The sequence below is a fragment of the Aegilops tauschii genome, chromosome 6, assembly GCF_002575655.3.
Source record: "Aegilops tauschii subsp. strangulata cultivar AL8/78 chromosome 6, Aet v6.0, whole genome shotgun sequence".
NCBI classification, from domain to species: domain Eukaryota; kingdom Viridiplantae; phylum Streptophyta; class Magnoliopsida; order Poales; family Poaceae; genus Aegilops; species Aegilops tauschii.
Window position 1 is genome coordinate 58301730 of NC_053040.3, and position 72089 is coordinate 58373818.

The window sequence follows — 72089 nt, forward strand, 5'->3', positions numbered from 1 at the left end:
TGCTTCTTTGGAATGGGGAACATATCCCATGCGGACAAACTGATAGGATAATCCTGGTATGCAACACGAAGTAAACCGGGCATGCGCATTTTGTGCATCCATCACAGTCGATTCTTTGCATTTTGTAAGAACTAGTAGAGTGCCCGTGCGTTGCCACGGGCTCTTGAAAAAGTTTACAAGAGTTACATGTTAAATTTAACATGCACAAACAATATAACACAAACACAATTACTGAATAATTGAAGTCCATTTTGCAATGAAAATTGATAACAAAAAGAAAGACTAATGACATGTCCATGTAACCAACGGAGCGATGTTCCAGCTAAACATCTATTACAAAATTATCAATATCTAGATGATGCGCTTAAGAAATTCTTTAACAATATCAGGAAAGTTGCCTTTAGCTTCATTCCCACGGTGTTTTAGCAGGTACTCCCTCCGTTCGGAATTACTTGTCGTAGAAATGGATGTACCTAGACATTTTTTATAATAAAAACTGCTTCCTCAACTCATACCCATCCTGCACAAACAATATATGTAGTTAGTGTGCAAATTTCATGCCAAAGGTCTTAAAACATGTAACGGACAATACTCACCGCGCAAACCGGCTTGATCAATTCTGTACCGTTCCACCAGAGCATAAAATGAAAAACAAAATAGCTAGACACATTCCTGTAATATTTTAAATTAATAATGTAAAGAATATAGTGATAACAAAAATAAATGTTCATTTTATTATGAATTCATTACCCGTCTATACTCGTTGGAATACCAAACGGAAATAAACGTTGCCATTTATAAATATTGGAATTCCAACCAGGCAGCTTTATTTCGAGTGCTTCTTTGAAATCCCTTGCAAAAGTTTTAAATTTCAGTGCATGCCCCAAATTTTTACCCTCTGACGATTGTGATGTTTGAATAGGGTCCATAATATATATCCGACGTGCCTCTTTGTCGATCACGTACAAGATGTATCGGCCTATGGATGCATAGCAAAGATAAATCTACAAGTGGAGCTATTAAAAACAACAATAAACCATGATAACAATAAACAAAATACTTTACTTACCATGTTGCACGATGAGATGTTGTTGTTCATCCCAGGCCAACTATCAAATAACGTTGCCAACGTCTGGATAGTTTCCTTCTCGCAAAACTTCTGACCTCTTGTTGACTCTAGCATCATGGACTAAGTAAAAAAACTAAATATTGCTTCAGCATGTTAATACTAATGCCACATAAAATACAGAGTTATGATAAGTTACACAAAATCATAGATCCATGTAGTGTATATGAGGGTCTGTGAAATATATATATGATGAAATATAAATGATATTTTCTACTGCATAATATAATCATATATAATATCTGAAAAAATAAAAGTGAAACTAACACAACTATTTTCTCTATAAAAACATATTTGATCTTATTAGGAAAATATGTTGATTAAATAATTGTACTAACACAAAACTCCGTAATTTTTGTTTTATCTAATAGCATATATATTTTCTGTATTGCTTTATAAAACTCCGTAAATTTTTGGCTTCCAACGTCATTACCTTGGATCCCGTGTCCCTTGATTCTTTTTTAACGTCAACATTAGTCATGTTTATCTCTCTCATAATATGTCGAAAAAACATATAGAGAAATACAACTTCTGATAAAAACAATTATTTTTATGCATGTCTTCTAATTATATAAAATTCGATGAGTATTCAGTCCGGTACATGGTCCATCATTCTTACGTAGTGATTTCATCAATTGACATTTTCAAAGATCATCTAAAGCAATTAGAGCAACTCCGACGGGCCGACCCAAACGGACGGCGATTTCGTCCGCTTTTTGTCCGTTTGGGTCGGCCGCCTGCCCGGCGTCCGCCCTGTTTTTCATATTGGTCGGCAGCGCGCCCAACGCGCCGACCCATATGTGCAGGCGTGGCGAGCTGGCCGCCCAATTTTACAATGCATTCAACATATTGTGAAATGAAAATTTAACAAGCAAAATAGTTTAGCCACCCAAATAAATAGTATAGTTTTACAGGCCAAATAAAAATAAAAATGTTTCACATAGTTTTGCAAACGAATAAAAGAAGATACATCTATTGGTTGCCAACATGAGTCCACATATGCTCAACCAAATCATTTTGCAGTTGCACGTGAGTTTCCCAATCACGCATGTCTTCATGAAACTGAGTGAACTGCTCAAATGTTGCCGCTACTCCATGCTCAGGCACAACATTCTCACCCTGAAACTGAAAGCCTTGATCGTACAGATGTTTCGGGCGCTCGTCTTCTAGATCATATTGTGCATGATCACACAAGCAGTCATCACCTCCAATAGTTTCTGCGTGCTCCAAGTATTAGCAGGATACCGAACGATGCCCCATCGAGATTGCAAAACACCAAAGGCACGCTCGACATCCTTTCTAGCACTCTCTTGCTCTTGGGCAAATCTTTTCCTTTTCTCTCCGACAGGGTTGGGTATTGTCTTTACAATAGTGGTCCACTGAGGATAGATACCGTCACCCAAATAGTAACCTTTGTCGTAGTTGTGGGCGTTGACAGTAAAGTTCACCGGTGGGCTGTTGCCTTCGGCAAGCCTAGCAAACACCGGCGAGCACTGAAGCACATTGATATCATTGTGTGATCCAGCCATGCCAAAGAAAGAGTGCCAGATCCAGAGATCTTGAGACGCCACGGCCTCTAGTATGACAGTGCAAGCCCTGACATGTCCCTTATATTGCCCTTGCCAAGCAGAAGGGCAGTTCTTCCACTCCCAGTGCATGCAGTCTATGCTGCCAAGCATCCCCGGGAAGCCCCTGCTAGCATTCATCGCCAACAAACAGGCTGTATCTTCAGCTGTCGGCTCTCTCAAGTACTCAGGGCCAAACACAGCAATCACAGCCTTGCAGAACTTATACAGGGACTCTAGGCATGTAGACTCGCTCATACGGACGTACTCGTCAATGAGATCACCGGGCACTCCGTATGCAAGCATTCGGATGACGACAGTGCATTTTTGATAAGAGGAGAAACCAATCTTGCCGACGACATCCTCTTTGCACTCGAAGTAGTCATCATAGCCAACCACTCCCTCTCTAATACGGTTGAAAACATGCCTACTCATACGGAACCGGCGGCGGAATTTGTGATGTTTGAACAATGGGTTTGTTGTATCAAACTAGTCCTTCCAGAGAAGGAAATGCCCGCTCTCCCGGTTACGATTCAACGCCGGAAGGTGGCCCGGAATGGAGCCACGGAACAGCGGCCGCTGGTTGTTGAGGTGGTGATGGACCAACATGGCAGCCAATATCTCCTCCTCGTCGTCGGACGATGAATCGTCGGAGTCGCAAATGAAATTGTGGAAAAAGAACTCGTCGGCGGAGTCCATTTTCGTACCTTGGCAAACTGTCGAACAGCTTGCGGGCGTCGAAGAAGGAGACGGCCGGCGAGGGGAGACGCGGCGCCCACAGACCAGCTAGCTGCCCTGCCGGAGTCCGACGAGTGTGACGGCATCCGACGAGTGTGCCGGTCGTATGTGGCGGGGGCGGCGAGGCGTCTTCTTGGTCGCGGGCGGCTGGGCGGTGGGGGAAGCGGCGGCGGGAACCTGTTTGCTCCCCGGCGGCAAAACGGCGGCGGCGGGCGACTGGGGGCAGGGGCGGCGTTGCTGGGCGGATGTGGAGGCGGCGGCAGCTAGAAGAGTCGCCGGCAAAAATGGGCGGCGGCGTCGGTAACGGAGGAGGCGGGGGTGAGGGTTGCTTGTTGGCCGGGAGGAGGGGAGGCCAATGTGCCACAGACCAGCGGGCCCGGGGACAGGAGTAGGCGAGCGCGCGCGCGTCCGTCGCGTGTCCGCACCAACGCAAATCAGACTCAAAAAATGGGTCGGGAATGGGTCGCCCGCGAACGAAAAACGAACGCGCGTCCGTTTGGGTCGGCGCGTTGGGCCCCCTTTTCTGTCCGCGCCGACCCAAACGGACGGCCGCGGACGAAATGGGTCGCCCATTGGAGTTGCTCTTAGCTTTTATCTCCGATCTACAAAAGTTAACATATAAACAGATTTTATATAATTTTGTACTAACTTTGTACTAAGTTAACGACCCTTATTTTGAGATGAAGGGAGTACTAAAATTTTAAAATTAAAATAAGCTCATATACATTATATATTCATTGGTCAACTGCTAGATGCGTGCATCGACCCTTTTTAGTCGGAGTGAGTGGCATCGTTCTTTTTCTTAGACTGAATCGCATTGCAACTTTAATAAATTGTAGGCTAGCTAAGCTATAAATCACTTTTTAGTAATTATTCTTTAGAAATAACTTTTTAGGCTATGTGATATTTGTCATTGTATAAAAGAACACGTGGCATTTCTCTCATTGCAAACTGCTCTTTTTCCTCTGAAGCAAACACCGCTCATTTTCCTTGCATCTTAAAAAACCAATTCACTCTTAGGGCACAACGCTCACACCCACATCTCATTCTCCTGGTCTGCTTTCCCCGTCACGATTTCTCACTGTCACCTCCCCTCAACACCACAACAATCTGCCCGTGTCTTCCTCTCACCGCCATCTTCTCTCCCCTCTATGGTGGCCCTGGCCAATTCCCGGTGCTAAGGAGTGCACATCGTCGTAGCCAACTACTTAGGCCAAAAGGAGGAGTAACATTGACTTATTCAAGCGAAGGTAGCTGGGAGCAGAGGCAAGGCTGACGATGATATTGTTATGTTTATTCCCAGAATCTCACGGTCTAGCAAGAGAAACACGATTTATGTGTATATATACATTGAACATACAAGTACCAAAACGACATGGACTCTAATAGTCTTGAAACCTACCACACACGCACACGCACGCACGCACATAAAAAAACAAGCATCCACATATACAAAACATGCAATCAGAAGAAAGAAGAATACATTGAGTGGCTTGAGAGGGTTTCGCATGGTGGCAGAGCTTCACAGTCAGGCAACAGTGCGGATGAACACCTCGCTCACAACCTATGGATTTGGCTTCTTAACGGCATGGCTAAGTACGCCAGTGCCTCAGACTTCGGCATGAGACGTCTGGGAAACAAGTTCACTCCAGCGAGATGTAGAGTTCTATAAAAAAAAAGTATATTTCAGGATCTGGGGTTAGCAAATTTACTCCCAAATGATTAATACCATAGAAACATGAAGACGGATGCATGTCTGCTAATTTTAGCTATTATATCATATTAGTTGGATTAACATTACGTTGCTAAGATTATTAAATTAGCAGTGCACCCATGATGCTCTCACACAAAATTACACGCGTTCACTAAAAGAAGCATAGCGAACATTAGTCTGCAAGTAAATGATTTAAATAAATTATACCTCAACCAGCCTTGTCGCGCTCTAGTGCTGCCGCCGCCCTCGTTCACCGTATAATCTACGGCCCAGGTCGTTCTGCCTGTGTAAGAGACACAAGACATAGGAGACATGAGGAATGGAAGTGAGAATCCATATGAGGTCAGAAAATCATTTATCTGTATCTTCAATGAGGCAAATCCCCCTTCTGAATTGACAACAATTATCAAACCTTGCAATGCACCCATGATGGGTTGGATGACAGATTTAGTCTATGAGATAGAACCTCTGCCAATCTTGTTACTTGGGTCATTATTCAGTAGTCAATATCTTACAAAAGGAAGAGAGGTGTGGTAGACATGGCGGAGGAATCTTAACATACACTTCCCGGGAAAAAATATTAGCACCATAGTTTAAATGTGTATAAAAAGGAGTCCTATTGTGCTTCGAAAAGGGAGTCCGATTTTAGAGTAATCCAAGTTATTCAAGAGATTAACAATGAAACAAACTTTGCAATTTGAGTATTTCCTAAATGAAGTGATATGTACATGCACCAAATATTTGTAAAGTTATGACTAAAGAAGGGAAACCGCTACATTGAGTACTCAAAGCTAACGGAAGGAAGCCACATGATCGGGTATTTGAGGCATGCAATGTAAAACCTTAACCGGGATCAACTGCAATTGGGCAAACATACACTCAACACAACCTGGAACGCTCTGAAACAGAAGTTTAATATAGCAGTCAGCAACCGCGTATGCAAGGAAATACTGCAAGGAAATACCTTCGTGATTGTCAGAGATGGAAAGGTGTTGGGCAAGATGCACGGCTAGTTCGTGAGATAGACTTTGCGCCCTTAGGCTCCAGCATGGTGAAGTGGACCACACCTCCCGTATCCACCACGAAATCGATCTATGGCACGTACTCCTTCATTCTTCTGGGCCTAGAGAACCTGACACCGTTGATGTAGCTTGCTGATCCAAGACCAAACACGTAGAATGGCCGGTTTGCCCAATACGTTGTGTTGTGGTTGCACTCGTAAACATAATTGCAGTAGCTACTGATCTCATAGTGTTCATATCCTGCTTCTGAAAGGCGTTTCGAAGCCATCTTGTAGAAGTTCGCAGAGTCTCATTTGGGAGGAAATACACCAGACGTATAGCTGCGACATTAAAATGGAAGGAATGAGATCAGCACTAGTATTCAGTATGACACATTTACATAGGAAGATCACTTGATTCTTAATAGTACTCCCTCCGTTTCTAAATATAAGTCTTTTTAGATATTCCACTACAAAAAGGATGTATGTATACATATTTTATAGAGTAGATTCACTCATTTCGCTCCGTATGTAGTCCATAGTGGAATCTCTAAAAAGACTTATATTTCGGAACGGAGGAAGTACACAAATTTCACTGCAAATTAATGTGTTATAATTTTTTTAGAAACTTGGTCTTACACGGTAGTAGTATATTGCAATTGGTTGTGTAATACCTCCAAAAAATTCAGTTAAGCCCTTTAACTTCGCAACTATCAGCAGCACATATTTGTAGTACTTTTTTTTACCATAGCAGCCACAAAATAGAATAATGTGTACCTTCCCGAGCTCGTGTATCCATCTATTTGATTAAGGAGATCCATCAACTCTGTTGTATTTCACGATCTGCTCTAGTGCCCTTACAGAATCTTAGGCCACCAATGGCATCAGTTTCATCCATGAAAACAATACATGGCTACACAAAATGATAAAAAAAGATAACATTAATGAATGACATTATTACAAAATACACCAAATTTTATCTTCAAGAGAAACAAAAATAGAATTTAAAATGTGCATAACAACTTAAAATGTGAAGACCATTTGCATGGCTTTTTTCACGAAGTAGATCTAGAGTTCAGGTGCTTGGTATTGCAGACTGCTAGTTTCTTACTATGTTCCTCTACAGAATGGACTTTCTACAACTACTAAATACATGTTATTCTAACGACTGAAGCAAACATAATATATTTGGCCATGAGGCATTTGATGCTCACGAGCATAGTTAACGACTGAAGCAAACATAATATACTTTAGTGATCTAAATGCTCTTTTGTTTCTTTACAGAGGGGGTACCTTATAAGATAGATGCTTTTACCAATATATATTTTCAACCATAGCAGTTGATACAATCTACATTAGCAAAAAACATTAGTTCAAAATAATACATTAATGATTCCAAATAAAAGGATGATAGCAATGGCTCTATCAAGCGATGCCGTCCTCGTTCCAAGTAGGCAAAAGAGCAGAACACCCCTTGAATGAGTATAGTAGTTAGTACATCTCAAGATGATGATATCTGCATCATTGTCGTGCGTATTCAAGAAAAGAAATGCCAGTTGCTTTAAAATAAGGGTTCATTGAAACAACTAATATAACAACCTTTCTATATATAGCTAGTGAATGAAATAAAGACTTGCATTGTTTGGACATCAACATCACAGAAGTAATTTCATCAAGATAGAAGAGAGGAAATAGTCCTGCACCAATTTACCTGCTTTCAAGAAACATCCGGTTGTGAGGGGTACATTAGAAGGTTCATTCTCATGGGTAAACACAACACATCGTGTGACCTTGTTATGCAGGAGGTTCCAGAGCTCCTCTGTACACTTCTAACCTCAAGCACCTGGGTAATTTTCTCACAACAACCGCTGTTCGAGCGACCATCCAGTGCCTTCCCAGGCATTTGCGTTGCAGACAATACCTATTTGCTGTAAAAAGACATCTCAGTCAATGTTGTGATTTAGTCAGTCAACATACCAAGACAACAAACATGAAGATCGTAAAGAAGTTTTGTTTAAATCAATAAATCCTTATTACAAACAGGAGCAAGCTAGATAAATCCTTATTACTTTCCACAAGCAACGTTGTCAATGACACATATAGGAGCAAGCTATATCACAAATTATTCTCAGGAGCTAGTTAAATGCCCGTGCGTTGCCATGGGCAAGAATGCAAGTAAATATTTCAAATGCCAGTGGCAACGCACCTACCAATACAGCGGCCTGCAGATGAGGCCCACACTACAATCCCATAAAGAATTAATAGCCCAAGGTATTATTGTCAGTTCGCAACTCACGTCACAGATTTACGAATTCCTCATGACTTTCAGTAGTGCATCCTCGTCAAGTGAAGCTCTAAATACTCCAAGTATTCCTTATATTTGAGTAATTGTATATATGATAAAATTGTTCATAGACTTAGAAGGATAGTTGCTAGAGTGCAAAATCAAGGCTGCTTAGTGCCGTCTATGTAACAACCCTCTTCCGAGATGCTATCATTTTACAAACTTTGATTGGATTAATAACCGAGGGACAAGAACTTTTTTGATGGAAAAAAAAATGTAATATAATGGTCAATGCTTACCTTGGTCACGCACCCTCATACAAAACTGTAGCACCTTCACTTCTTGTTGTTCAGATAAACTTCTTAGACTTTTCATAATTAAATAAGAAAAATGGTGGCATAATAATATGTATTGACTACTGAGTCGCATCTTGAAGCAGTGTGATCTAAAGACATGCAGATGTGAATACTGAATTCCACATGCAAATGCAAGTAGTTTCTAGGGAAATTCTTTCTACACCTGATGTTAACAACTTCACAAAAATGTACATATTTGCGACCAAACATCAAAAGTGTAGTAGGTTCCATTTGAGTTACATACCCTTCACTGACAACTGACCCATGTCTGCAATCTTCAATGGATTTGAGATTTTTATATTCTTTGCCCATTCAACCAGTCAATCTAAAAACCGATCTGCAATTTTCTCATGTGTAGCCATGTGGGTGTGAATCATATCAGGACTGCAATGAAAGCAAAGTGAATCACAATATGTAACTGAATTCAAATGGCATAACCTGACAAACACGAGTTCTAGCATTCACCGACAAAATGCTGATAAGTAATCCCGTACCTAAATGTTCAGAACCTTTACAGTAAGCCAAAACGGCCCACAAATCTCAAGGATCATAACAGATTTAAAAAACGGTTAAGGGCAGACGGCACACACCTGCACAATAGCGGCCTGATGCACTGCTGGCGGTGATGTAGGGCACATCAAGGAGGAGAGAGTAGTTGCAACTGCAAAGATATATTATCTAGGAGGAAATTTAACCGTTGTAACACTACTAAAGAAAATCCACTCGCAGTTCAAATTATGAATTGCTAGCATAGGATTATTTGTCCAATCACGCAGCTCGGTACAATATCATGGCTGCAGAATACCAATCCAAAAGCAGTAGGGAGGTGTATATATCTTTCAAGGAGAATATATCTAGACCCAAATAGGAAATTGTACCCCTCAGATATGGACTTTTTAGGCTGTACAGCTAGATAATCCACACTGCTATTTTTTATCTATATAGGAAACAACAAAACAAAATTGTACAAAAGGGTTGTATAGGAAGAGAGGAAACAAACTAATTAAATAAAAATATTGAAAGGGAAGAAAAGAAAATCCTAGATGAAGTAAACAAACCCCTGAAAGAGGAAAGACACTCTTTAAGAATGTCAACGCTTTCTTATATCATCTACTTACCTTGACAAAACACGGAAAACTACATCAGACTGGTAATGGTAGAAATGCTAGCAGATCATTTAATGTCAGATATTTGACATTGGGAGATACTAATGCTACTTCGCAGTGGCACATGAAAAAAATATCAAACTGTTTGCTCCTAACAAATGCATCAAGAAATTCACATACGCATAGCTAGACAGTGTATATCATGTACGTGTCCAACGTTCCACTTACAAGCACTCCACGGATTGGCCACACTGCAATATTGAATGTCGTGATGAAGCATCAGAACAGCTTGAATAATCAGACCAGAAAATCAAAAGAGAATGAAAAGAAAGGAATCAGCTAACTGATTTATAGGCACCAAACTTTTAAGATTGGTGGATAAATCTCAACTGCTATCAAGAAAAGGTTGGCACACCCAACCAGAAGGACCTCCAGGAGAACAACACACAACACAACGTCTGAAAATCAGGAACTTGCAGATCAGAGGTCCCTCGCGACTGACCTGGTGAATCGGGGGAAGATGTACATGAATTGTAGGAGGGACAAGGAGAGGACTGTGGCATGGGCCAACGACAGAGGATTCAACGGAGTTCCGATCCGCAGTATGTCAGCCCGAGAGACGAACCTGACGGCGGCGGCGAATCGTTGGGTCGCCCACCGGCCCGCGTCGGTGACCTCAGACCGTCGCTGGTGGGTGGTCGCGGAGGTCGTGCATGTAGGATCGGTGAAGGAAGATCTGGAGGGTGCTGATCTCCATTGCCGCTAGCGAGATGGAGAGAGAGGAGGAGTGCGGTGACGAACACGGTTTCTGTTGTGAACCGACGGCGACCGGAAGGTCCTCAACGAAGGCGCCGACGCCTCCTCTAGGGCCTTGGCGCCGGCAAAAGGATCTGCCTTGGCGGCTAGGGCGTGATTTCCGTCGACGTAGCGACGATCCCCGATGGCGGCTGTGGCGAGGGTCCTCGCTCCCAGGCAGATTCGTCTGGTTTTTTTCTCGTGCGATTTTTTGTTCGTGCGAAGGGGCATCGCTACGCATGGTTGTCCGCTTTTCTTTTACCGCTGATCGGACCGGGAGAGGTGGGAGTAGGACGAAAAGAAACCAGCGAAAAAAACCCGGACAAAAAAGGTGGGACGAAAATAAACCTGGAACGGAGACTACCAACTGAGACATCAGGAGTAGAGATGATCTTGGATGTCCGCACATCCTGGATTCCCGCTGCCTCCCAAGCCGCACCCATGGCCATGCAAGGAGATCATGTACGTTGGCCATGTATATGCATTAGCCAAGGCGTTCATGCGTGCATCGAGTATCACATACTAGTTTGCTCCAGCGTTGTCTAGCCGTAGCTAGTAACACTACTCGACCCAACTGATGAATGTAGTTAGCTAGTAGAGGCTTCGATGAATATGGCTGCCCAGTTTGGATTCCAAAGCTCTATCTCCATCTGGTCACATATATGGAGATACCACCATCAATGCAATTAATTACTAACTCACCAGTAGTACCGTATAGTCTTTTTTTTTGAAAGAAAGTAGTACCGTATAGTAGTTGTTAGCAATTGAGTTGCATGCTGGTATATAGCGTCCTCTGCGAGTCATCTACTTCCTTCGTTTTTATTTACTTCGCACATTAGCTTTGATTTAAGCCAAACTTTATAAAGTTTGATCAAGTTTATCGAAAATAATCTAAACTTTCATAATAAAAGATATATGTGATGTGACAATATATTGAATGATGATTTTAATAGTATTGATTTGGTATTGTGGATGTTAATTTCTTTTTTGTACAAACTTGGTCAAAGTGTAGAAAGTTTGACCTGAGACAAATATATGTGAAGTAAATAATAACAAAGGGAGTACTTGCATGCATGTAGCTTGGTCATACCAAAGTCCGGTAGCCTCTAAACCTAAAATAAGTTTTTCCTTCTCGTGGAGGGCCTAATCAGAAACTTCGGAATTAAATATGTTAAAGATCCTTAATGCTGCAAAGTGCAGCTGCGCTATTTGGTTATTTCCAGCGCACGCCCTAGGCGACAAAAGTCGTTCAACGCGTTATCCAGTGGGTAGTGTAAAGAATACCTATGCGCATGCATATGCCGACGTCACCTATTTATTGCGTTTCAATTTTTTTTAAAGCTACAACTTTTGAACCGAGTGTCAGAACGAAGAACCGTTTTCACCACTAGGTTCGTCGTGACGAGCTCTTCAAAACTAGATCCAATATGAATATGTTTTGATGATTTTTTTCAAAAGCAACTTTGATGCTAGATGAAGCAACTTTAGTGCTAAACATGAGCAACTCTGATGCTAGATGAATTGCACCGTCTGTATAACTAACTTCACCTAGTAGCCACCTAGTTAGTTGTGTGCAACAGTATAATAGGTGGTCACTATGATTTCTAAGTTGCATACATCGAAAAATAAGTTGTGGATTGTTTAGTTGCCTATCATACTGCGAAAGTTTCTTGCCGTAGAGTGGAAACTTGTCTAACATGGCTTCTAAGTTGTCTACCCCAGAGACCAGGTTGCCCTTTCACTACGAAGTTGCCTACGAGTGATCTTCAATTTCCTACAATACTACGAAAATTGTCCATCAAGAGACCTAAGTTGCCTACATATCAGAAAAAAATTGTGGGATCTAAGTCATCTATCATGATTTCAAATTTTGAACTATGTGGGGATGGGTGGTATGAGATCCATGTGCTTTCCTTTTCTAGGGGAGTCTGCGTGCCAATGCTACTGAGCACACGGGTGTTAGCTAGCCAGGTCGTGACGAGCTCTTCAAAAGTAAACCCACATGAATATGTTTTGATAATTTTTCTTTCTTTCAGAAAGCAACTTAAACGCTAGATGAGACAACTTTAGTGCTAAACAGAAGCAACTCCACTCCAATTTAAAGTAACTAATTACCAACAGTGAGCAACTAACTAGTAATAGAGAATAACTTTGAACAGAGGTAGACAACATCATATCACCTTTATAAGCAACTTTCTTTCTACGAGAGACAACTTTAGTGCTAAAAATAGGCAACTTCACTACACTTTCTGTCCTAATTAATTTTTTTCTAACATTCTCCCAACTTCCTCACTGGCACTTCTAAGTTGCATATTGTTCATGCTTGTACGTCGTTGTTTCTAAACTGCCTATAATACTATGAAGTCGCCTACCATTGATACTCTTGTGTGTGCTATTGCTAACTATGATAGGCAACTTTGTGGTCCATTTTGGCAACTTTAGAGTGTTTGCAGGCAACTTAGAAAAACAATGATAAACCACTTCACAATATTGTAGGCAACTATTTTTGCAAAGTTAGGCAACTGAGCAGCAATGATAGGCAACTAATTACTAATAGTAGGCAACTAGGCATCAATGGTAGGCAATTTACAATATTTATAGGCAACTGAAAATCAATTGTAGGCAACTGACTATCAAACAATAGGCAAATGAGCAACCATGATAGGCGAGTTGGGATAATGTTAGTAAAATTCACAGGTACACATAGTGCAGTGAAGTTGTTTTGTATGTAGCACTAAAGGGGCCTTATGTTTTGTGTGGTTTTTCTTGTTTTTACGCAAATAAACCCAATAGGCAGTCCTACTAGGCCAAAGATAAGAAGTTGCTTCCCTATAGCACGATAGTTGCCTCCTTCGCACCCAAATTTTCCCACAAAAAAGTATCAATTTGCCCACAATCAACCATACAGTTGCCTAAAACAAAGTATCCAGTTGCCCACAATCAACAAATAGTTTGCCTAAAACCATGTATCCAGTTGCCCAATCCTCACGAACATAAACATTTACCAAGACCATTATTTGGTAAATATCTAAAGTTTTTAGATACCTGTAATTAAGTTTCATAGAGGTGGAGTCAAGATTTTCCTCTCCTCGGGTGGGATCCCTTGGTGCGACCGTAGAGGGGAGCGGGTGGAACTGGTTAAGTTTCCTAGCTGGAGATATGTGGCACATGAATATGTGTGTGTGCGCGCGCGCGTGCGTGTGTGTGTGTTTTTCCCTCTGCTAGTGCCTAGTTGCCTAACAAAAACTATGGAGTTGTTCAGGCTTGGACTGCACAAGAGTTGCCTGGTGAACTTAGTCTTTTCTATATGTGGCCGCTTTATCTAGATACCAAGTCAGCCTGAGACTACAAAAGAGTTGTCTGGTGAATGCATTGGAGTTACACAAAAATACCCCAAAACTTGCTGGCTTTTTAATGTACAACTCCAGTGCATATAAGTCACATAGTTGTTTTATTTTCGACCCCCAACGGGCTCTATTGGGTGAACTTAGTCTTTTCTATATGTGGTTGCGTTTATCAATATTCGAAGTTGTTGTTGCTACCTCCTTGTTACAACAGAAATTGTTGACGCAGTGGGGAAAACATCTCCTCCTTACGCGACATCTAGTTTTGGACGCCGTGTTTGCTCGGGAGGGCAGAGAGGGCATCGTCAAACAGCGGTCGGAGGTTGACCGTTGGGTTGGCATCTCCATTTGTAGTGTAGACTCTTTGTCCATCGCGGGGGCCTCGGCTAGGAGGGGCAGATTTTGCTCCTCTTGTCATCTGAGGTGATGGGATCCGGCTTGATGTCGAAGGGAGCAATCGACGCCGAGGGGCCCTGAGAACGCCCCCTCCTCGACCGGCTTGGAGGATTTCGGACGTACGAACTTGTGCAAACAAATTCGGTGACCGTCATTGGTTGGTTAAAAGTGTCTAGAGAGGTCGGTCCCGACATTTGGGGCGATTTGGTGATCCGCGATGGATTTGTCTTTATGGTAGGCGACTTATAGGTGAAGCTAGTCAATTGGTAGTCATGATAACCAACTTAGAAGGATCCTTTGCTAATAGGTAGTCATACTACGGGAAACAAGAGTTGCTTTTTGAGAGCATTAAAGTGGCCTCTGTAGCACACAAAGTTGCTCCAGAAAAAAAGTTCGTCGTAACCTACTCATCTGGGATCTAGTTTTGAAGAACTCGTCGTGAGAAACACAAAGGTGAAAACGGATCTGAATTTTGACACTCAAATCAAAAGTTATGACGTTGAAGGTTTTTGATCCCCTATATAAATGCAGGTGGGATATATAGCGTGAGCACATGGACCTCACGCTTTCCTTTTTGGTGCAATAGAAGAGGACCTGATGCTTTCGTTTCTTTAAAAGGAATGTGTGCTCAATCTGAAGAACGAGCGCACGGGCGCCGGCTAGCTAGGTCCGTTAAAGATATCTCTATAAAAACAAACGCGAGTTGAAGATTTGTTCAACTGCAACGTCCTTGTATAGAAGTCAAGACACATCGATGAACAACTATTAGGAACATATGACCGTTGAGGAGCACGCTCTGGCCCACTACGCTCCTTGCCACCATGCCCAGCGCGTCGCCAGCGGATCTGGGTAGGAAGAACCCGAGGCCGACGTGCGGCGGGCCAGGGCTGCGGGCGGTGGCGGGTGGCGGCACAGGGACATGCTCGGCGGCTGCAGGATGGCTGTTTTGGGTCTTGGCAGAGGCAAGCGAGGAGGAGTCTAATGATGGCGATTCCGAGGAAGAGGAATCGAGATCTGATGCGTCTCGTCGTCGTTGGCAGTGTAGGACGCATCTGGTGGCTTGCCTGGCGTCGGGACGGCGCGCGGATGCACCACATGTGGAGACGACGGGCGCCCTGGTTGGGCTTGCGTCACGCTTGGCCGGGGGAGATTCGGTGGAGGCAGCGAGGGGCGATGCAGGGTGCAGCAAATAGCCTGGGGTACTGTGGATGTCGATGGGAGCTCGGGTGTGCATCCCCGTGAACAGAGAGAGGTCTGGGGATGGCTGGGTTCACCAACGACGGCGCAAATCGTCTTGGGCAAATTGGTTGAAGGCTGCAAATGCTGCCGGGAGACAACATATTGGTCCATAGTACTCGAACTTAAGCCACTACGAAACCCAATGCATGATAATTTTTTTGGCATAATCCCGTCACGAGATAACAAAAGTTTTAGCAAGCAATAATTAAAGTAAAGTGCTTGAGAGTCTTGAAAACAAGACACCCGTGAGTGTGTTAGTGAGTTACTTTAGAATAATGTTGTCTTTGCATACCTTTCACTTCCTAATTTATGTTTTTATTGCTCAAGAATGAAAATTCTCTTCCGTGCGTTCCAGCAAGCAAGTGTTAACTAGCGTGAATGGAATAGAAGCTACTTTATTACTTTGTCTAGTTAAGAAAGAGTTTTGTGTTGATTCTCCACTAGTAATTGCATAATAACCATGGCATTGTTACAACTATACTAAGTTTTCACGTCAAGAAGCGGATGGTTATCTAGGCGCACCGATCGTAAGTGAACCAAAACGTTATTTCGTTATTTCGTTTTAAACAACTGAGTCCCTAATGATGTGTATTTTTATTTATGTTGCTCGAAGATGATCAAGTTTAAGCTCCGAGGAGTTGATGAGTGTTATTTTTTCGCTCATCGTACCTGAGTTTAAACCGGTATATTTCATAAAAAATGAGATATATGCTCCGATATTCATAATAATGACTAATGAATGCAAAGGGTTCCAAAATCCTCTCTTAATATCTCTCTCTCTCTCTCTCTACACGCCTCTAGATCGAGCAACACCATCCCACCCCTCTCTCTCTCTCTCCCTCCCTCTCTCCCTTTCTCCCTCTCTCTCTCCCCCTCTATCTTCGCATAGATTCAATTGATGTCGGCTCTAGATTGAGCAACACCGTCTCGCTGTTGCCTGCCTCTGCGAAGCACGCCGTCGTCCGAGCCTTGCCCGTCATTCCACGTCACCGCCGCCCCGGAGGCGCACCGGCGTCCATGGATGTCACCCCCTTGAGCTTTAGCCGCAACCGCTGGTGCTGCCCCAACAAGAGTTCTGCAACATTATCAATTTTTGCAACTCGACCTCTGTTGCAAAAATAATCTCTAAATGTTTCTGCAACATGATCTCTGCTGTAAATGTTTCCGCAACAAGATCTCTATTGCAAAGGTTCTGCAGCAAGACTTTTGTTGCGGAAGTAGAGGACGACGCTTGGCCACTTGATTGAGGTAGATCTAACAGATCATGAGGCGGCAGATCTTTTTAAAAGATCCGCCGGCATACGCATATGACGTCCCATAGAAAAAAGGAATTTAAAAACTGAGGGTATCCTACCCTGCACATGGGCCGCCCCAAAGGGCGCGCGAGGGAAGGGAGTGCGCCCTAGCTAGTTCGCTAGTGTGCATTGTGCTAAATAGGAGGTCCCTAGGGATACCCCTTGCAAAAGTCGCTCCCACCTTCTATGATGGTGACAAGTGTGTATGTATCTTGTCGCAACCAGGAAGTTTGGGTGGGATTCTTGTTGGTAATCGTAGCATAATTTTAAAATTTTCCTACGCTCACCAAGATGCATCTATGGAGTATACTAGCAACGAGGGGAAAGGAGTGCATCTACATACCCTTGTAGATCGCGAGCGGAAGCGTTCCAATGAACGTGGATGACGGAGTCGTACTCGCCGTGATCCAAATCACCGATGACCGAGTGCCGAACGGACGGCACCTCCGCGTTCAACACACGTACGGTGCAGCGACGTCTCCTCCTTCTTGATCCAGCAAGGGGGAAGGAGAGGTTGATGGAGATCCAGCAGCACGACGGCGTGGTGGTGGATGTAGCGGGATGCCGGCAGGGCTTCGCCGAGCATATACGAGAGAGAGAGGTGTTGCAGGGGGAGAGGGAGGCGCCCAAGGCTGTAGGTTGCTGCCCTCCCTCCCCCGCTTTATATAGGCCCCCTGGGGGGGCGCCGGCCCTGGAGATGGGATCTCAAGGGGGGCGGCGGCCAAAGGGGGGAAGGGGGTGCCTTACCCCCCAAGGCAAGTGGGAAGCCCCCCTAGGGTTCCCAACCCTAGGCGCATGGGGAAAGGCCCATGGGGGGCGCCCAGCCCACTAGGGGCTGGTTCCCTTCCCACTTCAGCCCACGGGGCCCTCTGGGATAGGTGGCCCCACCCGGTGGACCCCCGGGACCCTTCCGGTGGTCCCGGTACAATACCGGTAACCCCCGAAACTTTCCCGGTGGCCGAAACTTGACTTCCTATATATAATTCTTTACCTCCGGACCATTCCGGAACCTCTCATGACGTCCGGGATCTCATCCGGGACTCCGAAAAACTTTCGGGTTTCCGCATACACATATCTCTACAACCCTAGCGTCACTGAACCTTAAGTGTGTAGACCCTACGGGTTCGGGAGACATGCAGACATGACCGAGACGCCTCTCCGGTCAATAACCAACAGCGGGATCTGGATACCCATGTTGGCTCCCACATGTTCCACGATGATCTCATCGAATGAACCACGGTGTCGAGGATTCAATCAATCCCGTGTGCAATTCCCTTTGTCAATCGGTATGTTACTTGCCCGAGATTCGATCGTCGGTATCCCAATACCTTGTTCAATCTCGTTACCGGCAAGTCTCTTTACTCGTACCGCAATGCATGATCCCGTGACTAACGCCTTAGTCACATTGAGCTCATTATGATGATGCATTACCGAGTGGGCCCAGAGATACCTCTCCGTCACACGGAGTGACAAATCCCAGTCTCGATCCGTGCCAACCCAACAGACACTTTCGGAGATACCCGTAGTGCACCTTTATGGTCACCCAGTTACGTTGTGACGTTTGGCACACCCAAAGCACTCCTACGGTATCCGAGAGTTGCACGATCTCATGGTCTAAGGAAAAGATACTTGACATTGGAAAAGCTTCTAGCAAACGAAACAACACGATCTTTTATGCTATGCTTAGGATTGGGTCTTGTCCATCACATCATTCTCCTAATGATGTGATCCCGTTATCAATGACATCCAATGTCCATAGTCAGGAAACCATGACTATCTGTTGATCAACGAGCTAGTCAACTAGAGGCTTACTAGGGACACGTTGTGGTCTTTGTATTCACACATGTATTACGATTTCCGGACAATACAATTATAGCATGAACGATAGACAATTACCATGAACAAAGAAATATAATAATAACCATTTATTATTGCCTCTAGGGCATATTTCCAACAGTCTCCCACTTGCACTAGAGTCAATAATCTAGTTACATTGTGATGAATCGAACACCCATTGCGTCCTGGTGTTGATCATGTTTTGCTCTAGGGAGAGGTTTAGTCAACGGATCTGCTACATTCAGGTCCGTATGTACATTACAAATATCTACGTCTCCATTTTGAACACTTTCACGAATGGAGTTGAAGCGACGCTTGATATGCCTGGTCTTCCTGTGAAACCTGGGCTCCTTCGCAAGGGCAATAGCTCCAGTGTTGTCACAGAAGAGAGTCATCGGGCCCGACGCATTGGGAATCACCCCTAGGTCGGTAATGAACTCCTTCATCCAGACTGCTTCCTGTGCTGCCTTCGAGACTGCCATGTACTCCGCTTCACATGTAGATCCCGCCACGACGCTTTGCTTGCAACTGCACCAGCTTACTGCTCCTCCATTCAAAATATACACGTATCCGGTCTGTGACTTCGAGTCATCCAGATCTGTGTCGAAGCTAGCGTCGACGTAACCCTTTACGACGAGCTCTTCGTCACCTCCATAAACGAGAAACATATCCTTAGTCCTCTTCAGGTACTTCAATATATTCTTGACCGCTGTCCAGTGTTCCATGCCGGGATTACTTTGGTACCTTCCTACCAAACTTACGACAAGGTTTACATCAGGTCTGGTACACAGCATGGCATACATAATAGATCCTATGGCCGAGGCATAGGGGATGACACTCATCTTTTCTCTATCTTCTGCTGTGGTCGGGCATTGAGCCGTGCTCAATTGCACACCTTGCAATACAGGCAAGAACCCCTTCTTGGACTGATCCATATTGAACTTCTTCAATATCTTGTCAAGGTATGTACTCTGTGAAAGACCAATGAGGCGTCTTGATCTATCTCTATAGATCTTGATGCCTAATATAAAAGCAGCTTCTCCAAGGTCCTTCATTGAAAAACACTTATTCAAATAGGCCTTTATACTTTCCAAGAATTCTATATCATTTCCCATCAATAATATATCATCCACATATAATATGAGAAATGCTACAGAGCTCCCACTCACTTTCTTGTAAACATAGGCTTCTCCATAGGTCTGTGTAAACCCAAACGCTTTGATCATCTCATCAAAGCGAATGTTCCAACTCCGAGATGCTTGCACCAGCCCATAGATTGAGCGCTGGAGCTTGCATACTTTGTTAGCATTCTTAGGATCGACAAAACCTTCCGGCTGCATCATATACAACTCTTCCTTAAGGAAGCCATTAAGGAATGCCGTTTTGACGTCCATCTGCCATATCTCATAATCATAGTATGCGGTAATTGCTAACATGATTCGGACGGACTTCAGCTTCGCTACGGGTGAGAAAGTCTCATCGTAGTCAACCCCTTGAACTTGTCGATAACCCTTAGCGACAAGTCGAGCCTTATAGATGGTCACATTACCATCCGCGTCCGTCTTCTTTTTAAAGATCCATTTGTTTTCTATGGCTCGCCGATCATCGGGCAAGTCAGTCAAAGTCCATACTTCGTTTTCATACATGGATCCTATCTCGGATTTCATGGCTTCTAGCCATTTGTCGGAATCCGGGCCCGCCATCGCTTCTTCATAGTTCGAAGGTTCACCGTTGTCTAACAACATGATTTCCAGGACAGGGTTGCCGTACCACTCTGGTGCGGAACGTGTCCTTGTGGACCTACGAAGTTCAGTAACTTGATTCGAAGCTTCATGATCATCATCATTAACTTCCTCCCCAGTCGGTGTAGGCACCACAGGAACATTTTCCCGCGCTGCGCTACTTTCCGGTTCGGAAGGGGTGACTATCACCTCATCAAGTTCCACTTTCCTCCCACTCAATTCTTTCGAGAGAAACTCCTTCTCCAGAAAGGACCCGTTCTTGGCAACGAAGATCTTGCCTTCGGATCTGAGGTAGAAGGTATACCCAATAGTTTCCTTAGGGTATCCTATGAAGACGCATTTTTCCGACTTGGGTTCGAGCTTTTCAGGTTGAAGTTTCTTGACATAAGCATCGCATCCCCAAACTTTTAGAAACGACAGCTTAGGTTTCTTCCCAAACCATAATTCATACGGTGTCGTCTCAACGGATTTCGACGGAGCCCTATTTAAAGTGAATGCGGCAGTCTCTAAAGCATATCCCCAAAATGAGAGCGGTAAATCGGTAAGAGACATCATAGATCGCACCATATCCAATAGAGTGCGATTACGACGTTCGGACACACCGTTTCTCTGAGGTGTTCTAGGCGGCGTGAGTTGTGAAACTATTCCACATTTCCTTAAGTGTGTACCAAACTCGTGACTTAAATATTCTCCACCACGATCTGATCGTAAGAATTTTATTTTCCTGTCACGTTGATTCTCAATCTCACTCTGAAATTCCTTGAACTTTTCAAAGGTTTCAGACTTGTGTTTCATTAGGTAGACATACCCATATCTACTTAAGTCATCAGTGAGAGTGAGAACATAACGATATCCTCCTCGAGCCTCAACACTCATTGGACCGCACACATCGGTATGTATGATTTCCAATAAGTTGGTTGCTCGCTCCATTGTTCCGGAGAACGGAGTCTTGGTCATCTTACCCATGAGGCATGGTTCGCACATGTCAAATGATTCGTAATCAAGAGACTCCAAAAGTCCATCTGCATGGAGCTTCTTCATGCGCTTGACACCAATGTGACCAAGGCGGCAGTGCCACAAGTATGTGGGACTATCGTTATCAACTTTACATCTTTTGGTATTCACACTATGAACATGTGTAACATCACGTTCGAGATTCATCAAAAATAAACCATTGACCAGCGGGGCATGACCATAAAACATATCTCTCAAATAAATAGAACAACCATTATTCTCGGATTTAAATGAGTAGCCATCTCGAATTAAACGAGATCCACATACAATGTTCATGCTCAAAGCTGGCACTAAATAACAATTATTGAGGTTTAAAACTAATCCCGTGGGTAGATGCAGAGGTAGCGTGCCGACGGCGATCACATCGACCTTGGAACCATTCCCGACGCGCATCGTCACCTCGTCCTTCGCCAGTCTCCGTTTATTCCGTAGTTCCTGTTTTGAGTTACAAATATGAGCAACCGCACCGGTATCAAATACCCAGGAGCTACTACGAGTACTGGTAAGGTACACATCAATTACATGTATATCACATATACCTTTGGTGTTGCCGGCCTTTTTCTTGTCCGCTAAGTATTTGGGGCAGTTCCGCTTCCAGCGACCACTTCCCTTGCAATAAAAGCACTCAGTTTCAGGCTTGGGTCCATTCTTTGACTTCTTCCCAGTAACTGGCTTACCGGGCGCGGCAACTCCCTTGCCGTCCTTCTTGAAGTTCTTCTTACCCTTGCCCTTCTTGAACTTAGTGGTTTTATTCACCATCAACACTTGATGTTCTTTTCTGATTTCCACCTCCGCTGATTTCAGCATCGAATATACCTCAGGAATGGTCTTTTCCATCCCCTGCATATTGTAGTTCATCACAAAGCTCTTGAAGCTTGGTGGAAGCGACTGAAGGATTCTGTCAATGACCGCGTCATCCGGGAGATTAACTCCCAGCTGAGTCAAGCGGTTGTGCAACCCAGACATTCTGAGTATGTGCTCACTAACAGAACTATTCTCCTCCATTTTACAGCTGAAGAACTTGTCGGAGACCTCATATCTCTCGACCCGGGCATGAGCTTGAAAAACCAGTTTCAGCTCCTCGAACATCTCATATGCTCCATGTTTCTCAAAACGCTTTTGGAGACCCGGTTCTAAGCTGTAAAGCATGCCGCACTGAACGAGGGAGTAATCATCAGCACGCTGCTACCAAGCGTTCATAACGTCTTGGTTCTGTGGGATTGGTGCATCACCTAGCGGTGCTTCTAAGACATAATCTTTCTTGGCTACTATGAGGATGATCCTCAGGTTCCGGACCCAGTCCGTATAGTTGCTGCCATCATCTTTCAGCTTGGTTTTCTCTAGGAACGCGTTGAAATTGAGGACAACGTTGGCCATTAGATCTACAAGACATAGTGTAAAGATTTTAGACTAAGTTCATGATAATTAAGTTCATCTAATCAAATTACATAATGAACTCCCACTCAGATAGACATCCCTCTAGTCATCTAAGTGAAACATGATCCGAGTTAACTAGGCCGTGTCCGATCATCACGTGAGACGGACTAGTCAAGATCGGTGAACATCTCCATGTTGATCGTATCTTCTATACGACTCATGCTCGACCTTTCAGTCCTCCGTGTTCCGAGGCCATGTCTGTACATGCTAGGCTCGTCAAGTCAACCTAAGTGTATTGCGTGTGTTCCGAGGCCATGTCTGTACATGCTAGGCTCGTCAACACCCGTTGTATTCGAACGTTAGAATCTATCCCACCCGATCATCACGTGGTGCTTCGAAACAACGAACCTTCGCAACGGTGCACAGTTAGGGTGAACACTTTTCTTGAAATTATTATAAGGGATCATCTTACTTACTACCGTCGTTCTAAGCAAATAAGATGCAAAAACATGATAAACATCACATGCAATCAAATAGTGACATGATATGGCCAATATCATCATGCTCCTTTGATCTCCATCTTCGGGGCACCATGATCATCTTCGTCACCGGCATGACACCATGATCTCCATCATCATGATCTCCATCATTGTGTCTTCATGAAGTCGTCACGCCAACGATTACTTCTACTTCTATGGCTAACGCGTTTAGCAACAAAGTAAAGTAATTTACATGGCGTTATTCAATGACACGCAGGTCATACAAAATAATAAAGACAACTCCTATGGCTCCTGCCGGTTGTCATACTCATCGACATGCAAGTCGTGATTCCTATTACAAGAATATGATCAATCTCATACATCACATATATCATTCATCACATCTTCTGGCCATATCACATCACATAACACATGCTGCAAAAACAAGTTAGACGTCCTCTAATTGTTGTTGCAAGTTTTTTTTACGTGGTTTGTAGGTTTCTAGCAAGAACGTTTTCTTACCTACGTATGACCACAACGTGATTTGCCAATTTCTATTTACCCTTCATAAGGACCCCTTTCATCGAATCCGTTTCGACTAAAGTAGGAGAGACAGACACCCGCTAGCCACCTTATGCAACTAGTGCATATCAGTCGGTGGAACCTGTCTCACGTAAGCGTACGTGTAAGGTCGGTCCGGGCCGCTTCATCCTACAATACCGCCGAAACAAGAAACGACTACTAGCGGCAAGAAGAATTGGCAACATCAACGCCCACAACTGCTTTGTGTTCTACTCGTGCATAGTAACTACGCATAGGCCTGGCTCATGATGCCACTGTTGGTAATCGTAGCATAATTTTAAAATTTTCCTACGCTCACCAAGATGCATCTATGGAGTATACTAGCAACGAGGGGAAAGGAGTGCATCTACATACCCTTGTAGATCGCGAGCGGAAGCGTTCCAATGAACGTGGATGACGGAGTCGTACTCGCCGTGATCCAAATCACCGATGACCGAGTGCCGAACGGACGGCACCTCCGCGTTCAACACACGTACGGTGCAGCGACGTCTCCTCCTTCTTGATCCAGCAAGGGGGAAGGAGAGGTTGATGGAGATCCAGCAGCACGACGGCGTGGTGGTGGATGTAGCGGGATGCCGGCAGGGCTTCGCCGAGCATATACGAGAGAGAGAGGTGTTGCAGGGGGAGAGGGAGGCGCCCAAGGCTGTAGGTTACTGCCCTCCCTCCCCCGCTTTATATAGGCCCCCTGGGGGGGCGCCGGCCCTGGAGATGGGATCTCAAGGGGGGGCGGCGGCCAAAGGGGGGAAGGGGGTGCCTTGCCCCCCAAGGCAAGTGGGAAGCCCCCCTAGGGTTCCCAACCCTAGGCGCATGGGGAAAGGCCCATGGGGGGCGCCCAGCCCACTAGGGGCTGGTTCCCTTCCCACTTCAGCCCACGGGGCCCTCCGGGATAGGTGGCCCCACCCGGTGGACCCCGGGACCCTTCCGGTGGTCCCGGTACAATACCGGTAACCCCCGAAACTTTCCCGGTGGCCGAAACTTGACTTCCTATATATAATTCTTTACCTCCGGACCATTCCGGAACCTCTCGTGACGTCCGGGATCTCATCCGGGACTCCGAACAACTTTCGGGTTTCCGCATACACATATCTCTACAACCCTAGCGTCACTGAACCTTAAGTGTGTAGACCCTACGGGTTCGGGAGACATGCAGACATGACCGAGACGCCTCTCCGGTCAATAACCAACAGCGGGATCTGGATACCCATGTTGGCTCCCACATGTTCGATGATGATCTCATCGAATGAACCACGGTGTCGAGGATTCAATCAATCCCGTGTGCAATTCCCTTTGTCAATCGGTATGTTACTTGCCCGAGATTCGATCGTCGGTATCCCAATACCTTGTTCAATCTCGTTACCGGCAAGTCTCTTTACTCGTACCGCAATGCATGATCCCGTGACTAACGCCTTAGTCACATTGAGCTCATTATGATGATGCATTACCGAGTGGGCCGAGAGATACCTCTCCGTCACACGGAGTGACAAATCCCAGTCTCGATCCGTGCCAACCCAACAGACACTTTCGGAGATACCCATAGTGCACCTTTATGGTCACCCAGTTACGTTGTGACGTTTGGCACACCCAAAGCACTCCTACGGTATCCGGGAGTTGCACGATCTCATGGTCTAAGGAAAAGATACTTGACATTGAAAAAGCTACTAGCAAACGAAACAACACGATCTTTTATGCTATGCTTAGGATTGGGTCTTGTCCATCACATCATTCTCCTAATGATGTGATCCCGTTATCAATGACATCCAATGTCCATAGTCAGGAAACCATGACTATCTGTTGATCAACGAGCTAGTCAACTAGAGGCTTACTAGGGACACGTTGTGGTCTATGTATTCACACATGTATTACGATTTCCGGACAATACAATTATAGCATGAACAATAGACAATTACCATGAACAAAGAAATATAATAATAACCATTTATTATTGCCTCTAGGGCATATTTCCAACAATTCTCTCCATGCACGGGAGGTACATGTGGGTTTATTTGTGTTTGTTTCTAGATTAGTTTTAAACGTTTTCTCTACTGAACCATGTTTCCAAATGACGAATCGTTTCTCCGTTACGTTTCTTGCGTCGAAACCTTCAAAACTAGATCTCAATAGGTTTCCATGATTTTTTTTCCAGACAAATATATGCTTCCAACTAGTAGTAACATATGCTTTCAAAATATAGTAAATTGTACCTCCAAGCAAAGTAACGTGTGCTTTCGCGGGGTGAAGCACATCCGTGCTTCACTTTTGAGAAGCGTAGAACACACATGTATTTCACACGAAAGCACATATGTGCATCACTTGTATGGAAGCACAAAAACCGGTAACAAATAAAAAAATGAAAAAACCCCCAAAAAAAGAACAAAAGCAGAATTCCAGAGAAAAGAGAATACCCCCCAAAAAATCATAAACCTAAAATCCCCCGGAAAAAGTCAGTTCCAAAAATATCTGAAACCTAAAAAAACAAGGAAACCCAAGAATAAGAAAGGAAAAACACAATGAAAAATGAACAAACTGAAGGAAAGATAGAAAAAATTGGTTCCAATGAAGAAAGCGTGCTTTTGGCGAGCGTGAAACTCTCCCACTAGCACCCGCCTCGCTCGTGTTGTGCAATGCCTCCACATGCTGCTTCGTGGGCCTTTCGCGTGTCGCGTTCCTTGGCCTCGAGTGCCTCCCGGAAGTGTTCGCCGGTTGTGCCAGCCAGGGGTAACCCCTAGTCCCTAGAGATCCTAAAAACAAAGGGTAACCCCAAGTTAGTTTGCCCTTGAGTAGTTGATTTTGCTTTGGCAGTAGTGCAAGTTTCATGAAAAAAGGCGATGGGCTCAAACAAACGGCGATAGTGGTGGTGCATAGTAAACCCTAAGCCACTGAAGGTAGGGAAGCTCTGTCTTCTAGCTAGTGTTTGATTTGGTTTTCCTTGTTTCCGATGGCTACTTCGGAACATGTAGACGGGGAACCACAAATAAAAGAATGTGGTCTAATTTTTTCATGTTAGTTTTCTATATGCCAATGGTTGTCGCCTCTCTATGGGGAAGTCAATATATTACACACAAAAAAAACACTGATGGTTTCATCTTTGTTTTGGTGTGATTATCTAGATAGACATGGTACACACCAGGGAGCATGTGTTATATTTGTCTCCTAGCTTATCGATCTAGATCTGGTGGGTTATTGTCCGCCATTTCAGCCAAGGTGGTGATGGCAACATCAAGTGTGAGGTCAAGTTTGACTTGGTTAGTGGTTCTCTTGTTTCATATTTTTGTGTTACTGATCTTCTTCCTTGGCAGTATGACATTGAAGAGACGGTTCGATAAACGACCTTGCAAGGGGTGTGTCTCTAGCCATAGTGCACTCAACGATATTAGGTTCTCACCTATTGGGGTGAGCGACTCATGTGACTTTCAAACCTAGGACTACGAGTTGGTCTAGCTTGTGTTGGTTTGGTCTTCGCATTCGAAAAAAAAAAGTTTGGTCTTCTCGAAAGTACCCTTCTACTCCCGAGCTCATTTGAGCTTCGGATGAACTGTAAATTCCAAAAAAATGAAAAAAATATTCAAATAAATCTGAATTTTTTTGGTGCAAACTTTCACAAATGTTCTCTGTGCAGGGAAATTTTCAGCCCGAAACAACATTTGTGGAAGGCGTGGCAAAAAAACAAAATCAACACTCCAAAATGCTTTCGAGAATATCATTTTTTGAGCATTGATTTCGTTTCTTTCTACCATGACTTTCAAGAATGTTGTTTTATGATATTTTTTGCAAGCACATAAAATATTTGTCAAAGTTTGCACCAAAAAAATTCAGAATTTGTACTATTTTTTTCGGTTTTACTGTTCATTAAGGTGCATTTGAGTTTGGATGTAGATACTTCGCGTCCTGGTCTTCTGCACTTTTTTCACCGAAGGCTCAAGGAAAAGTGACGATACAAAAGATGATGCTAGAGGCAACAAAGCCGAGGCTCAAGGAAAAGTACGTCGCATGCGTGCAAGTCACCATTGAAGCCGAGTTCCAAGGAGCAGATCTGGCGGGCCACAAAGTTGTGTCTATCTTGCGTATCCAAGATACTTATTTGTACCTACAACGCGCCGAAGATCAAGTTGTAGCAGCTAAAACCTCCCCTCTAAGGAGGCCTCTTTCAAAGCGCTGGTGGTAGTTGACGTCGACAATGAATAAGTTTGATAAAAATTATGATGAATTATGATGTATGTAATATTTTTGGATGATTGAATTATGATGAATTTTGATAAAAATTAATCAGTGTGTCCGAACAAATGAGACGACGTTGGGTACCATTTTCCCATGGACAAGTAGAGAACATCCATGAGCAGGTTCAGATCTGTTTGCGAACAAGTTAGAGAGAAGTTTTGAAGAACACGCGCAAACAAAACAAAACAAAAAATCACCTGAAAACAAGATATAGGTGGGTTCTGTCGATTAAAAAAAAACTCAGTAGAACACCGAGCGAACCTAATGCACGTGCATTTACCCTTTTTACGGAGAAAACTCCGATCTATTCGTCAAACATCATCAGAATAAAAAAATACAAAATAAAATAAAATAGTACATGATGTATTGAATGGAAACTATGCCACGACATAAAAGTGTATTGCTGCGAATTTTTTGTTGCAAGCTCATTTCTCGCATTTTTATCTTCTCTGACTGCATGGTTCTCAACCGGTTCTGCTTGTTTGCCTTAGGACACATGTTTGGCGAGGAGCAATCGACAGGTTGGTTTAGATATTTTACACGAAGAAAATCGAGCATATGCAAGATTTCTTTTCGCCTTCGCTTCATCTTTGTGTCATGCAAGGCTCCACATGAATACTCGTACATCCTGAGTTCCTGCTGCCTCTCAGTCCTCACCCGTAACTAACCAGTGAAGATATCGATGATACATGGTTGTCTGATTTCAATTCTGAATTTTCTCTCTGTCAGACCACTTATATGAGGATATTACCACTGGTTCAATTAATTACTAAGTTGCTAATAGTACCATATGGTTGCTGGGAGCAATTGACCTGCAAGATAGAACGTGGACATGTGGTGTCGTCTGCTAAGGTTGCATGCATTTTTTAAGGGCTAAAATGCTCAGCTTTATTGCTCTTCCCAAATGTCAGACACTCTATTTATTGGACCGTTGCCGTGAATATTGAATGTATTTGGACCAGGATGATCCCCTAGAGGTAGGGGTAGTCGAACAACATGATCTTCACCAAAACGATAAAGTAGGACTCCAAAGTAACAACGGGTCACACCAACAAAAGAAACATAAACACTAACACATACTCATCAGATCCATATGAACGAATCCGCGAGGATATAAACTTAAATCTGCTTGGTCGGACGCACCAAATTTGCAGACATACAAACTCTCTGGCTCCTTGCTGAGCCACCCCAATAAGACGTTGCCACGACATGAGAGGAGTCAGTTAGAGTGCCTTTACTCTCGATAACATCACACCCTTTGCCAAAACGTTGTCGTTGAAGATGATAAGAACACTATTAATAGTTCTAAACTAGAGGATGCCCCGCGCGTTGCTGCGGAACCATTGTGATACTCTGTTCTCCCAGATGCAGAGGCCGGGGGTCATCCTCCTTTTCTAAAAAAATTGTGATACTATGTTGTCATATAGAAAATCGAAAAGAAGAAAATAAGGTAGTGCATAAACTCAGTGTACCATATACTCTAGCAAGTGTTCACAAAAAGATTGGCTGACGCCGGACATATCATCAATTATTGTTTCTAAGAACACAATACATGTGCAAGAATGAACTCCACCGCCAAGGACTGGAACGTGGCACTATCTATCAGACCTGTGTATGAACACTAAATGTTGCTCTATGTAAATCTGAAGGTTAGATTTTTGAATGGAGAAAGTGAACCAATGAAAGCTATTAAATGACTAAATATGTGAAGGAGAACATAATTGACAGCCATAGTCTGTGACCAGAAACGTCAAGCCACGAATTTCAATTGCCTGTAAAAACTAACAACACATAAAACACAAATGATCTGTGTATCCATAGCTGGAGTGAATTCCCTTTGATCTCACATAATAGCTAAGCTCCCACATAAATCGGAGTCAGAAAAATAGTGTGCATGTACTCAATAAATAATCATCTAAATGACATTATCAGGATCTACTAAAGAATGTGATGATGAAATTGCGTGTGTGCTGGCGTGGATGCATAACAGTTCACAGAAGTAACGCATTGGATACTCACATGGATGTAGGCATGCTTACATGTGCTAGCTGCAGTAATTGCTGCTTCTAAAAAGGTGAGCGAGCATGGCGGCAGGGCGTGTCGCATGTCGAATAATCGATATACAACCAAATTATTGTGCAGCAAGTGAATGGGGCTGTAACCACCTCACTGGTGATTTGTATGTGCATAATTCCGGTACATCCACCCTGTGCAGAGTAGAAGAAAAAGGGAAAAAAGTAGTTGAATCACATATATGCCAAACTAAAATAATCCAAGCCTTTCTTTAAACTTAAGTGGCGATCATGACTTGCATATATAAAAATGACAGTAAGTTGTAGTCCTGAGTATTAGATGATTTGTTCGAACCAATGGATTGCATCGAATGGAGGGAACAATATGCCGTTGTTGTCCTATACGTACTGAAAGAAATATAAGGCCCATGTCATGTGTTAATCCAATTGAAACAATAAATTTCAGAGATGGGAAGCCTGATTATGAAAGTGAGCAAGAAGAGATGTATGCAGGAGGAAATCACAAATATCCCTCGCTATCTGCAGAAAATTGTTGCACAGCTTGCGGTTGAATCTGACAAAAAAAAAACAGATAAAACGTTTGATTAGATGAAGTACTGAAGGCCGAAGACGGACTGAACTCACCAAACGTCAGGAAGTTGCGGCGGATGATGACAATCGAGCCTAGTAATTAAAGGCGAAGCCGGCGGTTCAGTTGCGGAGTTGCTGTCCGTTCCTTTTACCTCTGCAAGTAGCAATGCTTGATATACATGACCATATATTGATACAGTATATAACAAACAATAAAGCAGGCCTTCACCTGCTTGTAGCTTCCACCGTTGCAGAACATGCCGTCAATCTTCCTGACGTGCTCATCGATCTTCTTCCACCCCTCGTGCTACAGGAACAACTCGTACCTGTCAGAGGAGACCTTGTTGGGAGCTGGAATGGGGACATAGGTCGGGTACATACATGTAGGTCATCTGGAACCCATTGGGAGCAGGCCGCACCAGCCTGTTGAGGGCCTAGCATGATCCAGGCGGAGAAGAAGAGCACGGCCCCCAGCCCGTAGTTGCCGCCGGATCCACCCATGGTGCACGGGCGCACGACAGTGGATCAATCGAATCTGAAGCAACTGATCCCCACCACGAACTTGGCATGAAACTGCAAAGAACGCAATGGCCCCGTGGCCTGCAGTTGCCGCAGATCCACCCATAGGGGGCGGTTGGGGATAGATCAAATCCAAATCCACCAATGCCTGCTCACAAACTTGTCATGGAGCCGCAGAGAACACCATTATTTGAGCACATACGGGGAAGGAAGAGGCAATGTGGGGAGATGAGGATAGGATGGTGTGTCTCGGCTTTTAATAGTATACTTCCCACTATCTAATCAGTTAAAGAAGATGAAGAAGAACTGATGAGCACTACAGAGATTAAATCACACGAATTTTTTACTCTGGCCGTCGGTTACTAATGATGGAGGGGAAACGAACACAGAATTCATTACGTGAGTGGAACCGGGCGTTCCATTGAACTTTTTTCTCTCTGTGTAGTGTCATTGAAGAGGGGACAGCCACATCAGCTTGTGCTTTTGATCGGTCCCTCATGTAAGTCAGTAGTGAAATCCATATGTTCCGACTCTGTGAGTTTACATACGGCTACATGCACACGACCTCAGGTTAGTGTAACTGTGGGCTCGGGTTTCGATGCCGCCGGGAGTTTCGACGTCCATCCCTCTCACTGATCGCTGGAGAGTGGGTGGGCGCTTCTGGGCACTCGCCGAGGAGGAGAGCGGGGATGAGGATGAAGACGGCGGGCGGTCCGGCGGCGCCGCGGAATACTCTCCGACTCCCTCCGATATGATTTGCGAAGCTTTTGCCACCGGCTACGACGAGGATGAGGTGGCGGGGATGGTGGAGGCGATGGTCCCCTCAGAGGATCCGGCGAGGTCCGGTCTGCCGCCCGGCGAGAACATGGAGGTGCTCCGGCGGGTGGTTCATCGGAGGACGGCTGCGTCTGCTCTTCGGCCATGGAAGGGGCCTCTTCCCAAGGTAAGTCTCCCAAAACTTACTCTTCTCGATTTAGTCCCTCCGGAAGCATGGACGGTGGTAGTGAGAAGGAAGAAGGGCGGCCGTGCGGCGGCCGGCCGGCAGCAGATGGCGCCGGCGGCGTCGATCCCGATCGCTGATGTTCGGGCGGCGCGTTTGAATTCCTTGATTGGCGCTGCAGGGCCACCGGTCGAGTCTGGGCCGTCGTCGGCTGGGTATGAGGCCCAGGTCGAAACGGTTGCAGGTGGGCCAGTGTTTCTTGGGCCGGATTCGGAGGGCTCTGTGGACGAGAGCATCGCTTACGTGCGAGAGGCATGCAACGATTCCTCTAATCCCGCCGGTCTCGTAGTGCGCCGTAGGGTTTCCTGCCGACGGGCTCCTCATCGTCGAACTGATCTTGGAGGGCGTGCCCGTCGTATCCCACCGTTGCGCATGGCGGGTCAGGGGGTCGCGGGGAAGAGCTCGACGGAGCCGGCCGGGTCGGCCCGTGCTGGTGTAGGACCGCTTGTTGGCTCCGCCGGGGCGCATCGTGGAGTGCCGGCGGCGGGCCGGGGCGTTGCTCCGGCGGGCGCTAATCCTGTCGCCCTTGGCCGCGGTGGCGGTGCTCCTGTCCGGCCGCCAGCTCCGGCCCCCGTCGGTGCCGTGGGTAGAGGTGGTGGCTTCCGCCCGCCAAATCCGGCTACAAGTGCTGCCACGGGTTGGGGCGGTGGCAATGGTGTCCGGCTGCCGATCCAGCGTCCGGCGGTGCCGACCGGGACTTTGTCCACCGCTGGGCGAGGAGGACTGCGGCCTCTCAAACCGGTAGCTGCGACTCCGGGGAGCGGGACCCCTTCCCCAAGACCTCCGGTGTCTGCTTCCGTGGGGCGGGGTGTCGCGCCGACGGTGCCTCGAGCTGCGCCACCGCCTCACTATGTCACGAGACCGGTGCAAAAGCGTTCGGGCACATCGCAGACAAGGATCGACGCGGCGGATGGTGGAGCTAATGGACCGCCCAGAGGACAGTGGGGGGATGATGGTTTTGATGCTTATGGGGAGGGTCAGCACCGTGGTTCGTCGTCTACGGGAGGCGGACGCGGATACGCGTGGCAGAGTGATGGTTCTGCCGAAAGACCTTTCCTTGGTCCGGCGGGTGGTTTTGTCGAAGGGACTACTGGCCCAATTAACCGGCAGAGAGGTGGATTCCGTGGCCATCGTGGTGGTCGTGGTGGCTGTCGTGGTCGGGCACGCAAGCAGCCCCCGCCACCGGTCGTGGCTGACCATCAGGCTTCGGATATGGCTGTTGATCCCGTGCGGTCGATTGAGCTGCCTAGCCAGGCATTGGATGTCGTGAGGGCTCTGGCCAACGTGGATGCTACTGCTACTGGAGTGGCTGCGGAGGCAGGGGACAGGGCTGAATCTGAGAGGGCGTCCAAATGGGCGCGTAAGAAAGAAAAGATGTTGTGCTATCGCTGCGGGGAGAAGGGCCACTTTATTGCTGAGTGCATGGCGGAGCTTTGTACCTCGTGTGGTAAGACTGCTCATGTCATGGGGGATTGCCCGGTTATGCGTGATCAGGCTCCTGCTCTCACGATGTATGGAGTGTACTGTGTCGAGCTCACGTTCTTTGAGTCTCCGGCGGCCAGGGAGACTCTGGCTGAACCTCAGAGTTTGACTACTGGGCTTGTGAAGGCTACACGAGAAGTGGTTTCTGAGGCTCAAATTGTGCAGCGACTTCAGGAACTGGCTCCAGGTGATTTTCAGTGGGAGCTCGTCCCGATTGAGGATAATGTGTTTCGGGTTGATTTCCCAACGGTGGAAGATTTGCAGAAGCTGCTGAGTTTTGGGTTGTGCAAGGTGCCGGGTACTAAGTGCGTCCTGGAGTTTCACGAGTGGAAGAAGGTGGAGCCTAAGGGAAAGCCGCTCACTCAGGTGTGGCTGCGGTTTTCAGGGGCCCCATCTGAGTCCTTGTCAGATGCTCGAGTTGTGGCGAGTTTGGGTATGTTGGTTGGTAAGACTGAGGATGTGGACATGGCTTTCACCCGCGCACATGGGGTGGCATGGCTCTTAGTGGGTGTTTTGGACATCGATTTTATCCCAGATAGGGTCAACTAGTTTTATCGGGGAGAGGTGTTTCCACTGGAGATAGAGTTTGAGGATTCAGAGCTGTTTGCCGATGAGGTTCCCGGGGCTGATATGGATATGCACGAGGGGGATGATGATCCCGATGCTCGTGGGAACCCGAATAATGAGGCGGGACGCGAGAGGGCCAATGGGTCGAGTCCGGCTGCTCAGTTGCCTGGTGTTGGTTCTGGAGTAGAGTCTCCATCGGCTCCAGCGGTACCGATGAACACGTTGCGGTTCGGATCCTTCGAGCCAGCATCGGCTCCTCCCCGGCTCTGGAGTGACAGGGTGGAGTCTGCTGATAGTTTTGAGTGTATGCTTCCGCCGTTGGAGCTTGATGATGGGGCTTGTCCTGTGGACGATGGTTTGTTGGAGACACTCTCGGTGACGGCTGTGGGAGGGGTTAGGGAGGTGGAGCCTCAGATGGGGCTGCTTTCTCCTACCACCTCAGTGGTCTCGTGCCGGATTGCGTCGACGGTCTCGGAGGTTCGGTTTGGGGAGGGGGGTTTGGGGCAGGTGGCCTCGTCCTCTCCCTCTATCAGTCTGGCACCAGGGACACCGGTGGCGCCGGCGATGGTCGGCTGTGGGGAAGGCCGCATGGGTCAGGTAGACCTGGCCCTCTCTCCTGTGGTGACGCCGGTCACGGTGGGGTTGGCCAGCGCCGGGGGAGGGAGCCCGAGGCAGGCGGCCTCGGATCCTGCCTCTCCGGTTCTCGCGGTGACTCCCGATCCAGTAGCCGCACTGGGGGGGGGGCTGGGGCAGGTGGCCATGGCTCTCCCTTCTTCACCGGCGGTCAGGAGGACCGCCGCTTTTACGCCGACGGCTCTACCCTCTGCGTCGGCAGGGGGGACAGGAGGAGGACACGGGCAGACGGCTCCTGCCTTCTCTTATCCGTTCGTTCCCGTGGCCACGGACCCCGGCGCGGGGTTAGTGGACGGGGGGATTGGGAGCACGCAGCCACCTTCTCCGGTAATCTCGGTTGATCCTTTGAGGGACTCAGCGCGAGGCTTTACTAGGGAGGAGGTCGTTGCTTTTGGCGGGATTCCAGACCCCGTCTCGTCGGGGAGACGGTTCTGTGCTCGTCTCCACGAGCTCCCGGAGGTGGATGATATGCAGCGGAGGTGCGCTATGAGGGCGGCCAAGCTTCAGGATGCTGCAGCCTCTTCTGGTATGTCAGTCAACATATCTAACTCTTTATTCCATTTTTCTAATGAGGAGATTATAAATAATGCAAACCAATTAGGAGTTTCACTCGGGGCTACAGATAGTGAGATTTCCAATTCGGTGAATGATTTGTTAGATTTGGAGGCGGAACGTGCCTTAGAAACTATTCGTAATCTTGCAGTGGTTAAACCCATGAATGACAATGAGATTGATGCATTAGGGGTCAGAGTGCTTAATAATATGTGTGTGGATTTAGCACCATCCAATCATGAGTCTGAGGACGATGATACGCCCATAGAGATTGATGCAGTTGTTTGCTCCGATGAGCCCGGTTATGAGGATCGGGCGTCAGGACCTAGTAAACCCAAGCGTAAGTGGAAACGGAAAATTTACCCCGATTCTGCAGTTCGTAGGAGTGCTAGGATTCGGACTACTAAAAAATTTCATGATGAGTGATGAAAGGAATCTTTTGGAATAGCAGAGGTCTAAAAGACTTGGCTAAAAGAAGGTTTCTTGCTGAGGCATCTCTGGAGCATCGTTTAGATTTTATTGCTCTATCGGAAACTGGTAGAGGCAACTTTGCGCCCCAGTTTCTCTCCTCTCTTGCGGGTGGTGTCGATTTTGATTGGCATTGCCTTCCTCCGCGAGGAAGATCAGGTGGTATCTTGCTGGGAGTGAGATGCGATTCGCTTGAAGTCCGGAGTGTAGTCATGGGAGACTTCGCAGTTAAGTTTCGAGTCAGGTCTAAGGTTGATGGTTTCAACTGGGCGTTGGTGGCGGTTTATGGTGCCGCACAGCCCGAGCTTAAACCGGAGTTTTTGGCGGATCTTGTTCGGATTTGTGGATCCGAGCAGCTTCCAATCTTAGTTGGGGGAGATTTCAACATCATTAGGAGAAGAGAGGAGAAGAATAATGATAACTTTGACGGCAGATGGTCGTTCATGTTCAATACTATTATTGAAAGCCTGGATCTGAGGGAGATTGAGCTTTCTGGTAGAAAGTTTACCTGGGCTAACTCTTTGCCAAACCTGACGTACGAAAAGCTTGATCGCGTTCTTGCGAGTGTGGAGTGGGAACAGAAGTTCCCGCTTGTGACGGTTCAAGCTCTTTCGCGGGGTTTCTCCGATCACACACCACTGTTCGTTGACTCAGGGGAGCCGAAACACGTGGGAAATAAAAACACCTTTTCTTTTGAGATGGCCTGGTTCGAACGCGAAGGGTTCCTAGACCTGATCGCTAGGGAATGGGCGAAGGGTGTAGGCGGTAGGACCGCGGTCGAGCGTTGGCAAAATAAGATTAGGAGTTTGAGAAGTTTCTTACGGGGTTGGGCTAAGCATCTTAGTGGGGCATATAAGGTTGAGAAGGACAGGCTCCTCTCTCTTATACAGAATCTGGACGTCAGGGCCGAATCCACGATTTTGATGCCTGCTGAGCTCCAGGTTAAAACTGAAGCAGAGAAGAGGTTGAAAGAACTTCTCTGTGAAGAAGAATTGAAGTGGGCTTTGCGGGCTAAGGTTCGCAAAGTAGTCCAAGGGGACGCAAATACTCAATTCTTTCATCTGATTGCTAATGGTAAGCACAGAAAGAAGAGAATATTCCAACTTGAACAAGATGAGGGCACTATTTTAGGACAGGATAACCTAAAAACATATATAACCGAATATTATAGGCAGTTATTTGGACCTCCGGAGGACAGTTGTGTGTCTCTCGATGAGTCCAGAATTGACGATGTGCCTCAACTTTCGGCTGCTGAAAATGATATTCTGGTTGCCCCGTTTTCGGAGAAGGAGGTGTTTGATGCTATAGCACAGTTGAAAAATAATAAGGCTCCCGGACCGGATGGGTTTCCGGTGGAGTTCTACAAGAAGTGCTGGCATATTATTAAGGGGGATTTGCTACCTATGTTTCAGGATCTGTTCTCTGGACAGCTTCAATTATTTTAATTGAATTTTGGAACTATCACACTGCTTCCTAAGAAGACGGATGCTGTGAGAATTGAGCAGTTCAGGCCCATCTGCCTACTCAATGTTAGTTTCAAACTATTCACCAAGGTCGGGACTAATAGGCTCACACAGATTGCGCATTCTGTGGTGCAGCACTCCCAAACTGCTTTCATGCCGGATAGAAACATCCTTGAAGGGGTGGTCGTCCTTCATGAAACGCTCCATGAAATCCATTCCAAGAAGTTAGATGGAGTCATTTTTAAGGTGGATTTCGAGAAAGCGTACGATAAGGTTAAATGGCCATTTCTCCAACAGGCATTGCATATGGAAGGTTTTGATGAAGCCTGGCGACGTCAGGTTGAATCATTTACGCAAAAAGGGAGTGTGGGAATTAAAGTGAATGACGATATTGGTCATTACTTCCAGACACATAAAGGCCTTAGACAAGGAGATCCGATGTCCCCTATCTTGTTTAACATTGTGGTTGATATGTTAGCTATCTTGATAGGAAGGGCTAAGGAGAATGGTCAAGTGGGTGGCTTGGTACCTCATCTGGTTGATGGAGGTGTATCCATCCTACAGTACGCTGATGATACAATCATCTTTATGGAGCATGACCTGGCCAAGGCGAGAAATATGAAGCTGGTGTTATGCCTCTTCGAACAATTGACTAGGTTAAAGATTAACTTTCATAAGAGCGAGCTGTTCTGCTTTGGTAGAGCCAAAGACGAACAGGAGGCTTATAGGCAATTGTTTGGGTGCGATTTGGGGGAATTACCTTTCTCTTACCTAGGTATTCCAATTCACCATAGAAAGCTGACCAATAGAGAATGGAAGTGCATCGAAGACCGGTTTGAGAAGAAACTGAGTTGCTGGAAGGGCAAGCTCATGTCATATGGAGGCCGATTAATTCTGATTAATTCGGTGCTTACGAGTATGCCCATGTTTCTCTTATCGTTCTTTCAAGTCCCGGTTGGTGTTAGGAAAAGACTGGACTTTTATAGATCGCGTTTCTTCTGGCAGGGTGACGATCTAAAAAGAAAATACAGATTGCAAAATGGGATATCATCTGTAGACCGAAAGACCAAGGGGGTCTTGGTATTGAGAATCTTGAAGTTAAGAACAGATGCCTTCTTAGCAAGTGGCTGTGGAAGCTTTCTTTTGAGACTGATGCCATGTGGGCCCAAATCCTTCGCAGCAAGTACTTACAGACAAAGTCCTTGTCCCAGGTCACAGTCAGGCCAACTGACTCGCCTTTTTGGAAAGGCCTGATGAAAGTCAAACAGTCTTTGTTTAATAGGACAAAGGTTGTTATTGGCAACGGTGCTAGTACACGCTTCTGGGAGGATACTTGGCTCGGCGAGACACCCTTGGCCATTCAATATCCGTCTTTATATCGCATTGTTCAACGACGTGAGGTGTTCGTTGCTACGGTGTTTCAATCCATCCCCCTTAATATTCAGTTCAGACGGTCGTTAGTGGGCAATCGTTGGGAAGATTGGCTCCGTCTAGTTCGGAGACTAATGGATGTCCATCTTTCTCAACAACCCGATGAATTACGCTGGAAACTGACTAGGTCTGGAGTATTCACGGTTAAATCAATGTATATTGATGTAATTAATTCGAGCTCCATTCCTACTTCCAAGCGTGTCTGGGCTGTCAAAGTTCCCTTGAAAATAAAAGTGTTTATGTGGTTTGTCCATAAACAGGTTATTTTAACCAAGGATAACTTGATTAAGCGTAATTGGACAGGACCTACGAGGTGTAGCTTCTGTGATCGGGACGAGACGATCAAACATCTCTTTTTTGATTGACCGCTTGCCAGAGTTCTTTGGCGGACGGTTCACATTGCTTTTAATATTACTCCACCGAATTCTGTCACTATGTTATTTGGAACATGGCTCACTGGGATTGAGCCTGCATTAGTGAGACATATTCGTGTTGGAGTTTGCGCATTGTTGTGGACTATCTGGACTTGCAGAAATGATTTGGTTATTAACAGAACATCACGTATTCACTTTTTACAGGTTATTTTCCGAGCCACGGCCGTGATCCGTTCATGGTCGCTACTCACTCCGATGGAGGCCAGGGAGCATTTGGTTACTGGATCTATCCGCTGGGAGATGGTAGCTCGGGATATCTTCAACCGGTTTGGATGGCGGTCATGTAATAGGATAGGAAATTAGTTTACCTATCTATCTTTAGCCAGCCGGTTGTGGCGTCTTATCTTGGCTAGGCTGTGTGGCCAGCCTCTTTAGCTCTGTGTGAGCTGTCTTTTTATTACTTTTCAGTTGGAGACTTTGGAACCTTGTTGGAACCTTTTATTTCTTTAATAAGATGGCCGTATGCATCACTCTGATGCAGAGGCCGGGGAGATCCCCTTTTCGAAAAAAAAGGTCAGTAGTGAAACAATGACATGGCTGACCTGCTGATGTGGATAGGCTGCATGTTAAGAGAAATAACATAGTGGGGATGAACTATTTAGGTATTATAAATATGCTGTAGGAAAATGCAAGTAGCCCCTCACCCAGCATGTCGGCGGGAGGCGAGGACAACTGGCAAAGTCTATGGTGACCGCCCCAACTTAGTCATTGAAACGTAAATGAGGCATTGTCATGCTAAAGCCAAGAAGTCTATGTAGTCCAAAACAATTGTTTTCTTGTGAGAGGCCCGAGCAGAAACTCAGAGATCAAATATGTGAAGAGATGTATCTATAAAAGGAAAAGTCAGTTGAAGATTTTGATCAAATGCAAATATGTTATGGGACATAGAGAGTAGTTTTTAAGCCGAGACACCCATCATAATGAAAATTTACATGCTATTTTCAGTTTGATTTAATTGGAAATACTTTTTAACTAGCATTTCCTCATCATTTTTATCAGAGAAAAGTATACTTTTCATCCCTTAACTTTTGACGAAGTTTAGATTTAGTCCCTCAACTTCAAAACAGGACAACTTGCATCCTCAACTTTTGAAACCAGACAGTTTAGTCTCTAGTATCGGCTGACCCGGTATCGTTGCTGACTCAGTGTGGTTTTGATCAGTCTTCGTCCAGGTGGCAGTATATCTCTCTCATGCCTTCTTCCTCCTCACATTGGCTTATTGAGACATTTCATCAAACACCTGCTTGTGCCGTCCACGACCAAACAGCGGTGGCTACCCCCCGCCGGTGCTCATGTGGCTCTCGTCCACGTGTGCCACACCGTGGACGGCTGCTGGCTGATGCCGTGTGCGCCAGCGTGCTGCTTCGCTTAGGTCAAAACTCAAAAGAAAGCCGCGGCTTTGGGCAGTGCAGCTCAGCATCAACTTTTCCGTCAAGCTCTCCCCCATGTTGGTCGCAACTCGCCAGGGAGCAGCGCAACTCGGCATCGTCTCAGCTCCTGCGGCCCTCGCCGTCGGAGCGCTCGCCGCAGCAACCGGGCGATATGGCTGTTTTGGCTCTGCATGCGGCGTCCGAGGAAAACGCACGTCGTCCACGCATCCGTCCACAAGTCCACCGGTCCTTGTCGCCTGATTTGATCGGGACTCCATCAACCACGCCTCCATCCAGCTCCGTTGCACCACACAGCGTCATGCATGGCACTGTGGTACCACACTATGTGCACAGGTATACACCAAAGCACAGATGTGGATGGCTATTGGCTACTCGCTTCCACGTCCTGCGTTGGCCTGCTGGCTCACCAATCCGCGTACACCAACACCATGCACGAGCCAGCTACGCGTACGCGACGCACCGGCAAAGCAGAGTCTCGTGGCTTCCTGCATGGTGGCACGTCATGTGTGCTGGTCGGCAGGAGTACGCTCTGGCCGATGCGCGTTCATGATGTCGTGCGCAACAACATGATCGCTGGTGTGTTCCCGCGCGGACGCAGAGCTGCTCGTGCTGCTTCGCTAGCCTGAAGTTGTAGACTTTTGTTGTCATCTACACGCCCTGACTTCACGAGCGAGCGAATTGGTCATCGGAGAGCACGCGAGTTCACACGCACGCCGGCGCGCCAGCTTGTCCGCCACCAGCCGCACCATGCCCACCACCGTCACCTTGGAGAGGCTGTACTGGAGCGCCGCGACCCTGCCCAGCATGCCCGTGGTGCTGCCTCGTCCCGCTGCTACTGTGCGCCAGATGGAGATGGCCGACGCGCTCTTGAGCTTCTCCTCGTCGCCGCCCCTGGACCGGGTTCCCTCGCCCGTGCACCAAGGCAGTGTAGAAGAGGAGGTCGAGGACGAGCACGAGGTAGCGCCACCGCGCGCGTGGCTTGCCTTCATCGTCCGTGGCCTGGCCATGGGATGCAGTGAATGCAAGATGTTTGATGAAATACCTCAATAAGCCAATATGAGAAAGAAGAAGATAGGAGAGAGAAATACTGCCACGTGGACGAAGACCGGTCAAAACCATGCTGAGTCAGCAGCGATACCAGGTCTGCCCACACAAGCGACTGAACTTGTCCGGTTTCAAGAGTTGGGAGTGCAAGTTGTCCGGTTTTGAAGTTGAGGGACTAACTAGACTACGAGAAGTTGAGGGACGGAAAATATACTTTTCTCTTTTTATCACCTTGAGTTGCCTTTTTGCTCAAATTAGTAGACAACCCAATTATAGTAATAGGTATTCTCTTACATCACTATCCAGAAAGGTGAGAAATGAATATGCATAGTATTTGTTGCTCTCAGAGAAATCCAGCCAAGCCATTTAAAGACCATCTAAGGCTCGGAGCTATGTCAAGTAGAACACTGGTTTAGGAGGATGAACATGCAATCCATCACGAGGATGCATCTGCCCGATATTAACGATCCTTACCTTTTATATATGGGGTTTAAACCTTGAATTTTCTGCATGTGTTGGGATGAAAAAAATCCCATCGGTTGGCCTTTAAGCTGCATTGCCATTTCCTCACCTTCATGTCCTGTCGATGTGGTCTCTTCGTCACTGTTGTGGCCAAGAAATTATTTCCTATACCACACCTATTTGCGGATCTCAAGCAAACTTTTGGCAACGAGTGGAAATGGCAACTCAAGTAACCCACATGCATGTATATGTACATATGCATTCTGTACATGTACACATGCATTTACCTTTTATTTGTTATAAAAAAATCAAAGCACTTTGCCAAATTAATTGTCGTGCTAAGAGCTGTATTCTAGCTAACATACAACAACATTTTCTCTCTTCCTTAATAACACTGCCATATCAGATTTCTCCTATGAACCCATGTCAGGAAACGAGGGTTGGGAGTGCCGTAATGTCACTGGTACATGCACCTCGGTCCTATAAAAACGGTTTTAACCCCTTTCCGCGATGGCGTTTGGAACTGTCACTTAGCGAGTGACTGCGATAGGGGGGTCCTTCCCACACGATCCAGAAACCGTCGGGGATATGCCCTCTTGACACACACGCTTGGCAAAATGAGGTCGTGTGCGACCGGCGAGCGACCAAATACGGTTATACATATAGTAGTGCTAAAAAATACAATTATACAGGCGAAATCGTTTCCGGTCGTAAGTACATCCCACACAGTCAGTCCCCGCTAAACATTTCCGTTCGTATATACATCTCACACAGTCACTCTAAGAAAAACATTTGCGCAAGGTGGGGTAACACAAACAATTTTGAAGAGAATGTCGTGTGTGATTGTTCATTGATCCAACACGGTTTATTCCTAGAAACTGTGTGCGTTGCCTGAGGTCATCGCCCACGGTGTTTTCTCAATAAGCGTTTGCAACACGAAAACACAATTAGCAGGCTAATTGCCCTATTATTAATAATCCATTTACTACTCTAATTGACATTCATATTAAGCACATAATATATTTCATTTCCATATTAAGGAAGCATGATTTCATAATTGAAATACATCCGAGTACAATATGATATAGCTTCAACATTCAGCTACCCCATTATACAACTGCACCAGCACCAAGTTTCACATGCAACATCTAGAACCTTCCGAAAATAGCATCATAGACGGCACATAGACAGACGCATCTCATCCGGAAAACTGCTGAAGCGGAAGACGAATATTGAGCCTTCATTCATGTTGAAGGTCTTTGCAATTTTAGGCCAGTGCCTGTGGATGATTGACCGTCCATCCTTCGACCTCTCCAGAAACACTTCAATATTGAACCGTGGGTGTTGTATGAAAACTTTCCTCGCCTCCTGACCACAGAGATGGTTTGAGAGGTAAGCATCAGTGAACCCTGAAAACAAGGATGTGCATAAATATCTTCTCTATATTGGAAATGGAGCAAAGAAATGAAAAAGGCAAGGTATAATAGTTAGTACCATCTTGTAAACCTCAGTGCTTCCCATTGTTTCCCTGCAACACATATAACATAGTTAGTCATCAGGTTAAGTAAGGGTTCGCATGCTATCAGTAAAATATGTTGATGATAAATAAGCACATTGCAGATTCATTAGATCAATTCAAGCCACATGGAAAACCCATTTATCCAAACCAAGCATGATTAAGAACTAGGAGATATATCATTTGTATATGTTTATCATATATTAAGTGCATCTAAATTCGATTTATTCTTCACATGGTATACAATAACAGAATGCAACCACAACAATTGAACATCGCATTGCAGAATTGAACCAAGCAGTTAACTAAACACCATAACAAATGAAGCAAACGTTAACTGAGCACCACATTGCATAATATAACATACTCCTAATAGAAGATCAGGCAGTTAACCAAACCAAGCATGCTTAACAACTTGGAAATATAGCAATTATATTTGTTTCTCATGTATTTAGTACAGCCAAATTCGATTTATTTCTCACATGGTATACAATAACAGAATGCAGCCACAACAATTGAACATCGCATTGCAGAATTGAACCAAGCAGTTAACTAAACACCACAACAAATGAACCAAATATTAACTGAGCACCACATTGCACAATATAACATACTCCTAATAGATGATCAGACAGTTAACCAAACCAAGCATGCTTAACAACTTGGAAATATAGCAATTATATTTGTTTCTCATATATTTAGTACAACCAAATTCGATTTATTTCTCAGATGGTATACAATAACACTATAGGAATCAGCTAGTTTGCCGTCTGGCGAGTACAGATGGCAAAGAGCGAAATACAGACGGCAAAGAGTTTGCCGTCAGCCGGCTGACGGCAAACATAGATGGCAAAGAGAATGTCGGCAAAGGCTACTTTGCCGTCAGCTTTTTATCGGACAAACGGCAAAGTTTTTGCCGTCAGCAAAACTGTATTTGCCGTCAAGCTGTATAACCACAGAGGGCAAAGAAAAGTGTCTTTGACGTCTGCCACAATCCATCTTTGCTGTCTGCCAGAATCCATCTTTGCCGTCTGCCTCAAACATCACATACGCCAAATAATTTTTATTTAATAAAGAAAAACTAAACAATCAGTCCAATTTCAGACAATAAACACAACAGTATGCATCAACACCTATTGTTCCAAGAATCAACGAGGAAGGAACAGATTTCCCAAGCCAAAACTACTCCATTTACACAGTATCGGTCATCACTCGCTCATCTAAAACAATAGTACTCTATTCCACTAAGCGAATACACATGAACGTATTACACTGTAGTACAGAGTTCGATCTGGACGCCGGCGCCTCACTGTAACCATCCCTTGTGCCCGTGCTCGTCGGAGCAGCAGCAACCAGCAGTCGTGCCTCTCTGCCTTCTCCTTCCTTTCTCCATGGACATGAGCACACTGACGCCACCATGGACGCCCGAGAAGCTCCAGCCATCCGCCACCGCGCCGGAGCTCACCACCCTCATCCGGGCGCTGGAGACGGTCGCGGACCTTGGATCCATTGGGACCTGCCAACTCCGTCAGCGCCAAGCCGCGCCGCCGGCAGAGGAGAGCAACAGAGACCCGCGGCGCGCGGACGCGGGTGGCAGAGGAGAGTAGCGGAGGCCGAATCCGCCGACTTGATTTTGGGAGAGTGGAAGGAAGAGGAGAGCAGAGGAGGCCGAGGCCGGCGGCGTGTGGAGCAGGGCGGAGGTCGGCGGTGCATGGAGCCGCGCGAAGGCGGGCGGTGGCCGGGGGGGATCTGGCGAGGCAGTAGGTAGGTGGTGGTGCGGTGGCTGGGGGATCGAGATAAGGGAGGCAGGTGGGCGGTGGGTGGTTATGCGGGCTGGTGGGGAGTGCGTGGTGGGAAGGTGGGGTGGTGGGTGGTGTGGATCGTGCACAAGAGCATCGGGCGGTCGTGGATCGCTGCCATGTCATCAATCCGCGAGGTTGATCCGTGTGGTGTGCTTTCTCATTTTGCCGTGTGTAGGAGAAAAACGAAGACGACACAGTATTTTGCCGTCTGTATTTTTTGTAGCATACGGCAAAGAGCTCATTTTGCCGTCTGTAGAGAAAAAAGAAGACGACAAAGAATTTTGCCGTCTGTGTTTTTGCTTGCAGACGGCAAAGTGAGCTCTTTGCCGTCTGGTGATGATGTCAAACCCTTTGTTTGCCGTCTGCCCGATGAAAAGCTGACGGCAAAGATGCCCCCTGACGGCAAATTATCTGTTTCCCGTAGTGTAACAGAATGCATACACAACAATTGAACATCGCATTGCAGAATTGAACCAAGTAGTTAATTAAACACCACAACAAATGAACCAAACGTTAACTGAGCACCACATTGCACAATATAACATACTCCTAATAGAAGATCAGACAGTTAACCAAACCAAGCATGCTTAACAACTTGGAAATATAGCAATTGTATTTGTTTCTCATGTATTTAGTACAACCAAATTCTATTTATTTCTCACATGGTATACAATAACAGAATGCACCCACAACAATTGAACATCGCATTGTAGAATTGAACCAAGCAGTTAATTAAACACCACAAAAAATGAACCAAATGTTAACTAAGCACCACATTGCATAATATAACATAGTCCTAATAGATGATTAGACAGTTAACCAAACCAAGCATGCTTAACATCTTGGAAATATAGCAATTATATTTGTTTCTCATATATTTAGTACAGCGAAATTCGATTTATTTCTCAGATGGTATACAATAACACTATAGGAATCAGCTAGTTTGCCGTCTGGCGAGTACAGATGGCAAAGAGCGAAATACAGACGGCAAAGAGTTTGCCGTCAGCTGATGGCAAAGAGAATGTCGGCAAAGGCTACTTTGCCGTCAGCTTTTTATCGGACAGACGGCAAAGTTTTTGCCGTCAGCAAAACCGTATTTGCCGTCAAGCTGTATAATCACAGAGGGCAAAGAAAAGTGTCTTTGACGTCTGCCACAATCCATCTTTGCTGTCTGCCAGAATCCATCTTTGCCGTCTGCCTCAAACATCACATACGGCAAATAATTTTTATTTAATAAAGAAAAACTAAACAATCAGTCCAATTTCAGACAATAAACACAACAGTATGCATCAACACCTATTGTTCCAAGAATCAACGAGGAAGGAACAGATTTCCCAAGCCAAAACTACTCCATTTACACAGTATCGATCATCACTCGCTCATCTAAAACAATAGTACTCTATTCCACTAAGCAAGTACACATGAACGTATTACACTGCAGTACAGAGTTCGATCTGGACGCCGGCGCCTTACTCTAACCATCCCTTGTGCCCGTGCTCGTCGGAGCAGCAGCAACCAGCAGGCGTGCCTCTCTGCCTTCTCCTTCCTTTCTCCATGGACATGAACACACTGACGCCACCATGGACGCCCGAGAAGCTCCAGCCATCCGCCACCGCGCCGGAGCTTGCCAACCTCATCCGGGCGCTGGAGACGGTCACGGACCCCGGATCCATTGGGACCTGCCAACTCCGTCAGCGCCAAGCCGCGCCGCCGGCAGAGGAGAGCAACAGAGACCCGCGGCGCGCGGACGCGGGTTGCAGAGGAGAGTAGCGGAGGCCGAATCCGCCGACTCGATTTTGGGAGAGTGGAAGGAAGAGGAGAGCAGACGAGGCCGAGGCCGGCGGCGTGTGGAGGAGGGCGGAGGTCGGCGGTGCATGGAGCCGCGCGAAGGCGGGCGGTGGCCGGGGGGGGGGGGGGATCTGGCGAGGCAGTAGGTAGGTGGTGGTCCGGTGGCTGGGGGATCGAGATAAGGGAGGCAGGTGGGCGGTGGGTGGTTATGCGGGCTGGTGGGGAGTGCGTGGTGGGAAGGTGGGGTGGTGGGTGGTGTGGATCGTGCACAAGAGCATCGGGCGGTCGTGGATCGCTGCCATGTCATCAATCCGCGAGGTTGATCTGTGTGGTGTGCTTTCTCATTTTGCCGTGTGTAGGAGAAAAACGAAGACGACACAGTATTTTGCCGTATGTATTTTTTGTAGCATACGGCAAAGAGCTCATTTTGCCGTCTGTAGAGAAAAAAGAAGACGGCAAAGAATTTTGCCGTCTGTGTTTTTGCTTGCAGACGGCAAAGTGAGCTCTTTGCCGTCTAGTGATGATGGCAAACCCTTTCTTTGCCGTCTGCCCGATGAAAAGCTGACGGCAAAGATGCCCCCTGACGGCAAATTATTTGTTTCCCGTAGTGTAACAGAATGCATACACAACAATTGAACATCGCATTGCAGAATTGAACCAAGTAGTTAATTAAACACCACAACAAATGAACCAAACGTTAACTGAGCACCACATTGCACAATATAACATACTCCTAATAGAAGATCAGACAGTTAACCAAACCAAGCATGCTTAACAACTTGGAAATATAGCAATTGTATTTGTTTCTCATGTATTTAGTACAACCAAATTCTATTTATTTCTCACATGGTATACAATAACAGAATGCACCCACAACAATTGAACATCGCATTGCAGAATTGAACCAAGCAGTTAATTAAACACCACAAAAAATGAACCAAATGTTAACTAAGCACCACATTGCACAATATAACATACTCCTAATAGATGATCAGACAGTTAACCAAACCAAGCATGCTTGACAACTTGGAAATTGCACCCTGAAGAATTGAACATCTGCTACCTCCTGAGCACTGCGTTGGTTTTCCCTTAAAGAGGAAAGGGTGATGCAGTAAAGTAGCGTAAGTATTTCCCTCAGTTTTTGAGAACCAAGGTATCAATCCAGTAGGAGGCCACGCACGAGTCCCTCACACCTACACAAACAAATAAATCCTCGCAACCAACGCAATAAAGGGGTTGTCAATCCCTTCACGGTCACTTATGAGAGTGAGATCTGATAGATATGATAAGATAATATTTTTGGCATTTTTATGATAAAGATGCAAAGTAAAGAAAGTAAAATAAAAATGACGCTAGAAATAACTTGTTGACGGGAGATTAATATGATGGAAAATAGACCCGGGGGCCATAGGTTTCACTAGTGGCTTCTCTCAAGAGCATACGCATTACGATGGGTGAACAAATTACTGTTGAGCAATTGATAGAATTGAGCATAGTTATGAGAATATCTAGGTATGATCATGTATATAGGCATCACGTCCGAGACAAGTAGACCGACTCCTGCCTGCATCTACTACTATTACTCCACACATCGACCGCTATCCAGCATGCATCTAGAGTATTAAGTTCAAAAGAACAGAGTAACGCTTTAAGCAAGATGACATGATGTAGAGGGATAAACTCATGCAATATGATATAAACCCCATCTTGTTATCCTCGATGGCAACAATACAATACGTGCCTTGCTGCCCCTACTGTCACTGGGAAAGGACACCGCAAGATTGAACCCAAAGCTAAGCACTTCTCCCATTGCAAGAAAGATCAATCTCGTAGGCCAAACCAAACTGATAATTTGAAGAGACTTGCAAAGATAACCAATCATACATAAAAGAATTCAGAGAAGATTCAAATATTGTTCATAGATAATCTTGATCGTAAACCCAGAATTCATCGGTCTCAACAAACACACCGCAAAATAAGATTACATCGAATAGATCTCCACAAGAGAGGGGGAGAACATTGTATTGAGATCCAAAAAGAGAGAAGAAGCCATCTAGCTAATAACTATGGACCCGAAGGTCTGAGGTAAACTACTCACCCATCATTGGAGAGGCTATGGTGTTGATGTAGAAGCCCTCCGTGATCGATGCCCCCTCCGGCGGAGCTCCAGAAAAGGCCCCAAGATGGGATCTCACGTGTACAGAAGGTTGCGGCCATGGAATTAGGTTTTTGGCTCCGTATCTGGTAGTTTGGGGGTACGTAGGTATATATAGGAGGAAGAAGTATGTCGGTGGAGCAACATGGGGCCCACGAGGGTGGAGGGCGCGCCCGGGGGGTAGGCGCGCCCCCTACCTCGTGCCCTCCTAGTTGATGTCTTGACGTAGGGTCCAAGTCCTCTGGATCGCGTTCGTTCCGAAAATCACGTTCCCAAAGATTTCATTCCGTTTGGACTCCGTTTGATATTCTTTTTCTGCGAAACTCTGAAATAGGAAAAAACAACAATTCTGGGCTGGGCCTCCAGTTAATAGGTTAGTCCCAAAAATAATATAAAAGTGTATAATAAAGCCCATTAATATCCAAAACAGAATATAATATAGCATGGAACAATAAAAAATTATAGATACGTTGGAGACGTATCAAGCATCCCCAAGCTTAATTCCTGCTCGTCCTCGAGTAGGTAAATGATAAAAACAGAATTTTTGATGTGGAATGCTACTTGACATAATTTCAATGTAATTCTCTTAATTGTGGTATGTATATTCAGATCCAAAGATTCAAGATAAAGGTTTAGTATTGACATAAAAGTAATAATACTTCAAGCATACTAACTAAGCAATTATGTCCTCTCAAAATAACATGGCCAAAGAAAGTTCATCCCTACAAAATCATATAGTTTAGTGATGCTCCATTTTCGTCACACAAGAATGCTCTCATCATGCACAACCCCGATGACAAGCCAAGCAATTGTTTCATACTTTAGTAATCTCAAATTTTTTCAACCTTCACGCAATACATGAGCGTGAGCCATGGATATAGCACTATGGGTGGAATAGAATATAATGATGGGGTTTATGTGGAGAAGACAAAAAGGAGAAAGTCTCACATCAACGAGGCTAATCAATGAGCTATGGAGATGCCCATCGATTGATGTTAATGCAAGGAGTAGGGATTGCCATGCAATGGATGCACTAGAGCTATAAATGCATGAAAGCTCAACAAAAGAAACTAAGTGGGTGTGCATCCAACTTGCTTGCTCACGAAGACCTAGGGCATTTGAGGAAGCCCATTGTTGGAATATACAAGCCAAGTTCTATAATGAAAAATTCCCACTAGTATATGAAAGTGACAAAACAAGAGACTTTCCATCGTGAAGATTATGGTGCTACTTTGAAGCACAAGTGTGGAAAAAAAGGATAGTAGCATTGTCCCTTTTTATTTTCTTTTTTTGGGCCTTCCTTTTTTTTATTTGGCCTTTCTCTCTTTTTTTATTGGGACAATGCTCTATGAATGATGATCATCACACTTCTATTTATTTACAACTCAATGATTACAACTCGATACTAGAACAAAGTATGACTCTATATGAATGCCTCCGGCGGTATACCGGGATAACAATGAATCAAGAGTGACATGTATGAAAAATTATGAATGGTGGCCTTGCCACAAATACGATGTCAACTACATGATCATGCAAAGCAATATGACAATGATGACCGTTTCATAATAAACGGAACGGTGGAAAGTTGCATGGCAATATATCTCGGAATGGCTATGGAAATGCCATAATAGGTAGGTATGGTGGCTGTTTTGAGGAAGATATAAGGAGGTTTATGTGTGAAAGAGCGTATCATATCACGGGTTTTGGATGCACCGGCGAAGTTTGCACCAACTGTCAATGTGAGAAAGGGCAATGCACGGTACCGAAGAGGCTAGCAATGATGGAAGGGTAAGAGTGCGTATAATCCATGGACTCAACATTAGTCATAAAGAACTCACATACTTATTGCTAAAATCTACAAGTCATCAAAAACCAAGCACTATGCGCATGCTCCTAGGGGGATAGATTGGTAGGAAAAGACCATCGCTTGTCCCCGACCGCCACTCATAAGGAGGACAATCAAAGAACACCTCGTGTTTCAAATTTGTTACATAACGTTTACCATACGTGCATGCTACGGGACTTGCAAACTTGAACACAAGTATTTCTCAAATTCACAACGACTCAACTAGCACAACTTTAATATCACTACCTCCATATCTCAAAACAATTTATGAAGCATCAAACTTCTCTTAGTATTCAGCACACTCATAAGAAAGTTTTTTACTAGTCTTGAATACCTAGCATATTAGGATTATCTAAGCAAATTACCATGTTGTTTAAGACTCTCAAAATAATATAAGTGAAGTATCAGAGAATAATAGTTTCTATAAAACAAAACCACCACCGTGCTCTAAAAGATATAAGTGAAGCATTAGAGCAAAAACTATATAGCTCAAAAGATATAAGTGAAGCACATAGAGTATTCTAATAATTTCCGAATCATGTGTGTCTCTCTCAAAAAGTGTGTCCAGCAAAGATGATTGTGGTAAACTAAAAAGTAAAGACTCAAATAATACAAGACGCTCCAAGAAAAACACATATCATGTGGTGAATAAAAATATAGCTCCAAGTAAAGTTACCGATGGAAGTAGACGAAAGAGGGGATGTCTTCCGGGGCATCCCCAAGCATTGGCTTTTTGGTGTCCTTAGATTATCTTGGGGTGCCATGGGAATCCCCAAGCTTAGGCTCTTGCCACTCCTTGTTCCATAATCCATCAAATCTTTTACCCAAAACTTGAAAACTTCACAACACAAAACTTAACAGAAAATCTCGTGAGCTCCGTTAGCGAAAAAAACAAAACACCACTTCAAGGTACTGTAATGAACTCATTATTTATTTATATTGGTGTTAAACCTACTGTATTCCAACTTCTCTATGGTTTATAAACTATTTTACTAGCCATAGATTCATCAAAATAAGCAAACAACACACGAAAAACAGAATCTGTCAAAAACAGAACAGTCTGTAGTAATCTGTAACTAACGCAAACTTCTGGAACTCCAAAAATTAAGACTAAATAGGAAGACCTAGACAATTTTTTTATTGATGAGCAGAAATTGGAATCAATATTTTATCACGTTCTGGTGATTTTTAACAATTATTTTCGTGAACAGAAAGTTTCTGGAATTTTCAGCAAGATCAAATAACTATCATCCAAGAAGATCCTATAGGTTTAACTTGGCACAAAAACTAATTAAAACATAAAAACACATATAACCAGAGGCTATATAAAAGATTTATTTCTAAACAGAAGCAAAAACAAAAAAACTAAAAATAAAATTGGGTTGCCTCCCAACAAGCGCTATCGTTTAACGCCCCTAGCTAGGCATTGATAATTTTAATGATGCTCATATGAAAGACAAGAATTGAAGCGCAAAGAGAGCATCATAAAACACGTGAAAAACACATCTAAGTCTAACATACTTCCTGTGCTTAGGCATCTTAAAGGAAAACAAATTATCATAGTAAGCAAAAACTAGCATATGCAAGGAAGTGGAAAGAAACAATAGCAATCTCAACATAACGAGAGGTAATTTAGTAACATGAAAATTTCTACAACCATATTTTCCTCTCTCATAATAACTACATGTAGGATCATAAGCAAATTCAACAATATAGCTATCACAAAACATATTCTTAACACGATCCACACGTATGCAAAGTTGACACTCTTCCAAAATAGTGGGATTAACATCAACTAAAATCATGACCTCTCCAAACCCACTTTTATCAAAAATTTCATAAGATTGAATATTCTCCAAATATGTGGGATCTAAAGTTGACACTCTTCCAAACCCACTTTCAATATTATTGCAAACAATATTATCAATCTCGTATTCATCATGGGGATTAAATAAATTTTCAAGATCATAAGAAAAATCACCCCAATCATGATCATTGCAACAAATAGTGGACATAGCAAAACTAGCATCCCCAAGCTTAGGGTTTTGCATATTATTAGTACAATTGACATCAAGAGAATTTATAGTAAAATCATTGAAATCATGCTTTTCATCGAAGGAACTATCAAGCATGGGTGCAATAGCAACGATCTCATTTTTAACGTAAGGAACTATAGAAAATTCGTCTTCATAAATATTGGCATCATGGCCACAAGAATAGCAAGCATCATGTTCATCAAGGGATATTTCAACCAAATCATCATTATCTATAGATTCATGCATATCATTATTTTCTTCCAAAGCAACGGTCATTCTTTCAATAAATTCTTGGACATAGACATTATGAGCAAAGTTTTCATTGCAATATTTAAGTATGACGGAATTTTTAGATTTGTTGAGAGTAAAATCATACTTTTCAATCAAAGAAGCAACTTCATGAGCACCCTTAAAAACGACAAATTCTTCAATTTGTTCGATATCATAGTAGCTATAAACACCCTTTGCATAAGAAGATAAGATTTCATTATCATTGAACTCACATAGGTAGGGAAGGTGTTTTTGAGGGTTCTTAGAGCAACAAGTAAAATCACAAATTTCACAAAGATTCCAATCATAGCATAGCAAACCATTTTATATGATACCATAAGAGCTTCCCTTTTTCAGACAAACGATGACGCACAAAATGAGCATGCTCATCTAAAGATTTCCCATCAACTAGGCTAGTTGGGGTTTCAGCACGAGCGCATAAGGATCGAAGATGATCCAAGTAGAACACTTTAAGTGGATCCATATCAATAGATTTTCAGCAAGCGAAGATGCAAGCATATAGAAGCAACAAGGAAACACAAACAAAGATACATACGGGAAGAAGGCGAACGTAAAAGTGAGGGCAAACAAAACGGCAAGGGTGAAGTGGGGGAGAGGAAAATGAGAAGCAAATGGCAAATAATGTAATGCGGGAGATAAGGGTTTGTGATGGGTACTTGGTATGTTGACTTTTGCGTAGACTCCCCGGCAACGGCGCCAGAAATCCTTCTTGCTACCTCTTGAGCACTGCGTTGGTTTTCCTTGAAGAGGAAAGGGTGATGCAGTAAAGTAGCGTAAGTATTTCCCTCAGTTTTTGAGAACCAAGGTATAAATCCAGTAGGAGGCCACGCACGAGTCCCTCGCACCTACACAAACAAATAAATGATCGCAACCAACGCAATAAAGGGGTTGTCAATCCCTTCACGGTCACTTACGAGAGTGAGATCTGATAGATATGATAAGATAATATTTTTGGTATTTTTATGATAAAGATGCAAAGTAAAGAAAGTAAAATAAAAACGACGCTAGAAATAACTTGTTGACGGGAGATTAATATGATGGAAAAAAGACCCGCGGGCCATAGGTTTCACTAGTGGCTTCTCTCAAGAGCATAAGTATTACGGTGGGTGAACAAATTACTCTTGAGCAATTGACAGAATTGAGCATAGTTATGAGAATATCTAGGTATGATCATGTATATAGGCATCACGTCCGAGACAAGTAGACCGACTCCTGCCTGCATCTACTACTATTACTCCACACATCAACCGCTATCCAGCATGCATCTAGAGTATTAAGTTCAAAAGAACAGAGTAACGCTTTAAGCAAGATGACATGATGTAGAGGGATAAACTCATGCAATATGATATAAACCCCATCTTGTTATCCTCAATGACAACAATACAATACGTGCCTTGCTGCCCCTACTGTCACTGGGAAAGGACACCGCAATATTGAACCCAAAGCTAAGCACTTCTCCCATTGCAAGAAAGATCAATCTAGTAGGCCAAACCAAACTAATAATTCGAAGAGACTTGCAAAGAAAACCAATCATACATAAAAGAATTCAGAGAAGATTCAAATATTGTTCATAGATAATCTTGATCATAAACCCACAATTCATCGTTCTCAACAAACACACCACAAAAGAAGATTACATCGAATAGATCTCCACAAGAGAGGGGGAGAACATTGTATTGAGATCCAAAAAGAGAGAAGAAGCCATCTAGCTAATAACTGGACCCGAAGGTCTGAGGTAAACTACTCACACATCATCAGAGAGGCTATGGTGTTGATGGAGAAGCCCTCCGTGATTGATGGCCCCTCCGGCGGAGCTCCGGAAAAGGCCCGTAGATGGGATCTCACGGGTACAGAAGGTTGCGGCGGTGGAATTAGGTTTTCGGCTCCGTATCTGGTAGTTTGGGGGTACGTAGGTATATATAAAAGGAAGAAGTATGTCGGTGGAGCAACGTGGGGCCCACGAGGGTGGAGGGCGCGCCCCCTACCTCGTGCCCTCCTGGTTGATGTCTTGACGTAGGGTCCAAGTCCTCTGGATCACGTTCGTTCCGAAAATCACGTTCCCGAAGGTTTCATTCCGTTTGGACTCCGTTTGATATTCTTTTTCTGCGAAACTCTGAAATAGGCAAAAAACATCAATTCTGGGCTGGGCCTCCGGTTAATAGGTTAGTCCCAAAAATAATATAAAAGTGTATAATAAAGCCCATTAATGTCCAAAACAGAATATAATATTGCATGGAACAATAAAAGATTATCGGTACGTTGGAGACGTATCAACATCACATTTGCAGAATTGAACCAAACAGTTAACTGAACACCACATTGCACGACATATAGAACATATACTCTAGAGCATAAGATGCATGGTAAAAGTAGATAGCACAATCCACTCGAATTTGTTATGGAAAGGCAGTAGCTAGCAAACTGAACATGGGTCCCTATAGTGAGCTAATAAGACAGGCTACTCCTCATTGTCGGAGATATCGATGACGATTGGCTCCTTGGACATGGAAGAGGGCGAGGCCTCCGCATCGTGGGTGCCCTCATCGTAGTGGTGAGTTGCCTGAGCCGCTCTGGGCACCAACCTGCTGGCTCTCGAGATGAGGTAAGCACGTGCACGCTGAGAAAACACCTCGTAGTCTTCGTCGAAGGCACCGATGGTGGCCTCGAGAAAACGCCACGAACTGTCATTTAAAGCAGCCAACCACGTCCCGGCGTCGGCGCGCGAGGCGTCGACGGTGGCCTCGATGGCGAGGTGCTCCTCCAAGATCTGGGGGTCGGCATGAATGGCAGCCATCGCGACCTCATCCGCGCATGCGGCGGCGATTTGCTTCTCCGCTGCGAAGTGCTCCTTGAGATCCTGGCTATACTGCATGCACAATGGCTTAGGGCGGCGCTTATTTGGTGGAGTGGTCGGTGATTTGGGTGGAAGGTATCGCGCTCGCGCTGGCGGTCGGGGCATGTGGGATGTGGAAGGAGGAGGAGGATGGGGGTCGGGTGTGGATTACCTGCCAGGATAGGCGAGGCCGAGCAGCGTGAAGGAGGGTCGTCGGCAAGGAGGCGGTGTTGCAAGCAAGGAGTGAAGGTTTGAACTTGAAAAGGAAGGCAGAAACAGGGGAAATGTGGCTTCTGGTAAGGGGCAGGGGGCGGGGAGGTAGATATTTCTACGAAAGCCGAAAATTTGGAATCGCTTCAGCGAAAAAACTGACGCGCAAAGTGTCATCAGACACGGTCCCGTATTCAGAGCGGGCTGTGGACTATAGCCATCGCACCTTCTCGCGTAAGCCGTATGCGTACCATACTCCGACGGTGCTCCAAGATTTTTTGTGTTGCATCTCACACTCTTGGTTATAATAAACTGTGTAGGATCTACCCGATTTTCCTTCTTGATTTGAATTACATAATGGGGTCACAGCGGCAATGGACGGTGTTTGAATTGCTAGACCTTTTATCTGCAGTGAATATGCAACTATATGTGTGTCGTAAAAGAATTGGAATTATTCAGGGTTCGGTTGGACATTTTTATGCATTAACTGAGTTTTCAATGCATTTATGTGCATAATTCAAATTTGAACTACATGCACATGCTCCAGTGCATATAAGTTGGTTGAAAAATTAAATCTTTGTCCATGGGTGCATGCTTAGGTCCCATGCAAGAAATGAGAATGAATGTCAAACACCCTGCCACCGTCACTCGGCCGCAAACATTGAGATACCTGGTTTTTAAATTCTAGTAAATCCAATACTCGTCTGAAATTCATGAAACTTGGCATGCTATCATGGAGCGGCATCAACATGCCGTAGTAATTTTTTTGTCGCATTTGGGGCAGGTTTGGGTATATGCTTCTCACAAACCAGAGCTTCTCACAACAAGCATGATGGTTTCGGTAGGGAACGTCCCACCTTTGGCGACGAAACGATATCCATTGCCTCTTATTGCTTTCAAAAAATTTCTTGTGTCAACATAGAACAACAGGAGTGTTGTGTCAATTTTTGTGATTTTTCGGGGTTCGTTTGGTCATTTTTATGCATTAACTGAGTTTTCAATGCATTTATGTGCATAATTCAAATTTGAAATACATGCACATGCTCCAGTGCATATAAATTGGTTGAAAAATCAAATCTGTGTCCTTGGATGCATGCTTAGGTCCCATGCAAGAAATGAGAATGAATTTCAAACAACAGGGGACTGTTGATTGCCGGCAAAACACTGAGATACCTGGCTTTTAAATTCTAGTAAATTCAAAGCTCGTCTGGAATTCATGAAACTTGACATGCTATCATGGAATGGCACCCGACATGTTGCGGTATTTTTTGTGTCCATTTTGAGAGAAGGCGCACTCGAATAAGAGCCAACAAAGGCATTTTGAAAAAATAGCTGCCACTTTAATATCTCAAACGTTTGTATAATTTAAACCGTGTGTGTTCTGTTAACCATTCACGTGACCCCACGTGTCTTGGTTTTTATGGCTATAGGAGGTGCTGTGCAGACAGCTGCTTGACTGAACGGGAGGCGTGCGAGCGCAGCCCGGTGCGCAGGCTCACTGGGTAGCGTGCAAGCTATTCAACGCAGGATCTGTGCATCTCTTCGACGCAAACGGTTCAGATTACTGTATGAAAATTAAAGCTAGACTTCGGCGCTAAGCCGAGAGACACTGCGATTTGTGAAAATATGCATCTAAAAAATCAAAAGCACTGTCTATTTTTTGCAACTAAAATTCAGTAATTAAGCATAGATTTCATTCATAGAGATGAAGGAGTCGTTCTCACCGGGAAGCAAGACAACCTTGGACCGCCGCCCGCCTCGCTCCCACTGGTATGTATTAATGGCCGGCAGAGGGGCCGCACCCCCCATCCTCACCACACACACAATCCTCTCTCTCCGCCCGCATCCTCGATGCCGCTCTGAGTCCTCAAAGCCGTCAGTGTATGAGGATGCCGCTGAAGCACCCCATCGGAGGAAGTGGCGATGCCGGGGCTGCTGAAGCACCGGAGCACGGCGTGAATATGGAGACAGAGGTTTCCGTCGCCGCCGACGAGGTGGAGAACGACGCTGCCAACAAGCAGAGGCGGGTCGAGAAAGAACCGCAAGAGACTCCAGCTGGCCTAGACTTCATCAACAACCTCCTCGATGATATGTTGATAGTCATCATATCCCTCCTCCCAATCAAATATCGGGCGAGGACAGCCGCCCTTTCCCGGTGGTGGCGCCCCCTATGGCTCCTCACCCCTGTCGACCTCCTCGACGCCCACGAGCTCTGGCATGGCTATCGTCAAAGCTTGGATGCGTTCTCCCAGATCCTCGGCAGTCACCATGGCCCAATCAAAGGCCTTATCATGGGCAAGTTCCGTTCCAATGGCAAGGACCGAGCCATGCTTGACGAGTGGTTCTGATCCCCCACCATAGATTAGCTCGAGAAGCTCAGTTTTAATGATGGGCATATGCACTTGCTGCCAATGTCCGCGCTCCGCTTCACGCCCACGCTGCGCCTCGCCAAGTTCATGAACTGCCATCCCCCCTTAATGACGCGCCCGTCCTTTTTCTACCACGACTGAAGCACCTCGAGCTCGTCACTGTCTGCATCCCAAAGGATGACATGGAGCGCCTGCTCCGCGGCTGTACTGCACTCGAGTTCCTTCGTCTTCAGGCGATGAATTGGTCGAGTACCTTGCACATCACCTCCAGGACTCTCCGGACTATTTATGTGTGTTGCTGGTGCTACAACAAGAGATCACAAAAGGTAGACCACAATATGGTCATTGAGGACACACCTTCACTTGAGAGATTACTTGTAGTTGATCAAGAAGGTCCAACAAGAATCAATGTCATTTCTGCGCCGAAATTGACAGTGGTGGGCTACTCGTGTGTCAAATACTACTACTTTCAGGTACAACAGTCGCCTTATACCTCTCCTTCTTGATATCAACATTATTTCTAGTTTTCAAGATGTATGTTCGTCTGTCATCCAGCAAAGCTTCACCCAGATTCTGGGCACAGTGAAGGTCTTGGCACTAGAATCCGTCGGCCCCAACCTGGACCAAGTTGTCAGTTGCCTGAGATGCTTTCCGTGCCTGAAGAAGCTGTATATCGAGGTGATGTTCCTTTCCTGTTAAATGTTAACCATAAGGGAGTTCAATTTTTTGCACCTTTTCCCAACTTTACAATGACAATGTACTATGATTTCTGAAGGAATTTTGGAGGATTTCAAGACATACACCCCCACCCCATATTGGTTGCTTGATTCATATGGTTACAATCCATAAGCATTTCTCCTTTGGATTCATCTGTACTAGTTTTCTTAGGGAATTTTTTATCCAATCCAACCTCTTGTGAAGAAGGCTACATGTTTCTAGATTGTAATCAAATGCCCATGTTAATCATGTCAGATCGAAGATGGCACGTTGGTGCATTTTACAAATCCTGCAAACCAAATAGGACTAGAGTAGTGTTCAAAACTGCATGTAGGCACTAACACGTTCTCTTCTTTTGCAGATAATAATAGGCCCAAAGGTGGATAATGTTTATAACGACAATCACATCGAATGCCTGGATCTGCATCTCTCAAATATTACTTTGAACTCCTACCGAGGGACCTTACCGGAGATTACACTCGCCAGGTTCTTTCTTGCCAGAGCAAGGGTGTTGAGGGTACTGAGGTTGAACACACATTTAATTAGGAAAGATGAATGGTATGTTGATCAGAGTCGGCAGGTACTGCAGAATGGAAGAGGCTCCAAAAAAGCTAAACTTCGTATTGGAAGAGCATATGACAGAGTAATGGAAGTCATTGTGTCAAACCCATACACGACATGTCAGCGGCTGATCCCTTTGCAGAAATGACGAAGTATGCAATGTGTGAATTTGGGCATTGTAATCTTTGAATTGAACCTTGCAATATTTATGGTATTTGTTATATTGAACCGTTTCTGTTCTCTTGTCTCAACACAAACAGTTCATCCGAGTGAACCGCATGTCGTATATCGCACGCACCTTGATCTGGCTAACCATTTCTTTTATGTTGCCTAAACACAAACAGTTCATCTGAGTGAACCGTATGCTGTACATCTCACACACCTTGATCTGTCTGACTATTTTCTTTTGTGTTGCCTAATCACAAACAGTTCATCCGAGTGAACCGTATGCTGTACATCACACACACCTTCATCTGGCTGCCCGTTTCTTTTGTTCCTCCTCATCGCAAACAGTTAATTGAACTGAACCGTATGCCCTGCATCACACATGCAACTAAAATCTGAACCGTGTTTGATGCATCCTCCATCGCAAACGTTTTGCACCTTTTTTGAAGGGTTTTTATACCACCGTTTGCGATTATTGAATTGCACACAGTTTCGTCAAAGGGTCTCTGATCGTAGTGTTGCGTTAGCAGCATCCTGCAGTGGTGTGTCTCTTATGTTGTGAGCTCTTCAATGCACTGCTTCTTTGTGTTGTGAAACATGTTTCACGAGGATGAATGGACAAGCTGGTCAAGACACGCAGTGGCAGAGCATGACAAACTACAAAGGACATGCCGCTGGCTTAGAATTTACCAATAATAGTGGGTTTGTTTTTGCAAAATAAGAAAAGTTACTCAATTAGTGCGTAGAAAAAATATCTAAAACTCCAGCCCTCGGGTTGTTTTCATTTCGAAACTACTTCACGGACGACATCCCTTCCTTCTACGATGCCTAATCACACCACTTGCTGTACATTGCCGTTTTGAATGGATGGTGTGATATGAAGTGTCGTGCTGAACTCGTGAAACGTCGTTTGTATAGCAGTTCTCTTTTCATTTTGGGGTTTACATTAGTAGATCATGGCATGGCGACAAAGTAGTGAATATAATTGAAGGAATAAAATGAACGCTTCGTGTGTGTATACATATCTTGCTCGATGTTGTGTTCTTGGTGTGCAACTTTTCCGCCATGATCAGTCAGTCACAAATTTGGAGCTGCAACTTGCACGGTTGATGATTGGAAGTGTGGCCACATGCTAGCTGGTTTGGGGTCGGGTAGGAGATTGGGATTGGGGGAGTGACAGAGAATCAGAGAAGTAAGATCTATAATACTGATTTGGGAGATTTACCGCCTCAGGAGTACATGCATAAAACATAACGCCCAAGAATAGACGCAACTCCAGCTTACAAACTCATATTGTAGCAACTCACAAAGCAACCCATAGGTCAGAGCAGCAGCATCACAGACTAGTCCAGGCAAATTAATACTAGTTGTGTGCTTATGTTTTGCATTTTCGAAAGGCAGGGCCATGACCCAGTAAGTTTCCCATGAATCTCAGCCAATGAAGACACACGAAGAAAATCGAGCATATGCAGTTCTCTTTCGCACCACTCATGTTTCTTTGCAATTTCCCAGCATAATCTAATACATTCGCACACCCTAGATTCCTGCTACCTCCCAAGCCGCACCCATGAACATTTAAGGAGGAGATCATACACGGAACAAGTATATGAGCCGGGCATTATTAGCGCATGTAGTATCACACATTAGTGTGTTTCGGAGGTTCAAATTTCTTTAGAAAAAACATGTGCCTAGTCGTACCTAGTAATAGTGTGGCACTACTCAGACCCGATTGATGAATGTAACTAACCAGTAAATATGTCGATGATATATGGTTGTATGATTTGTATTGTGAGCTCGCTCTCGATCTAGCTACATATATGGAGATATCACCACCAATGCAATTAATTACTAGCTTGCTAGCAGTACCATATAGTAGTTGGGAGCAGCTGAGTTGTGATACAATGTAATATTCTTTGATAACATTGCATGCATGTAACTTAATCGTTGAAATGTAAACGAGGCATGGTCATGCTAAAGTCGAGAAGCCTCTCAACCTAAAAACAAGGCTTTTCTTCTATTTTTCATTTGGGAGGCCTGAGCAAAAATTTGGAGTTCAAATATGTTAAACATATCTCTACAGAATGAAAAGTGGGTTGAAGGCTTGATCCACCTCATGATTACAATATAATTTTAAGCCAGGATGTCTCAACTCATCATGTTAATAATTTACATGCTATTTTTCAATTTTATCTAATTTTGGATACTATGTAACTAAACTTTCCATAGTTTTTTTTTCATTGAAAACAATCCAGTCCAAGTTACCTTTTAGCCGGCATGGTCCTACTAGGCATTCCCTTGAACAAAAAGTGAATAATGGACATGTACTCCCTCTACCTGGTTTGTAAGGTGGATATATATTTTTTAGGTCTTCAATTTGAATAGTGAAACATGGGTTATATGTCACTGGACATACATCATTTAATTTGTTCATTGAATGAAGTATGTACACATATTTATTGGTGGCATAATACACATGTTTCATTAGTCAAACTGAATACCTAAAAACATGTGTCCGCCTTACAAACTTGGATGGACGGAGCACACACACACACACACACACACACACACACACACACACACACACACACACACACACATATATATATATATATATATATATATATATATATATATATATATATATATATATATATATATATATATATCGTTGTCAAGAGAAGGCCAGCCAAGATAGTTAAATAACTTTGTAGGCTCGGAGCTATGTTAACTAGAACTTCGATTCTATGCAATCCACAGGGGGATGCACCTGTCTGAGAACAAAAATGGTCTAATGACCTATAATCTCTCACACATAAAACATTCTTACGCAATGTCAAGAACCATAACTAGAAATTAGACCGAAAAAACCTTGGTGGTCATATACCATGGTCGTTCTCATGATGTTGATTAGTCATAATGACATTGTATTCAATTACTTTCTGCTATGTGTGAATATTTTCATCATTAAAGTATGTCACATATCAATTTTTAAAAAAATGTATGGAGTAAACCTTAGTTATAAATTACTACATTTACGGTTAAATAGATGAAGGATCAATCTAAGTTACCGATTTATATTTGTGTTAATCTCTTGAAAATATGTATACTATCTTCGAAAAATAGTATTCTGAAGCAAACCTACCTATCTCATAATTTTATAATAGATGGACGTATATTCTATTAAATCATTTACCTTCAAAGTGAAACAAAGGTATGATATATTGTAAAGAGGGATTTATGTCTGTGCAAAACTCTTGCAAATATGTATGTAATATTCAAATAATATTCAGAAGTAACCCTAATTATCTCATATATTTTTGGATGGAGATAAATTCAATCATAAACTCTTTACCCTCAAAGTTGAATAAATGAAGGATCTATTCAAATGAGGGATACGTATTTGTTTAAACAGAAATTATGTTTTTGATCACTTGAGTTCAAAGTAGGTTTTTGGTCCCTCGTCTTTTTTTGGTAACATTCCCTCCCTCATGTTTCAAAATTAGGCACAATTCATCCAAAACCCGACTGGTATGGGTTTTGACGTGTCACTAGTTTCTGGAATCCCACCTGCCGTGTGGTCTAGACCATTAGGCCTCTCTGGTTCACACTCCTCACCCTTGTGTATCGCTGCTCTCTTGCTCCCTCTCTCTCTCTCTCCCCCTTCTTCTCTCATCTCTCTCTCCGCCTCTTCTCTCATCTCTCTCCTCTTCTCTCTCTCTCTCTCTCTCTCTCTCTCTCTCTCTCTCTCTCTCTCTCTCTCTCTCTCTCTTCTCTCTCTCCCTCACCCTTGTTTCAAGGTGATAGTGCCGAGCGGTGATGGGACCAATCCCAACAATGGTTGAAACGTCCACCGCATACCTTGCCCCAACCCCATGGGTCCCCACCTTAGCCGTTGGTACGTGGCGGTCATGGGCTAGCCTGCGCTACAATGACAACTAGACAGGGATGATCTACCCGAACTTCCTCGGGCCAGTAGTTTATAGCCTCTATTTAGCTCGACTTGATTAGATTGTTAGCTTGATTTAGCTGGTACATATTTCTCTAGTGGATCTTTTTTTTAATAAAAATGTACGGTTATCAATCTATCCTCTGAACATTTATTAAGTTGGATTTCATTTTGATAATGAATTTGTGCAGAATGAGATGATGTAAGTTGGAGGGAATGAGGCGGTGTCACCGCTTCCCCTGGTAAATGGGTTTACTGCCAAAAAATCATATGAATTTGAACTTAAATGTTTCAATAGGATTAAATAGGGTGTGGATGCTTAGCGTGACACAACACATGCCTTGGCATGGTATGGTGAACGAGCCTTCCTATAGCTTCTACATGGGCCCACCATGATTGAAAAAACTAAAACTGCAATAGAGAGGATTCAAAATCACAACCTCGTTGGAAGTAAATATTAGGGTAGCTATTGCATATTTATCTTCAATAAAAAATTGAATTCAAAATTTTGTTTGAATACCTTTGAGAGAATAATCCTTAACTTTTGAAATATTCTGGTAACCAGTTCTTACGGCTTTCTCGGTGAAAACATGTCCACGAAAAATAAAACCTTAATTTTTTTTGAGAAATAAAACCTTGATGAGCACCCAAAGCTCCAAGTTCATGTGCACCACTCACAGGCCTACACCTAGCCCATCAATATGTTAATTGAACTGGAAATCCTGGAGGCAATGTCATGCAATTAAGGACTAAACTTAGCATCAGACTTATATCTTCATAAAGTGCAAGTGGCGACTGATTGCCTTGCAACGGTTAAACACGTGAAAGAGGAATAGACATCAAAGCCAATAGTGCTGAGTTTATAGAGATATGTTCTGTTCATGAAATGAGAGAGGTAAATTTCGAGGTACATGCTCTTGCAAAGGCTGCAGCCTCTTTAGAACCTGGTTGTTATGTGTGGCTTGTAGACACGCCTGACATTGCTTGTATTCCACATACTATACTAGATTCAATAAAGTTTTGTTTTCTCTCAAAAAGAAAAACCCTTCACGTTACATGCAAAACCACTCACATGGGCCTTCACTTTTCCTATAAATGTAGCCATATATATGTAGTTTTTTTGTTATGAAAAACATCAAAGTGCTTGGCCATATTAATAATCAAGCACCTGATGCAAGGATTATGACACCAAAACAGGCTGTGAATCCACAGAAGAGCTCACTATGGATCAGTTGCCCAATCAAAAGCTGAAGTTTTAACATTCTTGGCTCCTTTCAAGGATTAAGCATGTGAATATTGCTCCGGTTTCTTAGTTCAAATAGATCTGCACCTGGCAGTTATCAATGCCTCTTGTTATGGTACCACCTTCCCCTGCTCTCGTGGGACATCCACAGCCACACGTGGTGCTTCTTTGTGATGGGAAACATGTTCCATGTGGACAAAATGATAGGATGGTCCTGATATGCAACACAAAGTAAACTGAGCATACACAATTTTTGTATCCACCACAGTCAACTCTTTGCATTTTGTAAGAATGATCCTGCGCGTCCGCACATCCTGGATTCCCACTGCCTCCCAAGCCGCACCCATGGACATGCAAGGAGATCATGTACGTTGACCATGTATATGCATGAGCCAGGCGTTCATGCATGCGTTGAGTATCACATACACTAGTTTGCTTCACCGTTGCCTAGCTAGTAACACTACTCGACCCAATTGATGAATGTAATTAGCTAGTAGAGGCTTCGATGTGTATATGGCTGCCCTGTTTGGATTCCAAACCTCTATCTCCATTTGGCCACATATATATGGAGATACCACCATCAATGCAATTAATTACTAACTCACCAGTAGTACCGTACCGTATAGTACTACTCCCTCTGTTCCATAATACATGCCTTCCATTTTCCAAAATATAGATGTATCTAGACATGTTTTAGTATATAGGTACATCCATTTTTGGACAAATGGAAGTCAACTATTTTGGAACGGAGGGAGTAGTTGTGAGCAATTGAGTTGCATGATGGCATATAGTAGCATCCTGAGAGGCACATACTCCCTCCATTTTTATTTACTCCGCATATTAGTTTTGACTTAAGTCAAACTTTATAAAGTTTTACCAAATTTAGCAAAAATAATCTAAATTTTCACAATAAAAAATATATAGGTGTGATAATATATTGAATGCTGATTTTAATGGTACTGATTTGGTATTGTGGATGTTAATTATTTTTGTGTATAAATTTGGTCAAAGTTTAGAAAGTTTGACCTCAGCCAAATATATGTGAAGTAAATAAAAACAGAGGGAGTACTTGCATGCATGTAGCTTGGTCATACCAAAGTCTAGAAGCCTCTAAACCTAAAATAAGTTTTTCCTTCTTGTGGGGGCCTAATCAGAAACTTGGGGATTAAATATGTTAAAGATATCTCTATAAAAAGAAATGTGATTTGAAGATTTGTTCAACTGCAAGATCCTTGTATAGTTTTAAGTGAAGACACATCAACGAACAGCCACTAGGAACATTTGACCGTTGACGAGGACGCTCTCGTCCGCGCTCTCCCTCTCCCCTCGACGCTCCTTGCCACCGTGCCCAGTGCGTCGCCGGCGGATCTTGGTAGGGAGAACCTGAGGCCGACATGCGACAGGCCAGGGCTGTGGGCGGTGGCGCGGGGACATGCTCGGTGGTTGTAAGAGGGCGGTTTTGGGTCTTGGCGGAGGCAAGCGGGGAGGCGTTCGTCAATGGCGATTCCGGCGACTCCGAGGAAAAGGAGTCGAGATCTGACGCGTCTCGTCATTGTGGCTAGTGTGTGACGTGGCTCTCGGCTTGCCCGTCGGCGGGATGGCGCGCGGATGCGCCGCAGGTGGAGACGACAGGCGCCCTAGTGGAGCTGGTGTCACACTTGGCGGGGGGAGATTCTGTGGAGACATCCGGGCGGCAAATAGCTTGGGGGACCGGGGCGTTTGACGGGAGATCGATGCGCGCAACCCCGTGAACAGGGAGAGGTCTGGGGATGGCTAGGTTCACCAACACCGGCACAAGTCGTCTCGGGAAAATTGGTTGAATGCTGCAGCAGCCGCCGGAAGACAAAATATTGGTCCATAGTACTCAAATTGAAGCCACTTCAAAACCCAATGCATGATAATTTCTTTTGCATAATCCCATCACCAGACAATAAAATTTTCAACAAGCAATGATTGAAGTAAAGTGCTTGAGAGTCTTGATGATGAGACACCCGTGGGTGTGTTAGTGAGTTACTCTAGAATTATGTTGTCTTTGCATACCTTTCACTCACTAATTTAGGTTTTCATTGCTCAAGAAAGAAAATTCTCTTCCGTGCGTTCCCAGCAAGCAAGTGTTAACTAGTGTAAAGTGAATAGAAGCTACGTTATTATTTTTTCTAGTTAAGAAATATATTTGTGTTGATTATCTTTGCTTCACTAACACTTGCATAATAACCATGTTACCATTACAACTATACTAAGTTTTCACATCAAGAGGCGGACTAGGCATACCGATCATAAGTGGACCAAAACATTCTCATTATTTTGGTTTAGACAAGTGAGTTCTCTATGGTTTGTATTTCTATCTATGTTTCTCGAGGATGATTATATTTAAGCATGGAGGAGTTGATGAGTGCTATTTTTACGCTCATCGTACCTGAGGTTAAACTAGTTTATTTTATAAAAACCACGATATTCATACTAATGACTAATGAATGCAAAGGATTCCAAAATCCTCTCTTAATGTTGTTTCTATAGGAAAATGAGCTATATATGGACTTTTTTTGACAAAGGGTGGATTTTATTGACTTAAAATAGAGCATCAAGAGGATACAAACACATATATGAACTAAATCAAGCACATGTATGGAAAGAAGCAAACAAGAGATAAGATAGATCAAGTGGGAGGTGCAGGAACATTCCAGAGCACAAGGTGATGTCTGATATGAGCACACGCGCTCATACCAGCGCTCGTACTAGGTGCCCATGGCACCGTGGGTCCAACCCTCCAACTTTTGTTAAAGGGCCAACACTTGAATTGTTGGGGAACGTAGCCTGCAATTTCAAAAATTTTCCTACGCTCACGCAAGATCTATCTAGGAGATGCATAGCAACGAGAGGAGGATAATGTGTCTACGTACCCTCGTAGACCAAAAGTGGAAGCGTTTGACAACGCGGTTGATGTAGTTGAACTTCTTCTCGTTCCGACCGATCAAGCACCGAACGTACGGCACCTCCGAGTTCTGCACACGATCAGCTCGATGACGTCCCTCGAACTCTTGATCTAGCAAAGTGTCGAGGGAGAGTTTCGTCAGCACGACGGCGTGGTGAAGGTGATGGTGAAGTGATCCACGCAGGACTTCTCCTAAGCACTACGTGAATATGACCGGAGGTGTAAACTTTGGAGGGAGGTGGCGCACACGGCTAACAAATGTTGTTGTGTGTTCTAGGCTCCCCCCTCATATATATAGGTGGGAGGGAGAGGGGGCAGCCAAGGGGGCGCCCAAGTAGGAGGAATCCTACTTGGAGCCCTAATCCTATTCGCCCCCCTTACCATAATTCCCGGAGGGGGAAGGAAGGAGAAGGGGGAGGACGAATCCCTCCCCTTCCTTTCTCTCTTCTCCTCTTTCCACTACTAGGGAAAAGGCTAGCAGCAGCGCGGGTTCTAGGTATATCAGTAGCGCGGGGACCGGCGCTACTAATAAGGCGCTACAGCTAACCCGTAGCAGTAGCGCGTGCACACCCGCGCTACTGCTATACAAGTGTAGCAGCAGCGCGCTTCGTGGAAGCTCGCTACTGCTAATAGCTCTAGCGCGCTTTGCCTAGACGCGCTACTGCTACTGTGGCACTGCTGCTAACTTTTCTCCACTCGCTACTGCTAATTTTAGTAGTTTTTGTTTTTTTTCTGCATATTTGTTTTGTATTTGAACATGCTTTATACAAGAATCTTTAGCAGATACAAATGTCTTCATGATACACATACAAATGGCTGCGAGACCACAAATGCAATCATAGCATATACATACAAATAGTCTCATCATAATCATCATCCAACACAAAGTGGTATCTCGTCATCATCTCGAAAATAGCGATACATGCAAGTCTCGAATACTTGCAACTACAACGTCATCCATCTAAACAATGGTATACGCGAGAAGAGCTATCACTATGAGTGAGAGCGAAACAATGCAGTACATGAGGCGGCGGTTACGAGTCCTCTCTCGCGCTAGCGTGAACCTCAAGTAACTAGCTTCTCCTTCTTGTCTGCTTTTGAAGCCTTTATGGCTGGCGCCCGAGACCCCATTCACTTGCGCCTGAGACTCAGGCCACTCATTGTACACTCCCGGAACCTTCCCTTTGTACATGACATAGCAACGCCATCTCGCCATCAAGAAACTAGGTACCTGCTAGAGATGCATCTTCATCAAGAGGATGTACAATCATATGCAACAAAATATATTAGAGCAACACGAAAAAGAAAGGGTTAATTAGCAACTAGATGCAACATACAGTATGCAAACTAATTAACTCGAGGTAGGCAGGTCATCGTACCCAAACAAACAAAGTAGCGTTACGCAAGTTCGGGGACCGTGGACATCACAAAGTTTCATCGCTACAGAAAGTATACAAGTTCAACCGACACATATCATCATCATCGGCATCATAAATCACTAGAAGCTCCATCCTTCCATATCATCGAGGATGGACCTTAGCTTCTTGAACGGCGTGAGGTCTTGACTTTGCATGCCTATGCAAGTTCGGACGTCAGCTCGCGATATAGGGCCGTGGTGGAACATCCCCTTCTCATCGACGACTTCTTTCATGATGATCGTCGCTATGTCCCTTTGGATGCGAATTAAGAAGTCGTCTCTAAGTTTATAATCCGCTTCTCCATGAGATTCTAGCCACTTGTGGATATGATCATCATTTCTGCTTGTCATGCGAAGCTTTTGGTGATCCCTGCTGAACTCAATCATGATATGGTGGATGTAGAATCCATCCTTCTTGCTTGGTTTTGGGACATGGATGCAGCAGAAGTTAGTTTTATGCGCGAAACTCAACTTCTTGTTCCTTTGTTTCCTGATCTGCATGTGGCCACCTCTAATGCTGAAGCCTTGGAGAGCATCATCTAGAATATTCATTATGTGGGTGTAGTCCTTCTCGTAGTCTCTTGAAGGGTCGAAATACACGGCGTGGGAGAATCGCGGGTAAAGAACGATAAGGACAGCGCGCCCGTTGCCGCGAGGAAAAGACACATCAAATTATTCTCCATATGAGCGAGAAGGAATGATTGAAATGTACGAAAGGGTTGTCCGAAACTGACTTACTTTGGATGATAAGGCAGGAGGACAATTTCCTGGTCCTTATTCTGTACCATGAAGTTTTGGAGGTAGTCCCTAGCAGTTTCACGCTCAAAGTCGCCGAGACTCAAGAAAGACTCGTGCATGTAGTACGGATCCGCCACACAGATTTGCGAGACTTCTTCTCTCTTCATGACGGAGCTCATATGTAGCGCAAAAAGGCGGACTATTCTCAAATCGAGCCGCCTTGTCAGAAACATCTCAAAGATATGGTCAAACCGCAGGAATAACACCTCCGCGGGCCATGTGTTGACGTAGCACTTCCCCTCAGGCACACGAGCCGAGTATGTCGGATATCCTGGATCCTTCGAGGCTAGTAGGCTTTTTTCAGTCGACAACACATGGTCGTGCAGTCTCCTGAGATCCCCTGATAGTGCCTCCTGCAGTTTCGACGGTAGCATCGGCTTGCCCGTGAGATGGAACATGGCCGCACCTTTCACGGGTACACGCTCTTCAGAATCCATCATCTGGCTGCTACGTGCTCTGGCTTGTTTGGAGGCAGCTATCTTCAACAATCTCTTCCTCTCCTTTTTCTTGGGCACACCTTCCAGACCCTTCCTTAACCCCTGCCCAGTGTTCCCGGGCTAAGCACTGTACGACCCTCGGCTAGTTGAGCCTATGTTGAGGCGGCATCTTCAGGCGTGTCCTGTGAGGATTTCATGAAGAGAGACTTTTTGCAATCCCTCCTACGACCTTCCTGCCCGGGAAGATCATCCATATCCTCATTAGCATGCTGATAGCCCGATTCGTCATATGGTTGACTCATCATATCTATGTCACAGTCATACGCGTTTGTATTGAGGAAACCCATTGGGTCGACCTCTGTCTCATCATCCATTCTATGTTCTACAAGACCGATTACATCATCCAGTACTATTGCACCCCCTTCATCACGTCGTCCGCCGCTCTCACCCGGCGCTACAGGAGCTGGTAATTGCGTAGGCGGGGTGGTGGTCTCCGCACATGGTTGTTGATGTGTAGTTATTGGTGTGCTCTCGGCCGGCTCCAGATGAATAAGATTCTTCGGCCATAGCAGCACGCAACCCTTGCAGCTTCCAATCCGCGGTGGGGTCTTGTCGTCCTCTCCCACAGGCTGTACTGGAGGAGGCAAATGCTCGTGCCCCGATTTCACACTGGACAAGTTAACTCTGAAGTGCCCAGCGGGGATCAAGGGGTTCATTATCATCCCCTTTCCCACGTCCACCTTCTGGCCTTTGATCAAGTAGAGTATGGTGC

At 44.8% G+C, this 72089-nt stretch overlaps 1 long non-coding RNA gene across 1 annotated transcript; it reads right to left on the reverse strand.

The window, feature by feature from the left end:
* Nucleotides 1–4541: 4541 nt before the first annotated feature.
* On the reverse strand, nt 4542–6466 carry LOC120967356 (uncharacterized). Its single transcript, XR_005761159.2, has 3 exons — nt 6108–6466; nt 5351–5426; nt 4542–5095 (listed from the first exon to the last, which is right to left on the reverse strand). It is a non-coding gene; the product is annotated as an uncharacterized lncRNA (long non-coding RNA).
* Between the last annotated feature and the right edge of the window lie 65623 nt (nt 6467–72089).